Source organism: Xenopus laevis, chromosome 3S (genome assembly GCF_017654675.1).
Source record: "Xenopus laevis strain J_2021 chromosome 3S, Xenopus_laevis_v10.1, whole genome shotgun sequence".
Lineage (NCBI taxonomy): Eukaryota > Metazoa > Chordata > Amphibia > Anura > Pipidae > Xenopus > Xenopus laevis.
The window spans coordinates 81449435-81521523 of record NC_054376.1 but is presented as its reverse complement, the minus strand read 5'-3'; the positions used below and the strand labels follow the sequence as shown (position 1 = coordinate 81521523).

The following is a 72089-nucleotide window of genomic DNA, read 5'->3' as shown; positions in this document are numbered from 1 at the left end:
TTATGCATAATAAGGTCATCTAAAAATAAGTGAGATGATTTAAAAAGTAAGAGAATAGTTTACAGGGTGGTTTATGGTAACACATGCACAGATGATCATACATGTTGGCACCGGTCTCTGGACCTAACAGGAGAGAGATTCATTTACATAATGAGAGTTAGGTGGTTAAACTATGAATTTATCATCACCATATTGTTGTCAAATATTGGAGGTTAACAGCATATCCCTCCAACTAGCAAAGTTAATTAAAAAGACACACATCCACACAAACAACGACTTTCATTTTCAAACAGCTGACCAGTAAATACTACCTGCTGATTGGCTGCTTTGCTTTAAAGGCATTGTTCAGTATAAAAATAAAAACTGGGTAAACAGATAGGCTGTGCAAAATAAATAATGTTTCTAATATAGTTAGTTAGCCAAAAATGTAATGTATAAAGGCTGGAGTGACTGGATGTCTAACATAATAGCCAGAACACTACTTTGTGCTTTTCACCTCTCTAACTCTGAGTTAGTCAGCCACTTTAAGGGGGACCACATGGTATATATCTGTTCAGTGAGTTTGCAATTGATCCTCAGCATTCAGCTCATTCAACAGTTATGGCCAATGTTCTCCCCCCTCCTCAAGTCACTGGAAACCAAGAGATCTGAAAAGCAGGAAGTAGCGTTCTGTTTTGTTAGTCACTGCAGCCTTTATACATTACATTTTTGGCTAACTAACTATATTAGAAACATTTATCCAGTTTTTATTTTTATACCGAACAATTCCTTTGATAGACAAGTAGCACACTTAAAGGGGTTGGTCACCTTCAACCATTTTTTTCAGTTCAGTTGGTTTTAGATTATTCACAAGGAATAAAGATTTTTACCAATTACTTTCTATTTGTGACCATTTTTCTAATATTGAAGTGTACATTTTTCACCTTCTAAAGCAGCTCTGGGAGGGCTGGTCCCTGACCCTTTAACTGTTCTAAATGAATACATTTAGTTAATACATTTGTGCTCTTTGTCCCTGCTGAGCAGAATCCCTGGGTTTCATTAAAGGCAGCTGTTAGAATTTATACAATAGTTGCTAATATTCCACACATGCTGCTGAGAAATGTATCAACTAAATGTAGCAAATTGTAACAGTTCAGAATACTCCTGGATCACCGAGCTGCCAGACTGAAACACTAGAGAGAAAAACATTAAAATTTGAACTTCTTTTTTGGGAAAGCGGCAAAAAATAAACAATGGAAAGCAATTGAAAAAGTCTTTGTTTATGGTGAACAATCTGAAAACAACTGAACTGAAAAATGTGAGGGTTATGTAATAAAAGGCACAAAGTTTGCCCAGAAGCAGTAAACAATAACAACCAATCAGCAGCTAGTTACCGGTTAGATGTGAGTATCTTATTGCTGGAGAGTCTTTTTTGTTCACAACTACGAGTAGTAAGTGAACAAAACTGCTAAGAGAAGTGATTAGCAAGGAGCATTTATGTCCTTCTCAGTACAGGTATGGGACCTGTTATCCAGAATGCTCGGGACCTGGGGTTTTACAGATAACGGATCTTTCCGTAATTTGGGTCTTTATGCCTTAAGTCTACTAGAAAATTATTAAAACATTAAACAAACCCAATAAGCTTGGTTTGCTTCCAATAAGGATCAATTATATCTTAGTTGGGATCAAGTACAAGTTACTGTTTTATTATTACAGAGAAAAAAGGAAATAATTTTTAAAAATGTGGATTATTTGGATAAAATGGAGTCTATGGGAGCCATTCCGTAATTCAGAGCTTTCTGTATATCAGGTTTCCGGATAAGGGATCCTATACCTGTACTATCACTATCTATAAGCAGTGTTTTATAACCAGAAACCAGGTAGCGGATTGGGGTTTCTGTCCCTGTTGTAGCGCTGAACTAAGATCAGTAAAGAACCAGAAACCAAAGAAGGTCAGTACTAATAAATTATCAGTTTTTTTTTTCCAGGGGATTTATCTTTTGCTGATGTGTTTAAAATTAGGCAACAAATTCATATCTATATCTGTTTAAAGAAGAATGAAAGTTATTGATATGCTTTAATGACTAGATTAGCATTAGTGTGGTCACATAAACCACTATATTTATTTAGTAAAAAAAAGGTTACATTACTTTACTAAACATCAATAGATAGATATATGCATGTTACTCATTCTGTAACTGCCATGACTAAACTAAAAATATAGTTCTAGCAGATATAATCTTTTTGCTTCATGTCATCAGTTGTAGAGCTCAGATAAGACAAGATAGTGTTATTTTGTAATATTTCCCTCCAGAGGCATGATGATTGCCCAAAAAACGAACGGAATGTCTTTCCCATCTGTCAGTGAAAATCACTTGTGTTGAACTGCTATATTAGCAAATACCCTCTAGCTTTGCCATCAGAATGTAATGGCTGGATTTAGAAGATCTAACAGGAAAAATATATCTCTATACAAATAATCCACAGATTAGCAGAAGACTCATCAAGCAAATAGGAAAACATCAAAACACTGCCAAAAATCTGTTACATTTTGCTCTACATAAAAACCGGAATTAGAAATACAAGATTTCACATTTCTCATTAAAAAATAAAATGTGGAATACAATTAGCAAAAAAATCCTGTGAAAAATGCATTATGAAGGTTATAATGGTAATAGTTTCCCTTTAACAGTTTAGCTGATTGCCTTTCATTTATTTTATTCCCCATTAAATGTTTATTTTGGTCAGAAATATTTTAATCAACAGAATCCGGAACATCGAATTTCATTAACGACATCCTAAATACAAGGACTCTGTATTATTTAAAGGGATACTGTCATGGGGAAAAAAAATTTTTTTCAAAATGAATCAGTTAATAGTGCTGCTCCAGCAGAATTCTGCACTGAAATCCATTTCTCAAAAGAGCAAACAGATTTTTTATATTCAATTTTGAAATCTAACATGGGGCTAGACATACTGTCAATTTCCCAGCTGCCCCAAGTCATGTGACTTGTGCCCTGATAAACTTCAATCACTCTTTACTGCTGTACTGCAAGTTGGAGTGATATCACCCCCTCCCATTTCCCCCAGCAGCCAAACAAAAGAACAATGGGAAGGTAACCGGATAACAGCTCCCTAACACAAGATAACAGCTGCCAATAGTAAAAACCCATGTCCCACTGAGACACATTCAGTTACATTGAGAAGAGAAAAACAGCAGCCTGCCAGAAAGCATTTCTCTCCTAAAGTGCAGGCACAAGTCACATGACCAGGGGTAGCTGGGAAATTGACAAAATGTCTAGCCCCATGTCAGATTTCAAAATTGAATATAAAAAAATCTATTTGCTCTTTTGAGAAATGGATTTCAGTGCAGAATTCTGCTGGAGCAGCACTATTAACTGATTCGTTTTGAAAAATACATTTTTCCCATGACAGTATCCCTTTAATATGCTTAGACATGGCTATGTGAAGACCATAATTGTGCTATTTCACATTTAGGTTCTCAAATATACACTTTGTAAACTGTATATTTATCTAAAGTATAGTAGCTTAAATGACTGGTTAAAAATGGTTACATGCAATCAGAAAGTCACTCCAGTGTTTCACATGCCAAATACACATTTCCAACAGTCACATAATATACATGCTTTAGACCACAATCTGAGAAAAATTCTAAGCATTCTCTGTTCCTAAATGCTTATGTGGCTTGCTAGAATAATTTATTTTCTCTTAGACAGACCCTCGAGTGTCAAAAAAGCACCCTCTTCCACAATGTGCAACTGGATATTTTAGAACTGACAGTCATTTTCCATTTAAAGGAGAAGGAAAGGGTAAAGTTAAGTAACCTCTATCAGAAAGGTTTATATAAATACACAAGTCCTCTGTGAAAAGAAAACCAGCATTTCTTTCCTTCTATTGTGTACCCATGGGCTTCTGTATCAGACTTCCTACTTTCAGCTTAAACTTCCAGGGCTAGGGCTTGAGCATGCTCAGTTTGCTCCTCTCTCCCTGCTGTAATCTGAGCCCAGAGCTATGAGTGAGCAGGGAGAGACTCAGGCAGGAAGTGATGTCACACCAAACTAATATGGCAGTTGCTATCCTAAACAAACAGAAATGGCCTGTGTAGCTGTTAACTCATGTATTGTAAAGCATTCTGCAAAATAAATATTGTGTCATAGTTTGCATCTATTGGAAATAAACGGCTTCAGTAGCTTTCCTTCTCCTTTAAACAAGAGGGAGGGAAACATAAATAAAAGTACAGTTGTAAATAGTAATCAATGTAAATTTTACTTTTAAAATTATAATTTATGTTCGGTTGCCACTGGTCTGTTCTTAAATCAGCTGCAGAAAGTATTTCTGAATGTTCCCGACAGTGCAAACATCTGTTAAATGCAGTGTGTTCCTATTTAAAGTACAGGTATGGGACCTATTGTCCAGAATGCTCGGGACCTGGGGATTTTCATACCTTGTCTACTACAAAACCATGTAATCATTAAATAAACCCAATAGGCTTGTTCTGTTTCCAATAAGGATTCATTATATCTTAATTTGGATCTTGTACAAGGTACTGTTTTACTATTACAGAGGAAAAAGTAAATAATTTTAAAAAATATGGATTATTTGGATAAAATGGAGACTATGGGAGACTGCCTTTCCGTAATTCAGAGCTTTCTGGATAATGGGTTTCCGGATGACGGATCCCATACCTGTACTCAAAAACAGATGTTGCTGGAAATGGTGGGTTTCTCCCCAAGTGGACCTCAGTGGTCAAATCATGACTGGCACTCGGGATAATAAAGAAGAAAAGCAACTGCATAGGCTTACCAGCTAATGCCCACTCTCCAGTGCTGTGTGAATGCCCAGTGTAGTATATTATGTACGTATCATGTCTAGGTCCATCAGAGGTTCTTAAGTCAAGAAATGACTTCAGCTTTGAATGTAGAGTATCAAAATTAAGTCCACTTGTAGAGTAGTCACATCCATACGTTTCAATCATATGAGAGGCAAAAAATCTCTGGATAGAATTTAACATTCCTGTTGACCGTAAATTTAATTCTTCCACATGTTCTGGTGGAAGAAGCATGGGCTGACCATTAGGGCTAATTTAAGGAAAGAAAAAAAATTATAAAGGTATTATATATCATATCAATTTATGCCAAAACATTACTACTGTATGTTTTACTAATGTGTAATAAATGTACTTGTAAAATGTAATTGTTATTTATACAATATGCTGCCACGTGGCACAACACTGACTAAATATGGCATATATAATGTTAAGTTACCTTCTGATCTTACCCCCTTGTCTTAATTTCTCCCTTTCCACATTCCTAATTCCAATGTTAGGCCAGCTGGAAGACTTTTAAAGGGATATTAAATACTATGTTAGATTTATACCTCTGAGGCAAAATGTCAAAAGTAAAATGAAAGCACGTGGCTTATAAGAGGCTATCAGAAACAAATCAGGGAAAAAAATCAAGTTACCAAAGACTAAAGGAGGAAAAAGACAGAATAACAAATTAGGATTAAAGGAACATGGCGGAAATTGAAAAACGGCTATATGGCACAGGATAAGTAATGGATAACAGATAACACCATTAGACAGACAAAGCTTATTTGCTATCTGCTGTGTAACCTGAGCCTTTTCTACTTTAAATGGCTGCCCCCATTGCTACACAGCAGCTTATTTATGTAAACAATAGTAGTGTTTCTTAAGCAAATGCAGCAGTTTTACCAGTGCAGGGCAACACTGCATAATATTTTCATTACTTTAAAGCACTTTAATTTTTTAGCGTTACTGTTCCTTTAACACCGTACCGTGCGCATCAGTGCAAATCACTCATTACATGATGCTGAGGGAAAGGTCCAAGATTTAGGAAACCTCTAATACTTATGAATGGTTTATCAACAATTTTTGTGCCACAAGACTGACACAGAAAGCTGGCGTGGTACAGAGAACAATGTTACAATCATGTGACATATAAGCCAGTAGTGGGGTAAAATTTCAAGGGACACAGAGATCTAATTTTATAGTGTTTCTGCAGGAGTGCCATTTTTACTACCACATTTCCTATTATGATCGCCAATATTCTCTACAGTTTTTATGTTTCCAGCTTACCCTAGCATTGCTATGGTTTTACCGTTTATTTTACTTTTTTCTTCCAGTTGCTTGTTTGCTTTACGCTTTTCTTTATGTTCACTTCTTCACTTTGTCTTTTGCCCTCTGCTTTCACCAACTTCCCCCCTCTGTTCAGCCATCGATCCCTCTTATATTTTGTATTCACTATTATTTTATGGTTCACTTCTCTTATGTCACCCTCTCCGCCTTTACCTTCTGCTCTCCATTTATCATGTACGCATCACAATTTTCTACGCACTTTGAGCTATAATTATCCTCCTTTTCCATTCTGTTATGCTCTATCTCAGGGATCCCCAACCTTCAGAACCCATAAGCAACATTCAGAAGTAAAAGGAGTTGGGGAGCAACATAAGCATGAAAAATGTTCCTGGGGTGCCAAATAAGGGCTGTGATTGGCCATTTAGTAGCCCCTATTATGGATACCGAATCCACTATTTGGAATTCGGCCGAATCCCTGAATCCTTCATGAAAGATTCGGCTGAATACCGAACCAAATCCTAATTTGCACATGCAAATTAGAGGTGGGAAAGGAAAAAGTGGAAAAAAATGTTTTACTTCGTTTTGAGGCGAAAATTCACGTTATTTGCCTTCTCACACCTAATTTACATATGCAAATTTGGATTCAGATTCTGTTCGGAAACACACAGGGATTTGGCGAATCTGAATCCTACGAGAAAAGGCCGAATCCTGGATTCGGAGCATCCATAGCCCCAATGTGGATTGTCAACCTACATCGAGGCTCTGTTTGGCAGTGCACCTATTTTTTATGCAACCAAAACTTGCCTCCAAGACTGGAATTCAAAAATAAGCCCCTGCTTTGAGGTCACTGGGAGCAACATCCAAGGGGTTGGAGAGCAACATGTTGCTCATGAGTTACTGGTTGGGGATTACTGGTCTACCTATTACTTTCTTAAACTAATTCACACAAACATTTCATATTCACCTAATATATTTTCTGCATAACTTCCTATGGGAAAAAGCAGCAAGATGCCATTAGCTATCCATGGTTGTAGGCCACAGAAAAAAATCTCATGAAAGCCACATGTTTGCATGCAAGCTCTTTCATAAGCGATTCATAAAATATGAAAACACTCCAGGTATCACTACATATACTGGTTTTTAAGTTAGTTTTAAAATAAGAAGACAGGGATACCTGCAGAAATTCGTAGGAATCACAACTGCATAGCCAATACTTGTTCCACCCAAGCAATTGCCAAGTTCATGGAAAAGACCGTGTGCCATGGATTCCAGTGGTAATACAATCAGAAATATACTAATGAAGAGTCCATTCGATGACTGTAATTTTAACAAGCACAACAGAGGGGTAAACACATTAAAAAATATAGAATACATATTACTGTTAAATATTGGGAAAATTCCTGATCAAATAAATTTATCATCAATGCATTATGATCTTATAATTAAAAAAAAAAAAGTGTGACCACGACTACAAATATTTGTAAAAACTTTTGGATGAGAGTAATGCTTTGCCGTTTGAATTTGTCCCATTAGGGTAATGCCACACAAGGCTGAGACTTGGGCTACTAAAAAACACATAGGTCAAGAATCAGCCCCCTACCTTGCCTGTACTTGGAACCATTGCATCAGCCCGGGTGCAAGCATATGCAATAGATTTCGTTGCTGAAATGCAAACTCTCATGTTTTGGTGCTGAAATCCATTGTGTTTGCACCCTGCAGGCAAGGTAAGGAGAGGAGGGGATTGCAGTGTAGGGCCTAGCTTTTTTTTCAGCACGCTGTTTCAGCACCATTTGGCATTACCCTTAATATGTCATACATACCAATTAGCTCTTTTAAGGATTATTTCTGAGGTTGAAATTCAGTACATAACTATTAGAGTATTTTAAAGGAGCCGTACACCTTTGCACAACTGTCCGAATGTGAACAGCCTGTGTCATTAAAAACATTTTACTAAATCATCTTTATCATTTAAAATGAACTATTTTTAAGATAGCCGTGCATCACAGACTCTTTAGCTTTTTTTGTTCTCCTGTCAGGCAGTTCATCTCCTCGCCGGCACTTGGCCTGCCTATGTGACAGGCAGAAAGCTAAAGGAGGAAGTTCAGGACCGATCCACTACTGCACATTCCTTTCCTCTCCTGAATCTTGACAGACAATCTGATCTAAAGATATGCAAATGAAGCAGCAGAGAAAGGAATGTGTACTGGTGGTTCAGTTCCAAACTTCCTCCTTTAGCTTTCTGCATGTCATATAGGCAGGCTGGTACTTCTGTGGGCATTGAAAACTGTCATTTGATAATAGTTTTGGGCACCAGTGTCTTGAAGTTTTGCCGTGGTGTAAAGTTTGGCATCGCCATTTTCAAAATGGTGCATCACTTACGCCCTGCGCATGCGCCCAGAGCTTTACAGTTAAATAAAATTTTGCGTCTTTATTTTTTTTTTATAATTAATCACTGCAGACCTCAGTTAGACATACCCATTCGCTGGATTGCTTTTTATCTTTGAATTACAGCTTAGCTCCTCAGCTCCTGCGCTCGCTGACAAGCTGTAAATTTAAACCAGAGCGAGTGCAGGAGCTTCAAAGATTCACTGAGTGTCCTAGGAAGCAGGAACCCGATTGGAGGTAGAACGAATGAGGCAGGGGCAGAGAGGTCAGGGATGACGTACGGCTCCATCACATGACCGCAACGTCATCTCTACCAGGGAACACATTAGATTCCAGTGCGCATGGGCAGGGCACTGCTGCTAACTATTGCGCATGCGTGTGCTCTATTCAGAGTGATTTTCGGACTGCAAACTGGGTATGATTTTACATACATGTTTAAACTTTTTTTTAAATCGATTGCAGCCCTTATATTGGGGAAAAAACTAATGAGGGAATGTTTTCTGTTAAATATATGTTCTGTTCATGGGCAACATTAGAGCTGAAGTTTATTTTTGCCTTTCCTTCTCCTTTAAGAGATTTTAAGAGAATCCCTAAACTTAGTGGGTTGATATTGCAATCATCATCATCATCATCATCATCATCATCATTTATTTATTTATATAGCGCTGTCAAGATACGCAGTGCTTTACTGCAGTTATAACAAACAGGGAATAAATGGTGGATAACAGACAAGGATTACAGAGTACAATAGGGTTTACAAACTAAAAGGTAAGGGTACAATTGAGACATTAGGATTGTATAAACACTTTGTCATTTTTGATACAGCAATGATTAGTTAAGGTACATCGAATAGGCCTCTTTAAACAGATGGGTCTTTAAGGAGCGCTTGAAAGTTTGGAAAGAAGGAGAAAGTCTGACAGCTTGTGGCAGATCATGTTAAACAATTGGTACCCACCAACCAAACAAGAGTTGAATCACAACATATTTACCTGCCAGGAAACAGCACCCAGGATGATTGTTGCCAGAAGACTGAAAAAAACCAAGCGTTCTGAAATAAGGCAGAAATGGCGCATTCCTTTGGAAGCCATCACTCTGTCTAGGCTGTTGTTATCTGGTCTGTGAGTAGAATATACTTTGTGACACTCATTAAGTTTGGTATTGAATCCCCAAAGGGTAATCAAAAATATTATGTGACAGATCAGCCAAAATATCCCAAAGATGGAGAATCCAGGAATGACAAAATACCAGAGATGCAAGTCACCTAATTTTAAAGCTGCAAACACAAAAAACACAAGTTCAATCAATCCAATGGAAATAACAGAAAACCTTCTACAAAATCGTCCGCGGTACAAGTAAGGTTTCCATCTTTCCGTGACAGAGAGTCCACTAAAGTATACATCAAGAAATGGGTTGCTTATTATACAGAAGAAAAAGCAAGATAAGGCATATGGGTTTACAGGAATATCCAAAGATCTGAAAAATAACTCTGGAGTAAGTGATGCAAAAACAACTAGGATTGCAATAGACAGAAAGGACTTCATGCGCAGGTCAATTATGATCATGGCCAATGCTGCAACTAGCAAGATAATGCTAAGAGACTTTTGCATCAGCATAATGGTGCTGGCAATTGCAAAACCAACCAGTTCCAAAAATTCAGATGAGGTCAAGAGAGTTGGCCGGTGTCGAACACAACCACAAATTCTCTCCACCAAAGCAGACAAAGTTTTGATAATTATGGAGGAAACAAGCAAGTATTTTGTAGCTTCTTCTTTTAAATCATGTTGAAATGTTGAACTGTCAATAAAGCAGAGGAGTCCAAGAAGAAATCCAAACCAAAGATTGCAAAGACTCAAACTGGCTGCTTCCATTGAAAAATAATAGTATAGAATACTTGCAATTGCAAAGATGACGAGGCCCAAAATAAATATTACTAGAATGAAGGAATCGTCTGTCTGATCCCATCTGACATATAGGCCCATACATATGGCCACTAGCAAGCTCAATTGAGCCAAATAGCCCAAATATCTTACTGAGGAATACATGTTAACTTCCCTATTAGCTTCTTCTAGCCTTGTCATTGCTGTATAAAGACAGTGACTAACGCAATATCGAAGTGACCTGCACATGTAAACAGATTTTGCCTGGAACGTGAAGATAAAATTCAGTTTCTCATTCAGAAAGTCAAATTGTCCAATATTTGTGTCTCATTTGCACCATTTTACCAAGTGACCTAAAAAAATTGGAAAATATAAGATTAGTATTTGCATAATGTAAATGGTGGAAAAACATTTTTTTTTATCATTTTATTTAAAAAAAGGCAAATGTTACCTCCTTCACATGTCATTCTACATTGGTAGACTTTATTAAAGATAGCGAAATGTATGAACCACATATTTCAAACTTGGTCCAGGTATACGAGTAAATACACAGCACCAATGGAATTAACCTACAGAAACAGAGAGACAACTATATTAAAAAAAATGTAGAACAGAGCAGATCAGTAGTCTTTTAGGTAGCAAGGAAAATGATGAATGGGATAAAGAAATACATAATGGAGAATAATTGTATGAGTTATAATAGTGATATGAATGATTGTGTGTACCAAAAAAATCTGATTAGATGCAAAGTCGTTAGTAAGGTGGCCCAGGGCTAATTTATGGATATATTTCAATTTTCCCACTGTTCTCCACAGGCTGTTTTAGCTGGGCATATCTGTCTGGTTGATTTTCCCCACTCCACCCCCACATTGCATTCAACTTTCCACACTGAAGCCAGTAGGACTGTTGGTTGTGTTTGTCCTATTGATGTTGTAACAAACTAAAGCTATTTTAGTGAAGGGAATTTGGAAAGGACACAAATTTATTTATTTTTCTCCCTCACCGTGGCCAATTTTTTCTACCCAGTGTATTCTTATTTTCTGGATATAAGATTATCTCTGGTATCGCCTGTCTGGTTTTGAACAGGACATCCCTGTTTTTGAAGGGGATGTCTGTTTCAGAACCTCCTGGTTTCTGAAGGCTAAAAACTACTGTTACCTCCAACCAGATTGCGGGCTCTATTCACCTTTGGTTGGTGGGGGTTATACAACAGCTGCCCTTTAACAAATGCTGTCAGTATCAACAAACCTATCGTCCTTCCCCAGCCACCAACACTCACGAATACCATTTTAATGCAGATATAGTATTATTTAACTAAAACATTTATTTTCTTTTTTAAAGTGAACCTGTCACCCAGAAATAAAAAGCTGTATAATAAAAGTCCTTTTCAAATTAAACATGAAATCCAAATTCTATTTTTTATTAAAGCATTCATAGCTGTTGTAAACTCATTTAAAAATCTCAGCTGTCAATCAAATATTGCCTAACCCTCCTCTATGCCTTATTCCGCAGAGCTGTGAAGTCAGAGGCAATTCTGGTAAGCCAATTCTTGGCAAATCAACAAATTCATACTCTACAATTCAGGAAGTCACGTTTTCTTATTTGTTAGCCATATCGTTTATGTACGCCGTGTCCCCCTGCAAATATAATTATATGGCATTGCCCCCAAAAACCTTGGTATGTCCACCGAGGATCCACTGCAGGCAGAGCAACAAAAGGTGTGCATACGACAAGTTCAGCTCTGATGCAATTTACCATGTGATAAACTTGTAATGACACAAGAACGCCTGCATCTGACACATTTGACAGGGCGATCAAATACTATGAATATCAAAAGAAAAAATCCCACAATGAAGACAAAAAACACCCTTACTCATGGCAAGCAACCAAAACAAACATCTAAATCCCTCTTTCTACCCTTTGTATGTGTCTTTTGACGATTCCTGTTGGTATATAAAGCTATGAGCTCCAGGCATTTTCATAAAGTTCTTTGAACTAGGAAAAGTAACATGTACAAGACCAGTAACACACATTCTTTGTAAAAGAGTACTGCCCAAAATGTCGGTCAGTCTGTGCTATACACATACAGGTAATGAGGACAGATACTAAACACCACAACTACAATTCTTGACTGAAAGGGACTAAATTAAATAACTTTCTTAATACAAACCTGCTCATAGCCTTACGATATTGGATGGAAAATCTGGTTGGCAGAGAAGCCTGCACTGTAAATCAGTATATGTATATTATAGCCTTATAATTCACAAAAGCCATGAATATCTTGTAAAGTTTATCTTTATAAACAGTGAGTTCTGATGTCATCCGTTATAAACGGTGAGTTCTGATGTCATTTCCGTCACATGACTCACTGAAACTTGTGTATTATAATAAATAAAGTAGCCCCAGTTGCAAAATATTTGGAGTTACCTAGGAGTTCCATGACCTTTTTTATATGGACATGAAACTGCTCGGTAACTTATAATATCCTTATAATTGACAAGAGGGACTTCATTCACTATATAATATGGGTAGATTTGCCAGAGGATGTGGAGATGGTGAGCAGTGGTTGGTATCAGCCTCTCATTGTCCAACTTCAACAGATCATCTTCTCCCTATAGCACTGTACATTTTATATAAGGAAAGGAACTGATCATTTCACTCTGTAGCCTAGTTGTGCCACATACACAGACTTACTCTATTGGCATACTGTCCAAAAGTCTCTCTTGTGCCTAAAGCTGCCCCCAATGGAAGTGTTTCTCATACAACAAACTCACCTATTTCAAACAGCCCGACAGTACCGATTTTCTCGGGACGGGCCTGATTGTATTTTCGTATAAAAGTCCCGCAGCATAGTAAAAGTATTCCTCTCTGACTCTTCCGGAAAGCTAATCCCGACGTCACGAGTCAACTCTCGCGAAACTGTGACGTCAGGCACATCTATATAAGGACAGTGACGCTGCACGTAGGTGCGCTGTGAATATGCCAAATGAGGACGGAGTGGAGCAGTGCATTGATGCGCAGTAGGCAGTGTCGGGGTCGGCAAGCCGCGGGCGTCCGCTTGCAGTTTTTTTGCACGGACGTTTAATTTTGCTCGTGGTGGTTGGAAGATATTCACGCTATGCATATCTTCCACAGAATGTTAAACCAAGAAGAATAAAGGGGGTATTGATTATGCTGTGAAAAAAAACCCCGGTTAATACACCACACAGCCGTTTAAAAATGGCATAGCGTTTTTCCATGTTTTTTTTCTTTGTGTTACTTCTGCTGGAAGCAGTATAAAATATCAGTGTCTAATCTGGAGCTTGCACGGTTTACACTGCTTTTTACACCTTTGTTTTTTGTCAAATTTCGTTTTACACAGCATAATAAATATGCCCCAATGTCAAGAGAACATTTTTTATCCTTAGTCTGGCAATTCCTGCCACAACAGGCAGGGCCGCCTCCCCTTTCGAGTGTGCCCACCTCCTCTTACTAGCACATGCGCAGTCTGCCTCCTCGACGGTGGCGGAGCAGCCTCTAGACCGGAGGATGAAACTCCCTTCCAAGCATAGGGTTCCCACCCGGCCGGTATTTTACCGGCCTAGCCGGTAAAATACCTGCCAAGGCCAGGGCCGGTATTACAAATTTACCGGCAATGTAGCTGCCGGTAAATTTGTAATACGATCAAAAGGAGCCCTCAGCCTGCCCCCAATCCTCTGCAATTTACCTTTTTTTTTTGCCTCTTCTGGCGTCCGCTGGTCTACGTCGCGTGGCCCCGCCCCTTTTGACGTCACGTCCCACCCATTTGAGGCCCGCCCCCAGCAGCCGGTAAAAAAATGTATAAAAGGTGGCAACCCTATCCGAGCATGGCCACCTCTCCTCGAGAGCGAGCATGTACAGTCTGCCTCCAGATCACTGGCGGATCTCCAGTGATTTCTATAAAAATAAGAATGCAGCATGCCGGCTGTAAATATTACTGCCCTAGGCACGGCCTTTGTGGCTTAGCCACAAATCTGGGCCTGACAACAAGAGTTTCTTCTCCCATTATTTAATAAGGGGTGCATTCAATTTACCTTTTATCTGTGCCCAAGAAAAAAATCTTGGTTACCAACAGCACCTGCTGCCCTACGAATCAATTTGACCAAAAAAATGAGTTTTGTGGAAACAATGGTCATGTAAGATTTTTCACAATTTGGTTCACAAAGCAAGGCCTAATTTAGACAAAGACTGGATGAAATTAGCCACAAGTAGTTATTCAATGTGCAGACTTAATCATCTGCTTAAATGCTAGAAATGCCATACTTTATATACCGTACTTATTAAACGAGCCTAAAGGTTTCGCATCTCTATAATAGTAATGATCCAGGCATTTAAAGTTGTCACAGAAGTTTCCCACCTTGGAATTGGTTAGGAGTGTGCAACATGGTAAGGAGTGTGCTTTGAGAAGGTGTTGGGAATCTAAGCTTAGAGGTTGTCATTAATCACCAAGCTGAATATGAGCTTTGCCTGTCAAATAAACTGATGCTACAGGTCTGATTATTACATTCTGATGTTAATTGTGCTGATTTATTAGCTGCCATATACCAATAATCTGTATTAATCAGCCTAATATTTTATATTGTATACATATTCTATATGTACTGTATATTTTGAGTTAAGCTCAGTAAGAAACAGCAGCACAGACTATGTGCAGTGAATCAGCAGAAAAGAAGATCGGGAGCTACTGGTGCATATTTTGGTAGCTTAACAGAACAAGGGTAAGCTTCTCTAAATAAATGTGTTTTAAGAGATCTCTTGAAAGCAGAAAGGTTGGGAGAAAGTTAGAAAGACAGTGGAAGCTTATTTATATGAACTGTAGTAGTGATTCTGAAGCAAACAGATCAAGTTTACAAGTGCAGGGCAACAGTACATGATATTTTCATTACTTTAAAGCCATACAAAATGAGGGTAAACTTCTCTAAATTAATGTGTTTAAGAGATCTCTTGAAAGCAGAAAGGTTGGGAGAAAGTTAGAAAGACAGTAGAAGCTTATTTATATGAACTGTAGTAGTGATTCTGAAGCAAACAGATCAAGTTTACCAGTGCAGGGCAACAGTACATGATATTTTCATTACTTTAAAGCACTTTCATTTTTTAGTGTTACTATTCCTTTAAGTATTGCACAGATTAGGGCCTCTCTCTCTCTCCACTCACTGCCGAATGCATTGATTTAATATGTGTAAAAAAGATCATAATCCGTACTGAGGGATGTAAATTAATTTCTATTTTTTAACTGTTACAGTTGCTAAACTGTTATGGATCAGTTAAATTCTTTACCTTTGTAATTGTGTCAGAATCTGTACCTGAAGTCATAATTACATGTTCACAGTTATTCTGAGGAGTATGGCATCATTACTTTGTGTCTGCTTGTAATGTTATTTACAAGAAAGATGTCTGTGATTTTTGTTTTAGTACATTGGCTTTCCTTGTGGAATTTTCACCATATCCTTATGATATCTAAGATGATACAATTGCTAGACTGTGCCAGAACTATAGTTGTTCTTCACTTCAGTTATAAGTCCTGCATTCTTGATTGGCTTTGTTGGACCTGTTGGAAAATAACACGTATATTATCTTGGATGATGTTATCTGGTTACCTAATATATTGTTTCTACCTAACCAGCTAATAATGGTTCTCGTAGCCCTTGTTAGAGGTCTTAGAGCTTGTAAAATAATAAAAAAGCTAAAACAGATTGATCAGTCTTCTAACACTGAAAATATTTTCTTGAAGATCCAAAATGACAAATGTACCCAAAATCCAGATGGAAATTATTATACCCCTACATAAGAAGAGACAGCAATCAAGACATGCAATTTCTATAACCAAAACCCCATGATATTGGATAATGAATGTCTCATGTTCTATTTAATAGTAATATATTTATATAATATGTTCTATTCACTTTACTGAATATTCATTTATAAATCAAGGGTCAAAATGGGTACTAAAACCAAGTGCTGTACCCACCATTTTCTTAAACCAACCAACTCCAATATCTTTATCGGCTATTGAAACTGCACCCTTTCAAAGCCATAAACAAAGAAGAGTAGAGCAAGACCTACCTTCTACCTCACAAATCAAGTTAATAAAAAAACTTGTGACTGTAGGAACACAAACAGACAAACCGTATGCAGTTTGTGGTCATGGTAATCCTATAACACAACTTGATATGGCTATACGAGGTGGAGAGGAATACGTCAACCTTGGCGAATAAGAATCAATCATTCTTATACAGTAGCATTCGCCACACCATTTAATTTAACCAAAATATTAAGTGCTACAAAACATTTGCAATCTGTATAAGAACTAATTGATGATGGATCTTATGTGAAAGAAGCAGTAAATTTGTCACAATCTTTAAAATGTGATGAATCAGATATTCGTAGTAATCAGCTACTAGATCCTAGTAAGGAAGGTTTAGAAGCATCTTGATATGAACCTGCAATGTCAAGTTGTACAGAAGGAGATATAGAAAAAATAAGAAAGAATGGCAAAAATTCATCAGTGTTGGTTCATTGTGTTTAAAGAATTACTTGACCAACTGCTGTATCTAGATCAACACAGTGTTGATCCACCTTGCGATGCACTGATTATTGAAATTGTCAAAACAATTTATGGAACTATGGTTGAAATATAATGAACATGTCTTTCTGTACATTGTTAGTTGATATGGAATTCACAACCAACGTCAGGTCAAATATCTGTTGGTAATTTATCAGTAGCATGTGCAATTTTGTTCAGTGGTTCATCCTTTACCGAAGTCCAAGAGATGTTCAAACTGATGTCAATACCCTTTTTTCCCATACTACTTATTATAGCATGGGCCTCTCCAGGATTTCCCTCGGAATAAGAGGAGGAGATGTAGAAACAAAATTATTATTTAAAGAAAGTGAATGGATTTTTCTAATGAAGTCCTTCCTACAGGTCTCAATGAGAGCATCACCATAAATGTTTACCCGACGAAGGATCCAAGATGGCGGCGCCCATCCGTCCCACGTGGGTTGCGACATCGGCGCAGAGATGCTGGCGCAATGATGTCACCGGTGCCAAATTCAAAATAAAAGGACGCCTAAGACGCCGGTTCGATTGCCCGTGTATAGGATTTGTTTGTTTAATATTCCTGGGTGCTATTATTCCTGACTTATTGATTATTGGACTTTGACCTCTGCCCTGACCTGGATTTTGCATTCTTTCTGTCTGCCTTGGAACTCTAGCCTGAATTTTGATTTCGTCTTTGCCTGAACCCTCCTGTACTGCGATCTTGGACTTTTAACCCTAAAGCTTCCTCCTTGGTCTTGACTAACTCCGGCTGGGAGCCGATAGGCCCCCTGACAGAATGTGTTTATCTGATTGTAACCATCTATCTATGATTCCATATTTATGTATGAATACAATTCCAAATATTTTGGTAAACCTTCTTTATTACATGCTCACATTGATTTTGTATGCTTGCAGCTGCATTATTATAATTGTCATGATTACATTTAAGAGGATATGCGACTGGTACAGACAGTGAGCCTTCACAATATTAATTTTGCCTGATCAAAGCATGTTTAAACCAATGCTCCTAAAACCGGTTAATGATGTTGGCATACTACAAAACGAATTATGATAATTTGTCAGATACGTGATTGAATATACTGTATACTGGTCTCCCGATACACTGACTGATGAGGCTTTGGAGAGACCGTGTTGAGAGAACGTCTCCAGAGTGAAGCTACATACTGCCATAACAGGCTTTACACACCGGATTACACAGTCATCGGATGTACAGAATGAGTGTGCTGGGATCCTCCCTCCAAGATGTACTCTCATTGGCTGATTCGAATCATGACTTCATGCTTATTAATAGATGTGAGCTTCCGGCGGTTCCATGCCTTTGACAAAGCCTGATTATTGCTGGTGAAAGATGCGTCAGGTGCATTTTAAGAACGGTTAGGTAGGGGGGCGGAATGAGACCAGTACTATAGTACTATAGAGTACTCTCTACCTACTGAATTGGGAAGGGTGCTCTGTGGGTGAAGGGGTTGGCGTTCAGTGGAGCATGAATGGGTAGAGCTTGTCAACACTATTATAACTAAATGTTTGTGCCTTTGATGCAAGAAAGCAATACAGCCAGACAGGCACAAAAAGTTTATATCAAAAACGATATAAGTCCCAAGGCCTCTTCCAGTAAAAAAAATATTAATTTATTGTTATTCACATTAAAATAGTAGCTAGTACATACTACCCCACATACCCCACCTTACGCGTTTCGCACCCTCCGGCGCTTAGTCATAGGTGCTCAATATTTGATCATATTTAAATGGCGCTTGAGTATCCTGAGGTGACTCCAGCAGCCGGCTGCAAGCTGACTAGGCGGGTCTGAGACCCATTCTGATGCTCATAGACACAGATTGCCTACCCCATACCCTCAGTCTTTCCTTCTCTTTGTTCCTTCCCTCATTTTAATGCTTTTTCTTGTATTTTCCTTTTAATCTACTTAGTAAAAATTATGTTTTAAATTGGTGTTAAAATCAGATTATGGGATGGGGAGGTGCAACTTCAAGGGTCAGTTCTTTTTAATTTTTCATATATGATCAGAAAGTTGAATATATATATATATATATATATATATATATATATATATATATATATATATATATATATATATATATATATACACTCGAGAAGAATGCTGCTGCACACCAGGATTTATCATGAAAAAAGTTAATGATTTATTTGATCGACGTTTCGGTCCTCACCATGGATCATGGTGAGGACCGAAACGTCGATCAAATATATATATATACCATATAGAAAATAAACATACTTTTAAAAATGTAAAACATTACAAAAAATGTCAACACAAGCAACAGCTCAGGAACAGAGTCAGAAAATGGATCACACCAGCACATAGTACTACTAAGAGACATATCCATGACAGAGAAATTCTGCCACACAGGAGATCTCAAAAACGTTCACAATAAAATTTTGAAATGCAGCATTAAAACAATTGCAATCAAAATGGATTCATTGTACACAAGAACCATGCAAGCAGTTTTATCCAACAACAAAAATGTAAATCGCCTACAGGCAATTGTACAATATAGCAAAAAAATTGTAAGAGGAACTGAGACAGACTGAAATCTAGAAATAAGGACACATTCTAAACACATATATAAAAGAAAATATCTTGTTTATTTTTAGAGAAATAATAAGTTCCCAAAGTATCTTGGTATTATACAATATCCAAAGTATCGTAGAATTATACAGGTATTATATAAATTAGATAACTAAGTAATAAAACTGTTATGCAAGGTCAAAATAATGTAAATCTTTTTTTTGTTTGCTATATGTAATTTATGATGCCTTATTTTTGGAAATATAAGACATACCGTTTAAATAGTAAAAAAAAATCTTTATTGTTAAATGAATAAAACAATATATATTCTATATAATAAATACTTTATAAAACTTTAAAGGAAAACTATACCCCCAAATTAATAATTAAGCAACATTTATATCAAATTAAGTAGCATATTAAAGAATCTTACCAAACTGGTATATTTATTTAAGTAAATATTGCTCTTTTACATTTCTTGCCTTGATCCACCATTTTTTGATGGTCTCTGTGCTGCCTCAGAGATCACCTGATCAGAAATACTACAACTCTAAGGGGCAGATCTTTTAAAAGTTTGAATTTGAGTTTTTTAAAATTAGCATGAACTCGAATGACTTCGAAATGCGAATAGTATTGTATTTAAGAAAAAACTTGAAACTAATATTACCGACCTGAAAACTCGTATCGAATTAGACTAAATTTGAATCTAGTTTTTTCTGTGAAAAAAACTAAAATGTCAGGAAGTCTATTAACATCTTCAAATGGGTCACTGGACCTCTGCCATTGACTTATACATCATCATCATTTTTCATCATCATTTATTTATATAGCGCTGTCAAGATACGCAGTGCTTATACATGAACTCGGCAGGTTTTAGGTGGCGAATAGTCGAATTTGAATTGTTCCCAGGGTCCAGGTATGATAAATTTCGAATTTGAGTTTGAATTATTCCCAACTCGAATTTGTGAATTCTAATATGTGGCTAATATGACCTAACATGTTTGGTTTGTTTGTGTGCACCATGAATCCTAGAATCCCAGGGGGCAGCCATTTTTTAAAATGGCAATTTTCTATTTAGGTCTATACATAACTTAAGGGGGCAGATTTATCAAGTGTCAAATTTTGAAGTAATGGGAGTTTTTTTGAACTCTCATATAGTCTTTTTCTGCGGGTGAATAGGCTGTATTCGAATCAAAGTTTTACCACATTCGAATTGAAGGATTGCCCCAAAAAACGTATTCAAACTTATTCAAAGCCCACTTTGCACTTCAAATTTTCAAATTGTTTTGCTCTAGGTGAATTACTTCTAGATCTGCAAAGAAAAAATTGTATTTTGAAGACTTTACATAATAGAATCCAACTTGGATCCAAATAATCTTTCAACTTCAAAAGATACAGAGCACAAACTAGTTTTTAAGCCACATTAGCTCTCCAAACCCTTACCCATATAGCTCAGCAACCTACTGCAGATAATGCCATTAGCCTTGCTGACAGCTTGACTGTTTGGTCTGCTGATTCACACAGAAAATCAGTGGCTAGTTAAATAAATGTCAGAGTATCCAATATATCATCTCTAGACACTCCAGAATCAATATCATTTTCCATATTTTTAATTTTTGTGTCCTTGATGCTGACACTGAAGCTACAGCAGGTTTAGAAATTGCTGCTGATCCTACTATACCAGACCTTATCTATTCATAGGGTAAATTTATCAAAGAGTGAAGTTAGGGATCGCCACAGTCCACTAGCGTGAAATACCGCCATCTTCCATTCATTTCTATGGGATTTTTGAAGGCATATTTACAAATGCCTTTAAAACCCCGATAGAAATGAATGGAGAGAGGCGGTTTTTCACTCTAGTGAACTGTGGTGATCCCTAACTTCACTCTTTAATAAATATACCCCATTGTATCTTTCAATCTAGATGTCTCCTCTCCTGGAATAGTTGTTCTCTTGAATAATCTGGCTATTAAAATTTTCACTTTAGGAGGTTCTTTCCAGGATGATCCTCTTGCTTGTGCAACAAAAGCATCTTCTTAAATTCCTTTCAAGTATTGAGTTTCTTCTTTTTCTCTTTATACTCCAGCACCTTATTTACTGCTCTGATTAGTTTTTTGTGTGTTCTGTGGCATAAACCGAAACACATCTTCCTTTGCATTGCATTTAGTAGAAGAGGAAGATGATAGCTCTCAAGACTCTGAATCCCCCAAAATGATCTAAAATTATTAAGTCATCACTTCTGTCTGAAATTGATGGAATTATGGATTTGTTCTTCAAAGTTGTCTTCATGCAAGACATACACAACCTTTGATTGTGTTCATCAGGCAATAGCTGCCTACATGCAGCATACAATTTGCTAACGTTTAGAAGGGGACTTAGACATCTAAGAAATAAAACAATATTGGAAATCAGTATATATACACACATATTTATGTATATACATACAGCATATGTGCAGAAGAACACTAGTAATGGATAGGCACACTATATACCTTGCCTTTTAAAAAACCAAAAACACCCAGCCTGGTAGCACCGTGGTAACATACACACTTCAGTACTATAGTCAAAAAAATCCATTGCTGCCAACCAATTTCTATCCTACCTCACGTTGCATGTAGAAAATCCTGTTTTCGATGTCCTTGCCATTCTTCGTCCATACGTGTGTCACCAAAAGTGATGTCATTGCATGCTGCCATTGTGCAATATGGAACGCTGTCTGCAGAGAATATTATCCTATTGTTTCGCATACACTCTGCCTGGATTGCTGTGCATACCCACCCAACCTTCGGTGAGTCCCAGTCTGCTCTCAAAGCTCGTTTACAGATAATGTGACTTCAAGTGCAGCAACTGTTTGCATCAACCTGCGGCAAACCTGCTCCACCAGCAGCAATCCACAGTCTTGTTTCCAATATTCTTTTCACCAGCAGATCATGCAACACCAAAGGGCATTCACTACTTGAATCATTCTGCTTCTGACCTGCCCCTCAAGCGTTGAGCTACACCATGCTACCAGACAGTTTTCCTCAGGAATATCATAATTCCATCATCCTCTAACTTTCAGGTAGCATCTGAATGGCCTTCAAGCCCCTCAGGGCCTAGTTCTTCATCCATATTCGCAACCTCACTGCAAGTAGTATAGTAAAAAAATAAGGGGTGGAAGGGGCTTCTATGGGGTTGTAAAGAGTCAAAACAGAATAGGGTTATCTGTGCCCTGATAATTTCCCTGCTTGTCCTGTTTAGATTAAAGAAGAAACAAACCCCTTATTAAAAAAAACCCTATCCCCACCCACATAGACCGCCCTCCCTTCTCCCCCCAGTCTAGCTGCTACCCCAGGCAAATGCCCCTAACTTTTTACTTGCCCCTCGGTGCAGATTCAGGGATTGGAGTTCACGGCAGCCATATTTCAGGTCTGGTTATAGATAGTGATTGTTGAATCTGACTGTTTCTCTCCCCTCCAAAAAATTGCATAATGGCAAGAAAAATTGCCAAATGCATTGAAGTCAATGGGCATTTGTTTGCTTGGCAATTTTTTAAAAATGTGTGCCAAAATTTACGATTACGATTTCACTCCTTCGGATTGGAGAACTTTCATTTGAAACAGTGTAGGTGGTTTTTCACAGTCAGGTTGTGGAATGCCCTGCTGGGTGAGGATGCCGTGCCAGAGTCTATTGCTGCCTTAAAGAGTGGCTTGGATGATTTCTTCACTGGGTAAGGAAAAGTTGCTGCAGTGTGGGCTGATGGCTGCACAACAGTGGGATAAGCTGCAGCCTCCACTCCATAACAAGTTGTATTGGACGGATTAAAATTAATTTATGATTAGTTGCTAATGGCACTGTTGCCATTGCTGCAACTCTAATAAAAATGAATCACAAATTAAACACACTTTTATATCATAAAGGCTGACATTTTATTAGGAACACAAAGTAAAAACTTTATGAATGTTACCATGAATCAAAAGGTGCTTATCAAATATTACTGCTAATAGTACCATATACCTTTTTAATGCTTGACATTGCATGAAATACTTAGCTTGAAACAAATGAAAAAAAAAAAACTAATTTAAATAAATAATCAGCTTATGAGTACAAAGTCTAAAATATGTTTTAGTGCAAAGATTCAGCAAGGCATCATAAATGAACACCTTTGTTCTACAGTGTCTAGAAATTGCTGCTTAGCCCATATCTAGATGATAAAATATACTTGTGCAACATTTATAATTACTCCAAACCCTTAAAGGGGTTGTTCACCTTTGAGAACTTTTAGTATGATGTAGAGAATGATATTCTGAGACAATTTGCAGTTGGTTTTCATTATTTGTGTTTTTTTGAGTTATTTAGCTTTTTATTCAGCAGCTCTTCAATTTGCATCTTAACCGACCTGGTAACTAGGGTCCAAATTACCCTAGCAACCATGCACTGATTTGAATAAGAGACTGGAATATGAATAGGAAAGGGCCTGAATAGAAGCATCAGTAACAATACATTTGTAGCCTTACAGAGCATTTGTTTTTTTAGAAGGGAGTCAGCGACGCCCATTTAAAAGCTGCAAAGAGCTAGAAGAAAAAGGCAAACAACTATAAAAAAAATAATGAAAACTAATTGAAAAGTTGCTTAGCACTGGCAGTTCTATAACATAATAAAAGTTACCTTAAAGGTGAACCACCCCCACCCCTGTGCAGAACTCCTTCATTTTAGGATCTGAAATCAAATGATACATATTTCAGTAACACTTTGCAGCCATGGAGCAAATTATCTTAGCTATAAGGTTTATACAAGACGTTGTACTGTGCTCGCATACTCTGACATTGCAATAAGGGGACAGCAGAGTTAATCTGAGCTCTGTCAGAAATCTGGGGACAATGCAATAGGCACCTTCCCTATTTAAAAAAAAACTGCTGTGATGGTACAAAACACCTGTAAATAAGGTATATTCACTTGAATGAGATTTCCTTTTAAAGTGGATCTAGACCTCAAAATATGAATTGGCATAACTATTAAAAAGAGTGGTCCTCTGAGCTCTTTTACAATTTCCATTTATTTTATGTTTTGAGCTACTCACAGTTTTGAACAGTGTTTTAATGCTAGGAAAGCTTTGCTCAACAGCTCTCTTTAAGCACAGATTTATCAAGGGTCGAGTTGAAAATCCTAATTTATGAATTGGAATTTTGAACATTTTTTTAGTGCTATTCGACTCGGGAATAGTCAAAATTTCATTTCAAGTTTTTAAAATTTGATTTTCAAAATTTATCATGTACTGGCCCATTAGGATCAATTTGGAGTTGTTTGCAGCCTTCCTGAAAATAGAGGTTTTTTTGTGAAAAAATTCAAATCTAATTAGATTCGAGTTTGCTGGTCTAACCCATTCACCCGAATTTGAAAAATGCGTTTTTTTTTTCGATTGGTCATTTTTTCCCCTGAATTCCGAGTTCATGGGATATTTTACAAACTCCCATGAACTCAGATTCGACTCTTGATAAGAGTCAGCAACTTCTATGCACTTCTGGGATTCAGTTAACTATAGGGATGCAGACTCCCAGTTCATAATCTGAGTATTAGCAGTCTAATAATGCTAAATCTCAGAAAATGAATGTAAATTGCATAAATGCTCAGAGATGCACACAGATTAAATTTACATCAGTACATTTTTGGGTTTAGATTCAATTTATGCTTTTACTTTAACTAATGCACATTCAGTGAGATTTTTGTTTGTATAAAACCTGTAAGACCCAGAAAGCTTCATGACAAATGGGGGTTTTGACTGCTGCAGTGACTGTATAAGCCAAAGAGTTGACAGTGAGGTGAAATTTGTATAGGCAGCATGGTTGAAACTGGCCAGACTGCTGTATAGCTGCTGTACTAAAATGCCTGCAAAACTAACAGGGAATAAACAAGTAACAAATCGGTGAAGTCATGCCAAAGCTTACAAAACTGGTCATACCTATTTATTGGAACATGAAGCCTTAAACAAGAACTTTTAACCATTATTATTGTGTACGCGCAATTAAGGTATATTTAGGCACTAAAAATCCTTAAAAATCTTGATTGATGTTGGCCCAGGATAGCTGCTTTTTGGCATTAGTGTCACAAAAGCTTTGGACACTATCCTATTAGTATAGGATCTTCAAACTCATAGAAAGGCATTGTGCTGTTGTGACTGTCTCCAGAGTCGGAGTCATATGGAGTGTCTGGTAGTTCTGTAAAACCGCAGGCAAGTTGTTCATCTTCAAGTTCTGATCGGAGGCAGCAATTACTGAAATGATCCTCTTCTCTGTCATAATTCAAATCCTGAGGAATGTAAAGCATATCTGGATAATTCCTAGTAATCAAATCACTTGTAGTTTTTAGTGACGTTTTTCTAAATGCCATTAGATGCATGTGTGAGAATTTGGAGTAGGTCATACGTCTAAAGCCAAGAGACTCAATAGCAATTTTCCAGCTCTTCATAATCACAGCATGTCGATTTTGATGTGAAGAATCCGGTGTTATAATGAGCAGCAAACCATTGAAAGTGAGAAGTTCATGGGCTTTTTTACAGCAAATCCAGCGTTGGTAAGGAGAAGGAAAGTAAGAAAGAAGTAATGAAAAAACAACAACGTGGAAAAGTTCAGCAGGTAAGTAATCAATGGGACTCTGTAGTTGTTTTAGAAAGGCATCAATTGCATCTGGAGCAAGCTGAAGTGGTCTCTGAATCTGCAGGTTCAGGAAGTCACATTTGAAAACAGTCTAAAAAGAAAAATGAAAAACATTAAAGATATATATATATATATATATATATATATATATATATATATATATATATATATATATATATATATATATATATATATATATATATATATATATATATATATATATATATAACACTTCATGGTTATAATTTAAATCATCAAGTATTATGATTTCCACAAATGCCATCCTTTTGATAAAAGGGACAGGGCAAAATCAAATATATATTCTTCTTTATCTGGCTTTGTTTTGTGCAGATGGAACTATGAATCTGCTTCATTCAGTGGTTGACATTTTATTCATTGATAAAAATAAATCACACAGCAAGACAGTACTTTAGACAAATTTCTATTAAATGGAGATGGCAAAAAACATGATAGGCAAGCATCTCCTTCTAAAGTAGATACAGCGGGACTAAATTCATAACCTGCCAAACATATCTCCACATAAAAGAGGATTGAAACCTACAAACACACCAGTGACAATGAGCCACTTAAGACCTGAGCAGGACTCAAGGGCCTACAACTGCCCGAATGTTTGCTTATGTGCTGGTACACAAGGGAGAATTGTAGGAATGCAAACCAATGGAATTTTCTGTGTTTTTACATCTTTCCAAAACAAAAGTACACAAGTAAAGTACAGAGTCTGACAGACAGGACAAGTTTGAGCGATATATATTTATCGTGGAAGCATAGCACATTTCTATATTGATGTTTAACCCTGCACCCTGGTAAGATTATTTGTGCAAGTACTTTGTGGATACTGAAATGCTCAGACTACAAGACCTTTACACTTTAACACTGTCAATTATTTTCTCTCATTACAGCACAAAGCAGAGAGTGAGGTGAAGGGTAACCAGAAATATCCAGCAAAAGTACATAATTTTGAAAATATTTAGAATGTTCCCTTTAAGAATAAAATGATAAATGTGTTTGCACGGTTGAGCTACATAGTACGTTATAAGGACAAAGAAAGGTAAATCAATGGGGGTGCCAATTTTTAAGGTACACAACTTCTGCCCCAGACTGGTACATGTGCCTAACCCAAGTTAGCACAAGGAATAGACAAGAAATCTACAAAATTACTTGCCAGTGAATAACATTATGATTGGCATACATACATAAGTAAAACATACTTGCGCCCATCTGGCAACAAATCTTACTATGTGCAGTTTCCCTTAAAGGTGAACTAACCCCTCCCATACCAAAATCCCCCCTAAAGTTCCTGGTATTATCCCCCTCTCCCAACTTCTCCCACCCCGCGATGTGCATTAGTGGCTGAAAGAAAAACCCTTTAAAAAAAAAAATCTGACCCATAAATGCAGCGGAGCTCCTGATCACCATCTTCCGTCACTTTAATTGGTCTCTTCACTGACACGAAGGATGCAGGAGCATGCGCAGTTGGGCCAAGTCAGGAGTCAGCTTTAACCGCGCATGTCGGCGTTGAGATGCTCCTCAGCATTTAAGCATCAACTTATTTTAAAGGTTTTTCTTTTGTTTTGTTTTACTAATGCACATCGCAGGGAACTGGGGGGTGGCACAATGCCAGGAAGTTAAGGGGGCTTTTAGTACGGGGGGGGGGGGTTTAGTTCTCCTTTAAGCAGTGCCTCTGCAGAACCAGAAAGTGTTTATTTTCCAACAGGAAGTTAGAAAATTAAAGTGATTTCACATTTTCTTATTTAGTTAAAAAAATAAATCTGTTACATCAGAAGTACGGTCAACACAAGATATTCAGTTGAAAAAGGGCACCAATCGGACTGGAGCTTATTGTGCCCAGTTAGATATTAATAAATATAATGCAAACTAATATTTTGTAATTTTGGGGGAATTCAAAATGAATAAACATTATGTTAAACTAGTATAGACTTCAACTGATTTTAAAGGCTAAACTCCATTACTTCTGCAAATAAAAGCAGATTACCTCAACAGCAGGAACGATATCAATGCCAACAGCCAAAAAATCTTCATATTTCAAAAAGGGATTATAGCAGCTTCCTACATCAAGCAATCTTATCTTGCCAATCATATATCTGAAAATGAATATTTTGCAATTACATTATTAGAAATATTAATATTTGCAGATTGTAAACATGAAGAAAGAAACAAACCTTAGGATAAATTCAGCCAAAACTAGGAATTTTTTTACGAAAAAGCTACAGAGAAAAAATAAAATAACTTCTGCTTACAGACATACTTATAGGATGAAAATAGTACCTTTCAGAACAGTGACAATGTTGGTACAGGTATGGGATCTGTTATCCGGAAACATGTTATCCAGAAAGTTTCGAATTATGGAAAGACTCCATTATAATCAAAATTTGAAAACAATATTTTCAGTTTCCCTGTAATAAAACTGTACCTTGTACTTGATCTCAACAAATATCTAAGTATTCCTAATTGGTAGCAGAACCAGCCTATTACGTTTATTTAGGGTTTACATGATTTTCTAGTAGACTTAAGGTATGAAGATCAAAATTACAAAATATTCAGGGCGTTTTCCAGAAAACCCCTGGTCCCGAGCATTCTGGATAACCCTATAACTGTATCACTTAAAACAGGGGTCCCCAAACTTTTTTACCCATTCAAATGTAAAAAAAAAAAAAAAAAACACAGTTGGGGAGCAACACAAACATGATGCCAAATAAGGACTGTGTCAATTTGGTAGCTCCATGTCGACGAAAATTTGCGAAATGGAGAAAAACCTATTGGAGTCTATGGGTGTCTTTTTTTGAGGCAAAAACTAGCAAAGAGTTTCATTCACTAGTTGCCACCCGCCTGGGTTTGACCTGTTTTTCAGAGGGGCTGTCCAGGTCAAGGATTCTAATTTGGAAAACCACCTAGATTGACATTAGTCATGGCATAGCCCGCCCCCATCATCAGTGCCTACTAGGGTTGCCCCCACCACTGGCCAGTAAAAAATTTCCTTGAAAAGGTGGCAACCCTAGTCCCTACCCAGGACATCACTGCATGGTCCCATGATATCAGTCCTGCCCCCCTTCTCGGACTCACTGCCCGGAAAGGTGGCAACTAGGGATGCACCGAATCGAGGATTCGGCCGAATCCTTTTGTCTGGCTGAACCGAATTTTCATATGCAAATTAGGGGTTAGGAGGGAAATCGCGTGACTTTTTGTCACAAATCAAGGCAATAAAAAAGGATTTCCCCCATTCCCACCCCATTAGGATTCGGATTCAGTTTTTAGGCAGAATCAGCATAGGAATAAAAACATTTCTGTGCAGATGACCTTACATTCAAGGAATTTTACATATATTATTAATCAATCAAGTCAAAGGCATTTAAGAACTTACTCATCATTCAATGATTTCGGATTTGGAACACTGAAATCAGAAACTTCAGCTTCTGCACAGTTTGAAGACTGTAACTTATTTAAAGCAGTTCTCCTTGCATCTTTTTCTATTGCTTTCTTCTTTCCTCCATTGAAAAAATATTCTTGGCAAACACTGTAAATGACAAAAAAAAAAAAAAAAAAAAAACTTATTTTATTGATAATCTACTTTGAAATGTAACCATAATGGGCAGTAAGACAAAGGGAATTTTAATCAATCTGGCCACTCCTTTTGAATCACAGGGAACCCTCTACTTCAGCAGCAATTTGCGGTCTGGATGAACAGGAAAAACACTTCTCTATAGCACAGTGAGATATCATTATTAATTAGAAACTCACAAACCAAGGTTCCTGAGCAACAAGCTGGCTAATGACAATACAGCTTATATCTGAGAGGCATGTTCCAATCACCTGATAAAGACCTGGCCTCAGCTGGAGAAGGAGCTTTCATCTCACGAAATATATTCACGTTGTAAAGTTTGCATAAGACCTAGCAACACCTCTTGTGACATCTGTTTGAACACCATTATCAGATTGATTGCTATAAATTACTAAATTGGGTGCAAACTTTGTAATTGAGATTACAGCTCCTCGTGTCTCTGAAAGGACAGTCAGGTTAAAGGAACAGTTCGGTATAAAAATAAAAACATGTTTTCAATATAGTTAGCTAAAAATGTAATCTATAAAGGCTGGAGTGAGGAGATGTCTAACAGAACACTACTTCCTGCTTTTCAGCTCTCTAACTCTTAGTCAACAACTTTAAGGGGGGCCACATGGAACATAACTGTTCAGTGAGTTTGCAATTGATCCTTAGCATGCAGCTCAAATTCAAAAGCAAACAGCTATGACCCATGTGCCCCCCCCCCCTCACGTCTCTGATTGGTTACTACCTTTTAACCAATCAGTGGAAACCAAGAGAGCTGCAAAGCAGGAAGTAGTGTTCTGGCTATTATGTTACACATCCAGTCACTCCAGCCTTTATACATTACGTTTGGCATTTAACTATATTGAAAACTTTTTTTTTTATTTTGCACAGTCTATTTAACCAGTTTTTAAGTTTTTATACTGAACAATTCCTTTAATAAAGAATGATTCATGGGTCTAAGTCATGTGGTAGTGGTGGTGCTAATAGTCTATCGAATAAATATTGATATAACTGTTTGATCACATTTAAAGCAGAGAACATTGCCTGGTTATGGTGAGATGGGCTAAAATGAGTCAAAAAGCCTGTCACATGCACAAGGCTAGGTCTTTTGCTTCGCTACTCCATAAGTCCTACCCCCTCAGAAGCCATGTTCCAATATCTTGCAACGATGAGATCCAACAAGATCGAAACAGGCTGTCTGCAAGTTTGTATATATGGCTCTGAACTATTAGGCTGTATCTGTACTATAAACCAGCGGTCCTGGATGCATAGTTGGCCACAGGGACAAAAGGAGTGATTTGCATGTCTCCACTTATAATGCTGCATGTGAGAGTTAACCTCTTGTTTGTGGCATTAAGGCTGTGCTATGTATACGGCATGAGGCAAGTAAATACCTTCTGTTTTCAGAAGGCTTTATATCACATGACACCAACACCATCCAGCTTTTCTTATAAACATCATTTTAAAAGCATTCCTGTCAGGCTAAACTGCCTATATAAGTTAAGCTTACAAGTATACTGGGTCTTTGCACTGCCCACCAAGCAAATCTGGCATAGGTATGCAACAACACAAGAAGAAAAAAAACTATTATTAGAAAGGGGGGAAAATGCAAAATGCTGTGGATTATAATTTTGAATGATGGAATGACTCAACTGCACATTTTCCATCTGAAATAATTTCCATCTGAAAAATAATATTCTTTACTGAGGCAGTGACTTTATTTTAGGTAAAGTGCTGCTGTATTTAATACTTACCCGAGGCACCATTCAATACGGCCTTCCCCTTCACATTTCTTTGCCCAGTGATTATCTGCCAAGGCTTTCATTGCAACAGCATATTCGCACAATCTTCCCTTATCTTTACAGTGCTCCAGCCAAATTTTTTCAAAGTCTCCAGCTAAAAGAAGAAACACAAGAAGTTTTTTTTTTTCCCCCCCAAAGCAGAGCAATATAAGTTAGTTAATAGATAACAGTGGCATGTCTTTCATTTCCCAGGAACATCTGAGTCTGGGGTGTTTCCTGAACAAAATGTTTTAGTGAAGCAGTATTCAGTTGTATGGAATTAAATCCAATGTTGAAAACTGGCAGTGCATTGTAATTTTGCTCATTTGAATGCATGTAACTGCTCAATACTGATTACTGGTAACACCAAGTAGTTGGATTAGTTGCCTTGAACTTCAGGCAGGTGTGTCCAATCATGAGAAAAGGTATTTAAGGTGGCCAATTGCAAGTTGTGCTTCTGTTTGATTCTTCTCTGAAGATTGACAGTATGGGATCCTCAAAGCAACTCTCAAAAGATCTGAAAACAAGATTGTTTAGTAACATGGTTTAGGAAAAGACTACAAAAAAAAAACCTGAGGTTTAAACTGTCCGTTTCAACTGTAAGGAATGTAAACAGGAAATGGAAGGCCACAGGCACAGTTGCTGTAAAACTCAGTCTGGCAGGCCAAGAAAAATACAGGAGCGGCATATGTGGAGGATTGTGAGAATGATCAGATCACCTCCAAAGGTCTGCAAGAACATCTTGCTGCACATGGTAAATCTGTACATCATTCTACAATTCAGTGCAAATTGCACAAAGAACATCTGTATGGCAGGGTGATGAGAAAGAAGCCCTCTCTGCACTCACACCACAAACAGAGTCGCGTGTTGTATGCAAAAGCTCATTTAGAAAAGCCACAGTCATTTTGGAATAAAGTGCTTTGGACTGATGAGACAAAAATTGAGTTAATCGTTTATAACAAAAAGTGCTTTGCATGGCAGACGAAGAACACCACATTCCAAGTAAAACACCTGCTACCTACTGTCAAATTTGGTGGAGGTTTCATCATGCTGTGGGGCTGTGTGGCTAGTTCAGGGACTGGGGCCTTTGTTAAAGTCAAGGGTCAGATGAATTCAACCCAATATCATCAAATTCTTCAGGATAATGTTCAAGCATCAGTCACAAAATTGAAGTTTTGCAGGGGTTGAATATTCCAACAAGACAATAACCATAAACACACTTTGAAATCTACAAAGGCATTTATGCAGAGGGAGAAGTACAATATTCTGGAATGGCCGTCACAGTCCCCCAACTTGAATATCATTGAAAATCTATGGGATGATTTGAAGCAGGTTTTCCATGCTCGGCAGACATTAAATTTAACTGAACTGGAGAGATTTGGTATGGACGAATGGTCAAAAATACCGCCATCCAGACGGCTATAGGAGGCATCTAGAGGCTGTTACATTTGCAAAATGAGGCTCAACTAAGTATTGATGTAATATTTCTGTTGGGGTGCCCACATTTATGCACCTGCCTAATTTTGTTATGATGCATATTGCATATTTTCTGTTAATCCAATATACTTTATGTCACTGCTGAAATACTACCGTTTCCATAAGCCATGTTATATATTAAAAGAAAGTTGCTACTTTGAAAGCTCAGCCAATGATAAAGAAAACTCCAAAGAATTAAAGAGCAGTACCCAAACATTTTCATAGGACTGTATATTAAAAAAAACACACATTTATCTCTAACAAGATTCATGTGTACTACCCTTGGAGTATTCTGCTTGGGTTATCCCCAAAAACGCCAAGAATAATCTCATATTGCACTACATCATTGGAATCTGAGTTTATGGAATATAAGCACAGCTAATGGCCGAAGATTTAGTCATCTACATTTTAGTGTGAAAGATGTTTATATCTGGCACAGGAACCAAAATATGCATTTTCTACAATGGGAGTGAACCATGCTGTGCAAAGTGCCCCATATGCCAATAGCCTAGGTCAGGGGTGCCCAAAAGGTGGTTCAGGATCTACAAATAGACCTTTAGCTGGTGATCAGTAGATCTCAAGAAACGATCAACAAACAGCTTGTATAAATTACCCTTCTCTTATGTTAAAGGGGTTGTTCACCTTCCAACACTTTTTCCAGTTCAGTTGGTTTCCGTTAGTTCACCAGAAATAAAGACCTTTTCCAATTACTTTCAATTTTCTTTTTGTGAATGTTTTTCTAATACTTAAGTTTCATTTTTCACCTTGTAAAGCAGCTATAGGAGGGAAGGGGTCACCGACACCAACTGTTCTAAATTGATACATTTGTTATCTTTGTCTCTGCTGAGCAGAATTCCTGAGTTTTATTAAAGGCAGCTGTTAGAATTGATACAATAGTTGCGAATATTCCCCCACAGATACTGCTGAGATATGTATCAGCTAATTGTATCAACTAAATGTAGCAAATGTATAAGCCAACAGTATCAAACCAAATGTACCAAATGTATCAGTTAATTGTATCAAATTAAATGTAGCAAAACAGTTCAGATGCTCCTGGACCACTGAGCTGCCAGACTGAGACACTAGAGACAGGAACATTAAACTTTAAAAACTTTGGGATAACAGTAAAAATAAAAGATGGAAAGCAAATGAAAATAGTCTTTGGTTATGGTGAACAATCTGAAAACAACTCAACTGAAAAAAGTTTTGGAAGGTGATGTAGAGAGGGATATTCTTAGACAATTTGCAATTGGTTTTCATTTAATATTATTTTTGTTTTTTTGAGTAATTTATCTTATTATTCAGCAGCTCTTCAGTTTGCAGTTGCAGAAATCTGGTTGCTAGGGTTCAAATTACCTTAGCAACCATGCATTGATTTAAATAAGAGACTGGAATATGAATAGGAGAGGCCTGAATAGAAAGATGATGGATATGGAAATAGGTCATAACGGGACAACATTACTAAAACTTGCATCAGTAAGTATTTGTAAGTTTGGGCAACCTCATAAAAAAATGAAATTGTTTTATATGCCTTTAAATATAATAGTAACAGGAAAAGCAAAATGTGAAGAAAAAAAAAATATTATATATCTCTCTTTATCTATCTCTCTCTCTCTATATATCTATTTGCAGAAAGAAGCGACACTCACAGGGTGTTTTCAATGCAGGATAGTTGTGTATTTATTCCACTCAACGTTTCGATCCCCCACAGGGATCTTCGTCAGGAGATTACAAACAAACCAATCTCCTGACGAAGATCCCTGTGGGGGATCGAAACGTTGAGTGGAATAAATACACAACTATCCTGCATTGAAAACACCCTGTGAGTGTCCCTTAACGGAGTGCACCTTTGGATTTCGTATATATATATATATATATATATATATATATATATATATATATATATATATCTATTTTCATTCCATAGTGCTCTAATGAGCTACAAATGTAATTTATGACAACTGTTTATGCAAGAATATACTCCTTTTATCTTATCTGTTATTTGCTACAGCAGCCTCTAAAACTCGTTCTGAAGCAAACCTACACTTTTTACTAGTATAAAAACAACAATACATTGTAATCAAAAAGACAAAAACACAACAATTTATGTAATTTCCTAAGTTATCACATAAATACCATATTTAAATTCATAAATGAATACTGTATTTTCCCCAATAAGCAAGCCTGTCACGGAGGCCCAGATGCAGGAAATATAAAGAGCTTAGCCACCCTAATTAATGTAAACACAAACAAGGTCCCAAACGCACACTCCATGGCATTGCAGAGAAATCAATGGCGTGTGATTGTTCTCATTAGTTATATGGAAGTTGCAACATTCTAATCACTTAGATCAAAATTTACATATGGTGGAATATCGAGGGTTAATTAACCCTCCATATTTTGACTGCCGAATGTAAATCCTTCGATTTCGAATATCGAAGTCGAAGGATTTTCCGCAAATAGTTCGATTGAACTATTAAATTCTTCGAATTGTTCGATTCGAAGGATTTTAATCCGTCAATCGAACGATTTTTCTTCAACCAAAAAATTGTTAGAAAGCTTATGGGGACCTTCCCCATAGGCTAACATTGCACCTCGGTAGGTTTTAGGTGGCGAAGTAAGGGGTCGAAGTTTTTTTTTTTAAAGAGACAGTACTTCGAAGTAGCCAATTCAATGGTCAAAGTAGCCAAAAATATTAAAAAAAAATATAGGAAATTCGAAGTTTTATATATTCTATTCCTTCACTCGAGCAAAGTAAATGGGCCCCATAGTGTGAAGAGATCCATCCAACATGCAGATGTAATAACCATCTGATAAATTCACTGACACAGTCTTACTTAAAAGAAGTTTCACAAAGTTCAGTGAGACTTAAAAGGGATGTTCACCTTAACTTATGTACCAAATGTCAAAATAGGATTTTGTTATATATTACAGTTTCAAACTTATTCTCCTTTCTAATAATCCCTGTCTAAGGATAAACTCTAAACTCCCTCTTCTAGGTTCACTAACCCCTGCACAATGTTGACTGAGAGGCTAGTATTCTTATTACTAGCACAGACATGGTGTGTAATATCCAAAGATACCGGATGTGGAAAAGCAGTCTATTTAGAATCTGGAATACCATACCTAAAATCTGCCAAAAGACAAATGTAACCCAATGCAATTTCAAAGCACTGATGCCATGAGTGTTTATTCTTGGTGAGGTACCAGGCATTTACTTAAATCTTAGTGAGGAGTTGAGAATTTGTTTTAAAAAATTTTTTAACATAAAGAGGTGGTTCACCTTTATGTTAACTTTTAGTAGGTTATAGAATGGCCAATTCAAAGCAAATTTTCAACGTCTTTTTTAAAAAAATTTTTTTTGTTTTTTAAGTATTTGCCCTTTTCTTCTGACTGTTTCTAGTTTTCAAATGGGGGTCTAAAAAGCATATGCTTTGAAAGGCTACAAATGTGTTGTTTTTACTACTTTTTATTACTCCTCTTTCTTTTCAGGTTCTCTCCTACTCCAGTCTCTTGTTCATATCAGTGCATGGTTGCTTGAGTAGTTGGGCCATAGCAACCATATTGCTAATTAATATAGTGAATAAAGTACCCCCTCTTGTAAAATATGAGGATATTATAAGTTACCGAGGAGTTTCATGACCATATAAATGCACGAGGCCGAAGGCCGAGTGTTTTTATACAGGTCATGGAACTCCGAGGTAACTTCTAATATCCTCATATTTTACAACTGGGGGTACTTTATTTATTATAATACACAAATTTTAGTAAGTCATGTGACAGAAATGACATCACTACTCACCGTTTATAAGGATATTCATGGCTTTTGTGTATATATATATATATATATATATATATATATATATATATATATATATATATATATATATATATATATATATATATATATATATATATAGCCAATTGTCTCAGAATATCACAATCGTCATCAGACTAAGGGTCTGGCCACACGGGCAGATTCTGGGGAATTTAGTCTCCAGGCGACAAATCTCTTTTTCACTGTGACTAATCTCCCCTGATTTGCTTTCCCCTGCCTTCCACCAGCTAAAAATGTAAATCGCCTGGTTTTGCTTCCAATAAAGATTACTTATATCTTAGTTTGGATCAAGTACAAGGTACTGTTATATTATTACAGATAAAAGGGAAATAAAAACATTATACTATAATGGAGTCTATGGGAGACAGCCTTTCCATAATTTGGAGCTTTCCGGATAACAGGTTTCCGGATAACGAATCCCATACCTGTATTATTTGTACTGGATCAGAATATATAGTAACTAGCACCTGCAAGTCGTTCAGAGGCCACTGCTCACCAAAGGACAAACCCATTCCCCAGAAAAAAAAGTGTAAACCACTGAATGCAATGAGTGAGCACAACAGGGCCTTAATCACTGCTCCAATGTGAAAGAGACTGTTGTGAAGAGGTGAGTACTTCTCTAGGGACTACTTTTTCTGAATGCCCTTTTAGTCTCACACTACTGTGCACTCTTAATATCTGCTGGGGTAAAGTCAGCCCATCTAAAAAGCCAAGTAGAAAGCTGCCAGATAAAAAAAAAAAAAAAAAAAAAAAAGAGTGAATTCATTAAAAAACAAATAAAAACAAAAAAAATTATTAAGAATGAAGACCAAGTGCAAATAAGTCAGAATGTCATTGCCATTAATGGAGAGTGGCCAGTCGTAACATAATGAGTAAGATCTCATACATGACTTGTGAAACCACACATGCAGAAGTAAATGACAAATAGGCGTATGATGAGTGGCATTTACAGCTGCATATTGCGCATTGCTATTTGAGTGCGGAGGCATTTAACGTGTGCCCTATACAGCCCATCACTCACCTTCCCGATACTTCTTGCGCAGATCCCGGTGCACTCTCTTTACTACGCCAGACAGCTTCTCTTGCTCCGTCTTTTGTTCGGAAGGAAAGCTGGACACGTACATTTCAGCTGTCGCTTTTCCGAGAACATTCTCCCGGTTGCCCCTTGCAGGCAGCACAGGCTCCATGATTCGGCCCCGGCTTACAAGAAGGAAAACTAAGCCATCCACGCCCCCTTCAACCAGCTGTGCAGCGTTAGCAACAGGCGCGTCATTACAGTAGCCACGACGCTATTGGTTTAGGGCAAAGTAACGTGACACTTTTAACCAATAGAAACAAGATATCCGCACACGGTTGTCCTTTTTTTTAAAAAAAGACCGCAGCAGGCTGGAGAAGTTGTTTGAAAAACAAGTGACGTAGCTCCAGCCCGTCCTTAATGGGTTAAAAAAAATAACAGCGCGACGATACATAATGAAGGAAGCCAATCCCAGGACTGCCAAATTGCAGTCCCGCCCTTTTCTCTCATCCTCTTCTTCTCTTTGTTCCTAAATGCTGGTGCATTTCTCGCCGACCAATCACAAAGGGAGTCGCGGGGTTCGGCAAATCACAGCGAAGCGTTGCATCACCACAGAGAAAAAGCCTTACGCTGCAGACAGTTATTTTTTTCTCTCTGACAAAGGTGTTGTGACAGTTGTGTATTTCCCTATGTGAATATCTGAGAGGAGGACACAGGATGCAAAATTAATTAACATATGTATTAGTAATATAATATATATATATTAGTATGGTGTGCTGCTATAGGTTTAATTCCATGCCAGGTCATTTCTAGAGCTTTCTACCGCCATGAGGGGGACAAAACACTAGAAATTGCCTCCTATATGTGAGTAAGAATTTCTGCTATGTGCTGGGCTCTGGCTAGTTGCCTCTATTTTAGATATTCAGGTTAGCAGGGTGATTTGAAATGCCTTGAGCCTGAATGTGATTTATACAAGACTATATGACACTAGATACCTAAAGAATAAAACCACAAATAATACAGACAAACCAAATATGTATTTATTACATATTCAAAAGTTGCAAAAAATTCTAAGTGGGTAAAAAATTATTTTACTTCAAACTACAAAGTAGTAAAGTAGTAATCTGCAAAGATTACTGTGTTGTGTGCAAATAAAAAAACAATGATCATAAATATGTATGCCAGGGGCTAAACTTGAACAAAGGGGGCGGGTGGAGCAGTGATGTTCGGGTGGGCATGATGACATCAGAGATGATGTCGTGTAGTTATGATGCCGGGTCAGGGTTATTGCATCACTTATACGCAACTGGCTGGATTTCTGTCCAGTTTTCACAATGTTTTAAAAGGGACAGAAAGTTTTGAACGGACAGCTTTTTGACAAACTGAGATGTCCAGTTGAAACCCACACGGCTTTAAACCCTACATCTATGTATTCTGCCCGGTAAATAAGACCAATCCTTTAACTACAGGTATGGGATCTATTAGACAGCAACCAGTTATCCAGAAAGCTCTGAAATACCGCAGTGCTCAATTAGAAAAAACATTTCTTATTTTTGATTGATTTGCGTATTTCTGTTTCTGTAATAACAAGAAATTAACTGCACCTGATAATAACTAAGTCATGTCAAGATGAGTATCTTTGTATTTAATTGGTTTTCATATATTGGCCAGATTAATGTTCGGGTTTCAAATGGCTGAAAACCGTGAGGCCCGAACTGGCCTTAGAAAAACCGGACTGTTCGGGTCAAAACCAAACAGGTGGCAACCCTAATGCCTGGAGTCTTCTGAACAGTTTGATTCCCAGTAGAAATAGCTAAATATATGGTGCACATGAATGCTAATATGTTAATAGTGCATACCAATTTTCAATAAAGTTTATAGGGCAGATTTAATAAAGGGCAAAGTGGCCGTCGCTAGCGAAAATTCAACAGAAATCTAATCTACAGGGACATTGCCAATTTACTAACAGGCTTAGGGGACAATTTGCTAGCAAAATAGTACATCACTAACGAAGTTTCGCACGCTTTTGCCAGGTGAATTTTCACTTAAATGATCGTTACTCCGCAGATTCACTAAAGTGTCAATTTTCCATCACGTTACTCCTTCTGCTTCTCCAGGTTATACCTGGCGAACTGCTAAGATGAAGCTACATCCTCAACAATATTATGTCTGTGACATCATATCCTGTGTGCCAAAAAGTCATAAAAAAGTTCAAATGCTGGCGTTTTTTAAAATTTTATAGTGGGATGATGTTTAAAAGTTGTAACTGTTAAATATATTTAACTTAATTTAACCATTTGAGGGGCTTGCCACATTTGTTTTAGGATGGGCTCATTAGAGGATCTCTTTTGTCTTTATTTTGCTTCCTTGGACATTTTAATAATAAGTGGCCACTCAAAGAAATTTCACCAACATCTCTAATAAAGACGTCCACACGATCCATATGTACCCGCCCTATTCAAACTGACAAGCATAAATGTGTTTACAAAGTTTCGCTAGGCAGCAATGAAACTTCGCCAGTGGTCATCTGCCAAGACGTAACTTTGCATTTTGATGAATTAGCGTATTAATGTCTGACGAAGTTGAGCAAAATGTGGCGGAGCCTTCCAAGGTGAAAATTCGCCTTTAGTGAATTTTCCCCCTACAATATGTGTCAAAAATATCCATAAACATAAAAGTGACCTGAGAAAAATATACATTTTTGGATAGTACACATATAGATAAGACGTTTTACTCCAAAATACCAAATTACAAATCTTTGTTAAATTTAGCAGTTTCAATAAAATCAATGCTTGCATTCATTAGAATCTTGTGTATGTTACATGTTCTAATCTAAGGTATACACATAAAACATCATAAATATAGTTTTGATACCGTTGAATAGTTTGATACCGTTATTTCTATAATTGCCTAATTATGTAGAAACCCTAAAATATAAATAGTGCATGTGAATTATTCAGCTAATGCAAAAACAACAAGCTGCTATAATTTTGTTATTACAGCCCCTATACAGTAAGCTGACCCCCAAAACACAAATATTTTCTGAAAGTAATATAAATAATTTAAAATGTGCAAATATGTCTTTTTCATGTAACAAGCTGCATATTGTGAACAACTGACCAGAGCAGTGCAGACGCAAAAAGGTACCCAAGGAAAGTCACCAGCATAGTCCACCCTACACACCCGACAGTAAAACTGAACTCAGGACTGGAGTTAGAGGCAGCAAAGGTATGAGCCCAAGTGTACCCCCCCCCCACCCCACCCACTGTGGCAGCCTAGGCACTTGCCTATTCTGCCTACCCCTGCAAGTGACCAAAGGAATAACTGAAAATGTGTAGGCTCTGGGGAAATTGCTACCACACTGGGTAACAGGGTAACATTTTTCTCTGTTTAAAGAAGCAGAGGGAGCAGTTGAGAGGGAGCAATTAAGAGTCTCACACCACCTGTATTTTATGTTTTAAAAGCCCTTAACAGTCAGTTGACCCCAGGGCTGGCCTGTGCTTTCCAATACTGTGTTCTTTACTTTGCGTCTAATTCTTTTTTCAGCACAAGGTTCACAGTGCAGACAGACCCCAGACAGAAGTGCTCTCTGCATGAGCACTAAGGGGGTTGCCTTATAAATGGTGCTTGTCATCAGTTATAACAGTGATTACTGATGTAATTTGTAGCAGGGCTGTATTCATAGGTGAGGCCATAGGTCTCTGTAATCCAAAATGGGGTAAGACCTGCAATCTGAATTCATTGGAAGGTAGTGTGCAAAGTGCAAAAAAAATAGCAGATTGCACCTGTTGCCATGTTGTAAATAACCACTTTAGAATAATATTGTCTGCTCATATTAAATATTTATTTTAGGGTGAGCAAACCCTCGTCACAATGTAACTTAGGTTTATCTCCATTAAAGTTACTTAACCAACAGAATTTTTTCAACCTGGAATATTGATATCAGTAAATATTGCCCTATCACGTCTTTTACCTTGAGCCCCCATTTTGTGATGGTCTGTGTACTCCCTCAGAGATCACCTGACCAGAAATACTGCAGCTCTAACTCTAACAACAAGGAGTGTGAGAGAAAAAGACTGAGCTTTTTCCAGTAATTAGCTCATGTGACCTAAGATGTATGTGTGCCCTTGGTTTGTTTGTGTGAAAAGTGAATCATATGGTTACAGGGATCAGCTCTTTGTTCTTAAAATGCAGTTGTCTATTTAGGATAACCCAATGGCACATACTACTGAAAATTTATATTTTTATGATATAGCTTATTTAGATGAAGCAGGGTTTTATATATAAGCTGTTTTATGGGATATATTTTTACAGAGACCTACAATGTTTGTGGGTATAGGTATCCTTTTACTAACACATATTAACACATGCATATTAAAAAACAAACAATAAATAAAAGGTTTGGTGTGAAACCCCCCATAGAATTATGTGGTCAAACACCCTGGGTTAATTGTTAGCAATTTCAGTATGTTGTATGTTTTATCAAGCTTAATTTTGGATACATATTGTCAAAGGTTAAACATGAGTAAGGATTTCCTTGCTCAGCATGTCAACACGATTTCTTCTGCTACTTTGAAAGTGGCATGAAGCTCCAAAGACATTTCAATGAAGTGCAATGATTTAAATGAGAAATCTTGCAACCTGGTTCTGTTCATTGAACTGTAATGAATTAAACTGTCAGCATTCTTTTATCTTGATTCTTTATCAGAGCATTTCTGTAGGTTTTTTTGTGGAGAGCAAAGCATTCATGTAAAACATGGGCTATCCTAGGCATCATGCTGTACTGTGTCATGCTCTAGAAATGCTTCTGTTTATATGTGATCTTCATAACAGGGGTCTGGCTGTGATTCATACAGTATCTAAGCTCTGAAAGTCTAGATTCATTAACTTTGTTGTAATCTGCTTGGGTCTGATGTCTTAATAGAGAGCATCATTAAACTCAGCATGAACAGCTATAGGCATAAAAAGGCACATCATTTCTGCAAATCATTTTCGAAGCAAAGCATTACATTTTATGTATTAATATACAAGCATAAAAATGCAAACCCTGTGGTCAAGAATGCCTGTTATATGTTTCTTGGACTGTTTTCCTGAACTAATTAGAAAATGAAAATTTAACATAAGCTTCATACTAAAATAAGGCATTGTTTAAATATAATCAGTTAAAATTCTGAAATGTTTCTGAAGTAATCAAGTTAACCTTTGCTCTCCCCATTTCAGCAACTGACTCTCTTCATTCTCTCTTCAAGCAGGCCTTGGAAGTCTGATTTTGAATGACAGTCCAATGCAGCCTTTGGGAGGCTCCTTTTGTAAAGAAGATGTATTACAGCTCACTCTTTTAAATCACCAGAAATATTCTCTCTCTACATGCAGGATTTGTGCCAAAGTCAGTTATTTTGTTACATTTTGTTTGTGCAGGAGTCAGTAAGTAAGCTCTAACACATCTGTAAGAAAAGGTAGTTCCCCTAAATAAGACCTGCCTGTGAATGAAAATCTCACACCCAACTCCTTCATGTAAACAGAAACGAAGAGAAACAGATGCAGATATTGAGGATGTGAAGTTAAACTTGATTATTTCATAAACGGTACAGAATTTTTTTTGATTATGTAGGGACCTATAGGGTTAATAGGCCCGATAGAATTAATTCCCTACTTATCAGTAATCCTTTACTATCGGACACTAAGACCTGTAGCATTCCTTAAGTAATACTTTCAGTTACTGGCCAAGAGAGTAGTGACACTTTCCTGCCACACGACTATTTAGTGTGTGTAGGGAGTGGCCTCTTCCTCTTTGGCTCCTGGTGTCCTGAAAGCTGGGTGTTCCCATTGAGCCTGGGATCACCAAGGCCCAGTAAAGCCATTTATCCCAAAGTTACCTGACACCTTTGGTGCTTGAGTAGCGGACCAGGCAACCCCGTGAGAGAGGAATAGCTAGTCTAGGGAAGCTGTGGTAATAGACTCTCTAGGAGTGTAAGGCAGATAGTACTTAGCAGCATGAGCAGTTGTTGCTCCATCAAGGATTGCTAGTTGGAAGTAGCTTCCTACAAGGCTTCCCTTGTTGTTGCCTTTAGTGCAGAGAACTCAGTAATAGGGACCTAGGTTAGCAGAGGACTGCCTGATCTCTACAGTAATTGATCCCTATCCCCACAGAGGTAGCATCGGTCTTGTATGAATTGATGTACTCCATGCCTGTTGAGACTTATGGGAGTGACAACCTTCCTGCTGTATCGTGTGATCTGTCTGACTCCATATCATCTGCTATCTCCTAAACTCCTGCGTGAGTAAAACCTGAGGTCAATTGTCCTTGTGTAATAAAATCCCTCCTGTTATTTTATCAAGAACCTCCTGGCATTCAATTCCTATCTTTTTATATACAGTAGCCTGTGATTTGTAGTTCTACTGCACCTTAAAGGGAAAGCTTCCACTTTGTGAAAGCCCTGACCCTGTTGTGTAAGTCGCAGTGTAACCCATGCTCACACAATTAGCTGGACACTTTAACTCTTTGTGGTCTGGATAGCCCAGAATAGCGTTACAATTATATTTAGAAAGTTTCTTATTTCACTGTCAATGTCATGAAGCTACCGTATATTACATTTTAATGTTCACAATATTTCCCCTTTAAAAGCATTTTTGCATATTTTATATTTTATTGGCAGTATTGTTAATGAGAGTTTGTACATAAGCAAAGGCCAACCAAGTTTTTTAAAACGGCAAGAAAAAAAACTGATCTTCAAAATCTGATCAAAATCTCCCATTTAGTTTAGTTTGGAGGTTCAAATTACAGGAAATATCCCTTATATGGAATATTCCAGGTCCCGATAATTCTGTATAATTGATCCAATACCTGTATTTAAATTGTACATAGTACAATGTCTCTTCCCAAACATTAATATTGAATGTAGTATTATGGTAGCGCAATGTTCTTTGAACAAAAATTTGTTTTTGGTTCCTGTTGTATTAGAAAATGGTCCCTGAGAAGTTTTTTTTTAAAAAAAAAAACGTAGCCTAGAGCATAAACAACAAGCCACAAACAAAGTTTAATTTCTATATATAAGATATAGCGGAATATAATAGTAGTGAGCTTGTGTTCCTTTTAGATTGCTTTCAGTCAGAATAGGGGCTCATTTGCTGATTGGCCTCCAACAAACTGGGGAGAATTGACAAAAGTGGTGATATTGAGACAAAATAAAAGTGGAAATAGAATTATTGGATTTCCCGTCACATTCACAAACCTTTATCTCACCTGGGAACTAGCCCTAGCCCAGTTTAGCTTACAGTGTTCATACACACAACTGCTCACTGATCAGCAAGATGGATGCTGGAGACACAAGCGACACAGCTAAATGTGTGGACAACTCTGCTGAGCAGCTCTGTATTTCTGGGCACAATGGGGGGCTGCACTGGTACGAAAATGTAAATTTTACAGTTTGGCTTAACATCATCTTAAAAATATAGATCTATGATATATATATCTCAATGCTAACATTACATAAAAATAGCAAAATAATGCAAATGTGAGGTAATATATACTGGTTTCCTTAGTTATAATCCTATTGTTATTCATTTCTGGTCTTTTACCCTGACAATAGGCTGCTAATCCCCATGAATATGCTAATTAGTCCTCCACGCTGCACCTAAAAGTGGAGTGAATGGAGACTGAAGGAAACAATACAGAGTGGAGGACAGGTGGAAGAGTTACACTGTGCTTTACTCTATTTCAAAAATGTCAGGAGAGAATATCATTAAAAATGCAGTTTCTTCTCTGATTTTGTAGTTTTACCACATATTTACAAAAGTGTCTGCAGACCGTTCTTTCTTTTACCAAAAAATTAAAAGTGGTGCCTGAGCCTGAGTATCTTGGTGGATTTTTGTTTGTGAATATGGAGATTGTATTTATACCTGTTTTAACAGCACTTTTACTCAAAAAATAGCTTCCTCCACAGTGAATTCCACCTTAGAATTTGGACAAGGATTCTTATGGTTCCTGTTTGAATTTGTCATGCCTGAGCGTTCTAAATTCCTTATACCTCATTCTGTAATTTACAATCTGTGTATGACCCAGCCTGTTTTGTGACTACCTTCTTGTAATATCCCTGGTACTCTGACTAGCTGTTTTTTCTGTTTATGACCTGACATGTTCTGAGACTACCTCCATGTAATATCCCAGCAGTATACAAGGCACTTGCCTGCTCTCAATTTTTGTAATTCTGAATAGCTAACGCAGTCACTGGGAATTATCACCCAAGATGCTGCAAAATTCTTTCTCACACTCTTGTCATATCGCGTCTAGACTACTGTAACTCTCTATTAATTGGCCTTCCCTGCCACAGGCTGTCACCTCTCCAGTCCATAATGAACACTGCCGCGAGGCTCATATACCTCAGCAACCGCTCCTCCTATGCCACGCCACTCTGCCAATCCCTGCACTGGCTTCTGCTGCCTTTCAGAATAAAATTCTAATTAATGACCCTGACATTCAAAGCACTTCATAACTCTGCCCCTCCCTATATCTCTGAACTCATCTCTATATACTCACTAACAGCTTACTACACTCCTCTACTGGCCTGCTACTCAACTCTTCTCTCATTACCTCCTCACATGCTTATATTTAAGAATTTTCATGCGCTGCACCCCTTCTTTGGAATTTACTCCCACGGTATGTCCTACTTTCTCCCAAGTATCTCTTAAAACGCACTTATTTAGAGAAGCCTACCCTCACTAATATGCTTGTTATAGTATATAGTGGCTATGTTGGAGAGTGCCAGCCAATATATTCAATTAATGGGGCAGATTTACTTGCATGCAAATTTCTGCTTCGGAAATGTTCACCCTACTTTGTGCAACTACGTCAGATGTTATTTCGTGATGAATGTGTGTATTCATAAAATGAGCAATTACGTCTCAGCAAAATAATGCTGGCGTACTTGTGTCAGTAATGGTTCATTGGTCATGGAAATTCACTAATTTACTTAAACTATAGAGAAGCCAGGAGTCCACCCTTACACAAATGTGGAATGGGTTACAAATTTAAAAAAAAAAAGTGTACTTTACTTTCTAAAGTAATTTACAAATTAAACATGAAACCCAAATTATTTTTTTTTAATTAAAACATCCATATCTGTTACAAACTTGTTTAAAAGTCTCAGTTGTCAATCATATATTGGCTGCCCCTCACTGCACATTCCCCCTCCCTCCTAAACATCTAATTGTGTAGCTAGTGCCTGGGTATGGGCATGAGGTCGCCCATTCTGAAACATAAACAAGATTATGGCATGATGCAAAGCTTGCCTTAATACAGTGTTCACAAAATGGCACCTGCCTGCTTGCTGTGATTGTCGATTCCAACGTAAAAATAGGCAAGACTCAAATAATTTTTATAGTGCAAGTAAAGTTTATTTTGCATCGTAAAATAGGATTTGGAATTATTTTTTTAAGGTGACAGGTCCCCTTTTAGTGCACACTCATTAACAATATAGAAGGATACAAAGTAAAATATGGTTAGAACTTATACAAATGATTCCACTTTAAATATGACAAAATGCCAGCATTTTGGTGCTTGAATATTGAATATAACATATTTGTTGTAATACAGGATATGACGTCAGTGACATTTTTGAGGATACAGCTTCATTAATTCGCAAGTCAGAACCTGGCAAAATAGACTCTGGAAATAATGGCAATGAATAGAAACTTTCATAACTTTCACAAATAAACGTATTTTCACATGTTTGTCTGAGCGAAAATTCACCTGATGAAACTGAGTGATAATTCTCCAGCTTGTGTGCCTGAAATCATAAAAAAAAAGTTTTGTATTTTTGTGAAGTTTTAGAACTCGTTTCTTTTCATTTTGATGCATTTATGAGTGGTCATGCTCAAACTAAAGGTTGTATAAATGTACTCACAAATTTTCATACATTTGAAGAGAAAGTCAGTACTAATATTGACTTGCATGTTATAAACTGTAAGTGCAATTAATGCTATGTAATGTCCACACAAGACTCTTACTGCCATATTTATAATCTGGTCATCAGTGGAGAAGACAGTAATTTTATTAGTCATATGTAAAGTGGAAATATACCCTTTTACTATTCATAATAATCATACTGTTGTCACTTACTTTTCACTTAGAATAAGGTCAAAATTTATACATTTTTCACTAAACTGTGCACTTGTATAACCACTGATTGCTATCCAGATTATAGTCCTTTGACTTTTGAAAATAAATGACATTTTGTGTCTTTCCATAACAATTTAGAAAGAAGTTGAATGTAGATATTTTAGAGAATACTCCTTTCAGAACTCACCGTTTCTTCACAATTGAACTAGATAAACAAGAATAGAACTCAATATCCTGTGCTTTCCCAATAGATAAATAGTACTGCCTGTGTCCAACAGTTCTGGATTTTCTGAGGGGTGAGGTGGGGGCACCCACCATCCTACTCAATACAGTCCCCTAACTTGGTGCAGTGCATAACAATGCCCGTAAAAATCAGCATTAAAGAGTGCAAGAAGTGTTAAGCAGCACAATTATATACCCCTTAGACTTAGTGCTCTATTTCTTGCATTTTCTCTTCTCTTTAACACAGCAATAATGCTATAAGAAATCAGCTAGGGCCTAGCTATTGGTTCCTCTGATCAGTATGACTTCCAGTATAATAATATAGTAAGAGGAGCCAGAAATCTGCATGGTCTTTTAGTATCTAGAGTGAGGATACATGTATGTAATTCCCCTGCTACATGTTAATCAATAATATGTATTGCTTTTCTGTCCCTCAGATGGCAATGCTGGTGTAAACTCCAGAACATCCCTCAGCAACATCCCTCAGCAGTTGCTCCTTCTGCATAAATATTGATGGTGGCAGTTGGATTTTTTCATTACAAGATTACATAACTCAGATATTAGATACCATCATTTGAAAAGCTATCCGTGATTTTTTAATTAATTTAACAATTATTCTTATCCATGAATAATTCTGTAGAGAAACTTAATGTTCACAAATATCCTTATTTCCATAAGAGGGATAGAAATAGCTCTCTTATTAATACTAGAAAATGTTATTAACCTGGATTTAAAATGTTCATTTTGTAGAATTAAGAAAGCTTAATAGGAAATACTCAAATAGGATGATTTTAAATTTCAAGGGATCTACATACATATAAAATTATAAAATACATACATAATTATTATTTTATTATTGTATATAGTTTTCATACCTGAGCTTTATATTTTCATCCCCAGGTAAATAGCCATTTAAGAGTAGGAGGACTTAATAGGGACAATGGACAATTTGGGGCAAATTTATCAAGGGTCGAATTTCGAGTTTATGGGAGTTATCTTAAACTGCCATGAATTCGAAATTCGACCAATTGCAATTTTTTTTATAAAAATCAAAATTTTCGAACTCGGGCGAATAGGATAGACCCGCAAATTCGAATCGATTTCTAATCAAATTCTATTGGAGTTTTTAAAACTCGATTCGAGTTTTTTTCTCCAAAAAAAATATCAAATGTCAGGAAGGCTGCAAACAACTCCAAATTGATCCCAGGACGTTTTTCATAGGTTAAAACAGCAATATGGCAGGTTTAAGGTGGTGAATAGTAGAATTTCGTATTCTTAAAGGGCCAGTGTATGATAAATTTCTAAAATCGAATTTGAATTTTAAAAAAACCTCTAATTGAATTTTAACAATTCCCTAGTCGTATTTGACAGTTTTGCCAACTACCTGAAACTCAAGCAGAGCAAACTAAATTAAGAAGTAACCAGGAGCTGGAGAAGCTGGGGTGTCCTCAAACAATTAATGAAATGTAAATAAGCCAAAATTGGGACTTAACCACCAAAGACTCCTACTGCTGGGTAATGCAATATGACAAAAGATATATAGCATCAATATAGCATATTGCCTTTTAATACTATATTGATATATCTTTTGTCATATTGCATTACCCAGCAGCAGGAGTCTTTGGTGGTTAAGTCCCAATTTTGGCTTATTTTGGCTTATTTACATTTGACAGTTTTTGCCATAAAAAAACCCAAAAATTTGAATTCGAATTTTCAATTCGACCCATGATAAATCTGCCCTATTTGTCTAAACCAGTTCCTAGGTAACAATATCTGCAGTGTTCTCATTTAATATTCTGTATTAGAATAAGCCATATTGGGAAAAAACTGTGTAATGTATTTGTAAGTGTTGGAAAAGCTGGTAGAAGTTACACTGGACTTTTATTGTTCTGGGGGAACATTCTAATATGAGACTGTGTCTGGTGTGCTTGTCAGCTCCCCCAGTTTATCTGGGAGTTACCCAGATTTGGACCCCCTCCTCCCGGTCTCCAACCACTTTATGTCATTCGAATTGCTTATCTCTGTGGTTGAGGTCTCTGATATTGTTGTGTTCCAGGAGCCAAGTGCTGTAATGGAGACAGCATGTACGGAGAGTTTGTAATTAAGTAGTGGATACAAACTGCACAGTGATATTATGGCAGCACAGAGCTAAAGCCATTTCACAAGTACTGTAGGTTCTTGTATTCGCTAGAGTTTATTCAGTGGAAAAGTACCAGCATTGTATGTAGCTTGTAAACATTTACGTGTTTTCAATTTAAAAAGCTATTTATTATTATGTATAATGCTGAATTATGACAACATTTAGGCAGTTATTTACTAAAGTCCGATTTTTTTCTGGTTGAACTTTTAAAGGGGAAATTTTTTTTTTCAAGTTTTTTGGATTCTGACTTTAAGAAATAACCCCCTGAATAAACTCAATATGACTGTTTTGCCACTAATAGGGATTGTAAAAAAACATTGGAGAATTTTAAAGGAAGGTCTCCCTAATTTAATAAGTTTTAAAAAACCTCTGATTATGTCTTATAAGAAGAACAGAACTGTAGCTTCAATGCTAGTGAAATACACCAATTCAAGTTCCAGATAGTGAATTATGTTCCTAACCTTAGGCGAGGGGGGGTACCGCTTTAAATAATTATTAAAAAAGGAAGCACAATGGATCGGGAGGTTGGAGACACTTTCCCCACATGGGTTAAACTGGGAATATGATCTACTTGCCATTTTTCTTTGAATCTTGTTTTTAATCCTATTTTTATTTTATTTTTTTAATGTTATGTCTTGCAGATACTGTGAATCAGGTCTGTAACCCACAAAGAGTTAACAAGTATACTAATTGAGTCAAATTGACATTGTAACATTTTGTATGTAAATTGTTTCTAATACTGATATGTAGGCAGTAGGTGGCGAAAAACTTTTTTCTATAAGAGGCTTAATGAGCCGGTGATCAGTGAGCTTGAAAAAAGGCGATAGAGGGCTTTAAACGCTGTGGACCAGGTTGTTTTGCCATGTCATTTTATAATTGGTGTTCGAGGAATTTCCTTCTGCCACCAACAGGGATTCATGCAGCTTAGTTAGCATCAAGTACAATTTACTGCTTTATTTTTATACTAAGACAATCATTTAAAAAAATGCATTATATACTTAAAATGAACTCTATGGAAGATGGCATTTCCAGAATTTTCTGGATTTACCTATGTAAGTTGTATAGGCATAGTATAGGAAATAACGGACCTCATATAAAATGAAATATATATAAGAAGAAACTGAGGACCATTTAAATCCATGACCTGAGACAAAATAGTTTGATACAGTCCATGCAACTCCAAGGTGACATCTAATTGACATATATTTTGACACACAACAGTGGGTGCATAATTTTTTTTTTTTTTTTTATAAAAGACACATTTCAATATGTCATGTGACTCAAGTGACATAAACACTGATTATAAGATGATATCCCTATGCACTATGTTTTTGTGCACTTGGGGAGGGGGGATCCCACTGATGTATCTGTGGCTAGCTTTTATGTGGCTAGGTTGACACATGTTTATGTACAGGGATCATGAATTATTGTTATTAATCAAATACTTGCACCACTAATTTTACATCAACAGGATATCATTAATTATATAAAATTCATTTGACATCATCCTTCAGTCATTCTTGTTTCTGCCTATCTGATAAATTAAACTAGTCAATTAAAAAACAGGCTTTTTTATGTCTTCTACTGTTGTATTTTTCTGGGTAATTAAAACATCCATGAGTAAAAATGCACCATGTAATAATGTTTTATCTGTAGTTTAATGAAATCCACAGTTTGTCCATAATATTTGAAAGACTATCCAATACCCTTAGTATGAACTCTGCAAAATTGCAATAGCTGAGTATGTGTTATGTCTTGTTATCTAATGCCTTTGGGCAGCCGTTGTAAATGCTTCATTAATATGCATTTTATGCAAACTAATGTTATATGCCTGGCCCCAGGTGTTCGCAAAGACAATTATAGAAAAACCACTCATACTTAGAGGGGAAAATACATGGCCAAGAGGTAAAATGAATGCTCGCTTGGGCTACATAATTAAAGCAACATTAGAATAAACTGTAATTCATTATGGAATATAATACATTAAATGCATTCTGTTTTAATATACAATTAATATAAAAAGGTAGAAAATAAATTCTTTGCTTGGAAGTCGGTACATTAGTGTATATTAGTGTAATGCACTTGTGGAATTGGACCCAGAAGGAGAATTACAGTTCAGTGACTGTGGATCATCAAAAACCAGGCAAACATGGCAAGGCTAACAACTTAGAGAATTATGATTTTATCAGGTCCTCTATAACAGAAGCCAGATTGAGCAAGAAGCTCATTACAAGGCTGATGTTAAAGGAGAACTAAACAGGACTAGAAATGCTGCACCATATATTTTGGGCTTCCATGCACGTCCAGGGACACCACAGCCCTTTAGGAGTGGTGCAAATCTGTGCCTCCAAGATGCCCCAGCAGCTAAGGATCTTCTTCTGTGCTTATTCACTGAGATGTTCTTGGTTGATAGTAGGATACAAAAATTATTAACTGAGAAGTAATTAATCCACAGTTACATAACATTGCAGTTCAAACCAAAAAAACTGCATTAGATTTATTAGATTATAAATGATCAGCCTAGTGGAATCAGGTCACGTTTTGCTCTGGTGATCCCTGTGAGCATGTTCAGGGACAGTGGCACTCATAAGAAGGCCTCACAAAATGAAAAGATGTGGACTTTCTGTAAACAATTGTGAAGGAATGGATTTTAATGTTATGTTATAGGGCTGCTTGACCTCTTGGCTTGCACAGTCAGCACATCAAATACAGCATTTATAGCATTTTTTAGGCTGTAGCTCTGATGTGTGCACTCTGCTGCCTCAGGTGGCAGCAGCCTGCAAGTTACCAGGGGCAGCAAAAAGCCTAAAATTTAACAATTTGCTACATTTTCCAGCAATCCCAATCTGTGGGATTTTAGCAACTAATGTATCAATTCTAACATCTACCTTGAATGAAACTCAGGGACAAAAATAAAAATGTATTGATTTAAAACCGTTAAATATTCATCAACCCTCCCCTCCCAGAGCTGCTTTAGAAAGGCATAAGAAGGGGAAAATCAAACTTTAAACTTGAATATTAGAAAAGTGGTCACAAATAGAAAATAGAAAGTAATTGAATAAAGTATTTATTTCTGGGGAACAATCTGAAACCAACTGAATTGAATAAAGTGTTGGAAGGTCCACAACCCCTTTAAACACTGTGAGGCTTATTTATTAAAGGTTTTGGAAACCACAACTAAACTCCCCCACTCTAAACCTCGAACGCTGTTGAGTTATTAAAAGCTCTGAATAAAAAAAATATTCATGAAAAAAACCTCTAAATGTACCATTTGATTAAACGCGATCCAATAAGATCTGCGCAGCTCCCAATGACTTCTATAGGACCTCAAAAACTTTTACTTGCCAAGGTTTTGCATTAGAGTTTTTCTTGGTTTTTACACTTAATAAATCTAAAATTTTTAGAGCCTTTCAGAAATATAGGAAAACCACAAATTTTTTGAGATTCATGGAAAAAAAAAATCAAAGTTCGATTGTTAGTAAATGGGCCCCATTATGAGACACTGAGTTATAGAAGGGTTCTGTAGTCTTATGTCATACACTTATAAGAAACTCTGCGTGTCTGTATATTTTCTAAAATATTTTATATGTTTAAAGTTTGTACTTTATAGTAATAAAGTAATAAGTAAATGGAATATTTATTGGTGAAATATGTCTGAAGCTAAAAGGTCATGCCTTCAGACAGGTAATGGGATTCTAAAGGGACTTAGTATCATGGATTTTCAACTTGTGGTCATTTAACTGTGGTTAAACTACAAACCCTAATAACCACAGCCAGTTTTCATTGGTCAAAATATTGATAATATTATATATTATATATTAATATTGCTCAAAATCACAGCTTTTTGGATGAAACTCATCGCAGACCATGATATCTTCAATTGACTTCTACAGGACCTCGACAGGTTGAAGATGGAGTATTTTCGGGTTCTGACATTGAGCAGCCTCGGGATATAATAAATCTCAGAAAATGTTAGGTTTTTTCCTCTAAAAATTCATGCTTTCTAGTGAAAAAACTACATTTTTTTGGAGTTTTTTTCATTCGGACTTTAATAAAAAATTACCTAAATCTACTAAAAAGATGTTATTTTTTTTATAAAAATAACAAAAAAACAACAGGAATCCTACATGGATTTGTGTGGCTTAGTTTCCATCAAGTACAAGGTTTTGTTTTATTATTATTATTACTATAGAGAAAAAGAAAATAATTAAAAAAAAATAAGAATTGATTGATTAAAACAACAAATAACATAGGTCTATAAAGGCATACACAGCTGTAACCAATGTTATTTTTGTGTTGCAAAATGTTTTGAAAAGCACATGAAAGTAGAACTGGCTCAAGGAGCTTTGGCCCTCAACGCATAGGTGGCAATCTATTTACCCCACCACATACCACCACATCATTACCCTCTGCCTTGGACAGACACAGGCAAACGTACTATAAATACTTGTTTCCAAGCAGGCCTATCCAAGCATCGTTGATAAGCTTGCATGTTGCCTTTATGCCTGTTCATTATGCTATGTGTATCCAGGTTGTAGTTTGTGACTCACTGTTTCCATCCCAGTAGTAACCTGTGTTAGGCCTCATTAGGACTGTATTACACATATCAGATGTTTATATATGTTTTAATGCATTTCATCTATATCTTTTGTATCCAGAATGTATTCTGATACCACTGTATTGTTTGTATCTACAGTTCTACCTTCTTTTGATCATCATCATTAAACAAGTTCCAGAACTTATACAGTTTGGTGATTAAAGGGGCGAATAAACTGCCTGTTGATTCACTTCTCACAGTGATGGGGACAGGACATAAACCGTTCTATAGGAGATTTAAAGGCACCTAAATCTCATTTTGAAAAAATGTTTTTTGAATAATGAAAAAATGTTTAAATAAATTAATAGAATTTCCTTCTAAACAACTTAGCCATATACTGTACAATAAACGTGTTTAGTAGTTTTTTTAACGTTGTTTTGTAAATACAATTGTTGTTGAAAGCAGTTTGTTTCGGTTTATATTCTCTGCACTGTTGCTTCTGACTTCTAATATTGCTTTCAACTGAAATTTAACAGTGAAACCATTAATTATGTTGCAGATGCAAGTTTGCTTTGAAAGATACTTTTCTGCCATTGTACTATTATTTAACTCCATTCTCTCTCTAAAAGAAAGAATTGGAGAAGGTAGATCTAGGTATAAGTCCAAAAACATTCTGATAGGTTAGTGTTCATGTGATAGGAAAATTAGATTGCAAGCTCCATGGGCAGCAATAGAATGATCATTTTTATGGATAGTCTGCATAAAGGAGAAAGCCTAGATGAATATACTTCATAGTATATGTACATAGCAGACAAATTATATAAACATATAGCGCAAGCCTGAATTCCTTCTGTCATCTGAATTTGTGTGACGTTTCAATTATGTAACTGAAAACCTACTAAGATTTTCCTTTTTGTGATCAATCCTATAGGACTATTTGTTTGGCAGATACTTGCCTGAAGTGCAAGCTATTCTGGTAATGGTTTTTAGGTCAGCAGTGGAACATCAGTGAAGCATAATAAATCTAGCATTCTGTGGAATACAGTTTATGGCATAACCCAACGCTGACTAAAACTCCAAGTCAGATGACATTAAAACCCTCTCAGGAAAACCAACTATTCATAATATAATAATGCGCCTGGTGTATTACTTCACATAATACGGCATTAGTTATGTCTCACAGATTATATATTAATGCCTAGGATTACTTAGCTGCAATAAATATACAAAAAGCACTGATATTATTCAGGTGACAAATGTACACTTCTAGCACATGATGCTAAAATATAAAATTATAGGGACATTGACTTGCAAATGTGAGAGGTCCTAATATTTTATTTTTCATATCCATTTAGTAATTGAAATAGAAATGCATTGTTTTGCTTAACACAGGTACACTGTTTCAATGATTTTTAAATCCGTTTTCCAGATATATACCAAATCATTCTTTACTTTACTACACTGGCCATTATCTGTGCAACTTATTTCCAGTATAATTACAATGACATGCCTATATTGTTCACATTAAATATAGTATAATCTTTTGCTATTTATCTATGAGAAAGCAAAACGTATTATTATTTATGGATAAGTGTTCTCTTCTGCCCAGCAAGCATATTGGTATTTTTCATGACAATATACTGGGATTTGCAGCAGCAGTTTTGACAATTTTGTTAGAATGTTGACATAATCAAAGTATTAAGCATGTTTCTGTACATCTTGGGTAAATTCTGCAGACAGCAGATGACATTCTGCCTAGTTGCAATGAATGAACCTGATATACAACATGCATTTATGGAGCTGAGTGATCACACAAAGAATCTTTGCTTGCTAGAGCCCTGGTGTTAGAAGCCCTGTAGTCATTCAACATGGATCCATTCAGGATCATTATTCATTTCTATATGAGTGCCATATACAGTTTGCATACTAATCACCATAATCTACTTCATCCATTGTCCTTAGTGGAAATCATTGCATTTATTATGTTTAATGAACTTGCATTATCATCATAAGTGATTTAGCACAAATGGCCACCCCAGTGTCAACTTATAAACTGATGAATTCTGAAATGCATTAGAACAAAATATTAGAAAGAGCGTTACTTTGCAAATGCACTAAGATTTGGATTTTACTGAACCTTACTTGCCTTCGCCACCGCAGACGAGGCGAAGTGCAATAGAGTAGATAGGACTTCCTCAAAAAATTGTCCCAAAAAACACTGGTGAATTTTCATTTTTCAGGGTGATAGGCTGCAAAAGATCGTACATTTTTTCTGGGGTACAATTCGACCTTTTCCAGCAGGATTCAGATTCGGCTGAATCCTTGTGCGTTTCCAAACCGAATCTGAATCCAAATTTGCATACGTAAATTAGATGTGGGAAGGGAAATAACATTACTTTTAGTCTCAAAACAAATAAGTAATACATTATTTTTTCCATTTTTTCCTTTCCCACCTCTAATTTGAATATGCAAATTAGGATTTGGTTCGGTATTCGGCCGAATCTTTCATGAAGGATTCAGGGATTAGGCCGAATTCCAAATATTAGATTGGGTGAAGAATCAGAACAGACTGGAGCAGGATGGAATGAGCTAAGAATTAAGACAAACGGCATCACGATACAGTAGGTGAAGAACCTAGCTGTTTTCCACAAACAATTCCAGCATAAAAAACGAATGTTGACCATGCATATAAAGTAACTCATGCACACTCGTAGTCCTCTATGTGAGATGTTAATGGGGATGGGCACTTCTTTATAAACTGCAATGAAAATTAAAAATGGCACCCAGATAACGGCAAAGGAGATGATAACGTGTTATATTCTGCCATTACCACATAGAAAGGTGAATAACTCCAGTTCATTACTGGAATGTCCACAATAATCAAATGCAACAAAACCGTTCCTAAATGTCTATCAATAGGCCACTGTTGGGCATTATATTTGTAAAGAGAAACAAACAATGATAAACTGGCCATAGATGTTGAGATTTTTAAAAGATCCGATCCTCATCGTGAGACCACGAATTTTCTCGGAAAGATCGTACGATCATATGAATTAACCATCAACTAAAAAGACCAATTTGCCAGGAAAACAAATGGGAGCTGCTTGCTTGGCCCTGCAAACATAGATAGATTGCACTGGGGCCGACAAAGATTTTTTGACCTGGCCCATCAATTTTCTGACAGATGTCGGCCGAAAAATCGCAAGATGTACGATCGTTCGAATCCCACTAACTGCACGATAATTTCGAAGGATTGGTCAGACTTCGCTAAAATCGGTCATTCGGCAAGAAGAATCGTCGCGTCTATGGGGAGCTTAAGTTGTATCCAAATCTGATAGGATTCCCACAATAATAATGCAGAACTTTCTAAGTTTCCCATCTATCTTGTGAGACCATTTGACCTTGTTGGCAAATTTGTCTTTCTGAAGTGTTTCTCTGTTCCTTTCTCCCTTTATCTACATGCTGTATTTCATCAGAAGCGAGATTAACTGACTTGATCGGGGTCTCAAGGAGTTGCTTATTAGGCTTATCTATGCTAGGCCACTATAGTGTATTAAATTACCTTGTGGCAATTTAATACACTAAGAATATTATGCTATACAACAGATGCAATTTTTGGCACAGATATGTATCTGGAATGGAATTAATAAGTTGCTCATATAATTGCTCATAATTGTATGTTATCTTCTAATATGTAATGATATTAAGTAAATAATAATTCCTCAAAGGGAACGATCTACTTTAAATAAATTATTTACTATTTACCCTAACTATTTAAATATTTACCTTGTTTTGATAAGGTTCAGTGCAAGAACTTGAGTGAGAAGGTCCCCTGTTTGCTTTTATCAACATAAACATATTTAGCAATCAGTAACTCTCTGTTTAACCACAAGTTAACTCTCCAGAACACTGAGACTTTTTACAGGCTCATGACTGAACATGCCTCATAAAGATGCCTTGAATGAAAGTTTAAGCTTCCTGTTTTCAAAAATGCAAGCACGTTGAGCTTGAGCACTTTTCGAAACAACCAATGAACTTTTATAAGAAATATAAAATGTGGGTATGGATAACAGTGCCTGGTGAAGCTCTACTGGTGCCTGGCATACAGCGATCTTTCCTATGCTGCTTGTCGCTTAAAGTTGTGAGTGATTAAAGGTGACCTATAATCACTTGCAACTCAGCCCCTGCTGGTCACTTACTCCTACATGCCCTGTGCTATTAAAGGGCACCAATCATGACCAAAATCATTTACTAAGTAAATACACTACGTGAAAGTTCAAGAAATCCGATTTTTAAAACAGTTAGAATTGTTTGTATAATGTAAATGATCAGCTCACTATACCTTCTGCAAGATCTTCCTTATCTCAACTGCAGTTCTAGCTGAGGCAGGCATCTTAGATTTCACTGGCTCCTCCTACCTATATCTTCCCAGCCAACTGCAGCTCTGAAATCTCGTACATGCTCAGTTGAAATTCCTTGTTGCTTATCAACCCTTCTAAGCTATTTTCAAATCAGCCAAACCTCTGTGTTACTGCTGTTCAGTAGTGCTGCCACCTGCTGGAAGTTAGTGTGTGCCGTTCATTTGCATAATGACTTTACGAGTAGGGGACAAGATAGGGAAATCTCCTGATACTTCTAGTGGAGGAGTTTACTTAAACAAGGCATTCTGGGTAGAATACTCAAAGCAGTGTTAAAATCTGAGCATGCTCCTGAAATTTGCATATTATAGTCTCTGCTATAGTCACAGTATGGCCTCCCTCAGTGAAAGAACCCATTTGAACCATTTTTTTAAAACCTGCAGTTTTTTCAAAAAACTATATATGTAGTTTGATTGAACGTGTTTAGCTTGTACTGGTCAGATTGTTAATATGTGTTTGATTTTGGCTGTGATAGGTGCCCTTTAAGTTACTGACCTCCACCAATTTGTGCCCCCATCCCATTGCGCCCTAGGCAGCTGCCTACTATACCTACTCCCAGTTCCAGCCCTCTTGGATAATAACAGCATGGTTATTTGTACACATTCTAGCATCCATTGATACATGTGTAGTGAATTTTGACTTCTTTTTTTTAATTTTAATTCAAAATTACTACAGGGACAAAACCCCTTTTGAAGTTAGAGATCTAGAGCAATACTTAGATTAAAATGTTGTTAAAAAAATGTAAAAAAAAAAAATGCCACAATACAATGCTATTTCTCGTTGCTAAGAGATTGGACATTGCTAGCAAATCATCTCTTTAAACGTTGATGCATTCTAAATTTCTTCTAATTTACAATTACTTTGTTTTGCGGCAGGCAGACCTGGGTGAAATGTCTTCTAGGAAATCATTTCTAAAATGGAAGAACATGAATGCACGTTCATATAATTCAGTTCTTATAATTTACAGCATTTAATTAAAACAGTTTTTGGCACATGTTTGGACTTTGTTACACCTTATTCCCATTTCTGTGAGTTTATTTCTTATTCCCATTTCTGTGAGTTTATTTCTTATTCCCATTTCAATCTATGTTTAACTTGTAGTTTTTCTTTTATACCTATTTGGTTTTTTAAATTAATAAGGTTGATTTAACATCATTACTTGCTCTGTTGGCATTAATTTGAACATGTTAGAGTGTGTATAAAATGACTGATTTAATTATATTTACATACATCTGGTTTTCTGGTAGTGCCATTTGGGATCAGATAAGTTAAGATTTGAAGGATCCCTCAACTGGTAAACAATTCTGCACCTTGACAGAGGTTGATGTATCTTCCAGTTTCACTACATTGAAGTGGAAAAAAACTCATTAGGATGCAATTTTATCTTCTGGTAAATCTCTGCCTACTTTAGTCTGCTTCTGGTTACATTTTTTACATAATGATTCATAACTAATTACTAAATGACAGAACATCTACTAAACTAATTACTAATAGATGATAGAATCACGTACTGTATTTCCAAGATCCCATCTAGTTTGTAGAGCAATTTATTTACTTGTAAAATATCCATTTACAAATATGGTGACTAACAGTATAAAGGTTTAATATCTTATTGTGTTATCTGATCAGAGCATTTATCCTCTGTCCATCACTGGAAAACATAATTAGTTCTAAAAGTTTATACAAATCCATTCTTGCAGGGTATTGCAGGGTTTCAGGGTATTCAACCTGCACAACATGTCCAATTATAGTCAGTCTATACAAAAAGTATAGTTAAAATATACAGTTATACACTTTTATTTTGAAAACAATTGTAAATAAGAGGGTTAAGTGTCAACAATGTATTTCATTGCCTTTTTTGCTTCCTTGCAGCTACTAAAATAATTAGTTGACTATTTCTCTAAGCTGCTAAGACCAGCTACAAATACATGATAACAATAGTGTAATTTATTTTTCTCAATATTCAAATGTTGTGCTCTACATGAGGCTAGTGTGATAGTGAGGCAGATTCAGAAGCAGTACGATGCAACTATTTTGACAGTAAGTTTGCAAAAGATGTGAAATACTTGGCCTTTGCCAAATACATTAAACGTTACCTATAGGGGGTAATGTAAAGCACTAGGTAAAATTATAAATAGCATGCAAACAACAGTCTACACATATAATTGATGGCTTTTTTCTGTCTATTTATTTGAAATAGTCGGTTACATTTTTAACAAGGGAAAAACAAGGAAGCTCTTAATTGATAGAGACTGGTCTAATTGCCCTTTTTTCTTCCTCTGACCCAAATTGGAGTTAACTTGTGATGGGTTTTGCCTTCCTCTGGATTTACTTGGCATTAAGAAATATTAACTTTGAGTATGTATGTATTTGTAATTGTAATATGTAATTTGATGGACTAATTAATGTACTACATATGAAGCCATTGGGATTTCAAATTTTGTCCCACCATGTCATTTTTTTGTGGTAAGTCCTGCCTCTAGATGGTGCTAGAGAGTAGTGGCCTTAGTCAATCAGAAGCAATGTGCTGAAAAATTTGCACGCTAGCACCATGTAACAGAAAGACTTAGGGCCACATTTACTTAGTTCAAGTGAAGGAATAGAATGAAAAAATATTTTTTTGGCTACATCAACCATCGAATTGGCTACTTCGACCTTCGACTACGACTTCAATTCGAATCGAACGTTTCGAACTAAAAATCGTTAGACTATTTGACCATTCGATAGTTGAAGTACTGTCTCTTTAAAAAAAACTTCGACCACCTACTTCGCCACCTAAAACCTACCGAGCACCAATGTTAGCCTATGGGGAAGGTCCCCGTAGGCTTTCTAGGCAATTTGTGATCGAAGGAAAATCGTTCGATCGATGGATTAAAATCCTTCGAATCGTTCGAACGATTTTTCCTTTGATCGTCTGATCCAACGAATTGCGGTAAATTCTTCGACGTCGATATTTGAAGTCGAAGGATTTATTTTCGATGGTCTAATATCGAGGGTTAATTAACCCTCGATATTCGACCCATAGTAAATGTGCCCTTTAGCACTAAAAAATGGTGCCAGGACACGGTGCGACAAAATGTGAAATCCGATGGTTCATCCGTATATTAATCCATCAGCAATCAACTTCCCAACAATACTTTGTAATACTACTGGCTCCACCTGTTGTTATTTTTTTTGTGGTTTATATGCACCAATAAATGTTTTTAAGCGAGAAACTGTGCATGTCTTTGATACTCCACCTGTTGTTGCTGCAATATTGAGAATATTTGTAAGTGTTTAAAGAAATAAACCTAACATGACAATTCTCAAATGGGTACATATAAATTCAGTATTTGAACCAATTTATCCAATCCAAAACTGACAGATGTCCGGCCATGTGTATGAATCAAAACTACCCAAATTCTGATTGGATTTTACATGGAATTATGCAGATTTTCTTTGAACATGCTGGTAAATCCATTTGGCTGAATGGCCAGATCTGCTCATGTTTCCCCAACATTAGGAGCTAGGAAGGGAAGCTGGAGTAGTTTCAGTGGGCCCATTGCCTGGAAAGCCTATAGATGAGAGCCAACAACACTTCCCTCCCCCGTTCAACACAAAATAGCTGATTTTGAATATAACAAGAGGTCTGACTTTTATAAACAAATTGAACATTAAGCCTTCCTGTTTTCCATTTTTATGTAATAAGTTGCCAGCATCTTTCCTTGTCAAACCTATTTTCATTAAAAACAAATAAAAAATCTAAACTAGCATTGGTCTGTGTCAATAGTAGGCTGGAGTCATTATTTACAATTATATCCTAGTTTTTCTCTTCCATTTATCATCCCTAAAGGATAGGGAAGTGTTCAGTACACAAAGGCATTACCCAGTACAGTACTGTAAATTAATGCTGTATTTATAACATGCAGTACCTGTTACAACCACCTTAATAACACGATCATAATATCAAAGTAATAATTTTCATGGCTCTTGTTTTTGTCTAGGACCAAGTGCAGCAAATTCTGGTACAAAAGTATCTAATTCATTTAGGATGGTGTCACCTACAGTATTTCTGCTCTTGTTGAGGACAATGTAAAAACAAACACTTTATTTTTCTATTATGCACACACAGACACACAAATTTAGGAATACTACACAGTATGATTTTGACAAGTACCTTAATATTATCATTATTTCATAATGCAATAACTAAAAACCGAATCTTAAAAAGGTGAGCATCACAATAGTAAGAATTTCTGAGATAGCCCTGTTTAAAATGCAGAAGGCAACTCAAATTCTTGAACACAGATAAGGCTTGAAGATTTGATGACTTCCCTGGGGAGGTTTAGAAAGTATTATTTCATTTACTTTATCTAGTATTAGAAGAAAAGCCATTCTAGAATTGTGTTTTTAGACATTCATTACCAGAAGAAACAAGAATAGCGCTTATAGCTGTGATAATTACTTACTGCTCCTTTCCAGTACTAAATGCAAATTTCATGCAGAAACAATATATTTCACACTATAAAAATCAATTTAAAATAACTCTAAAGCAAAGGTATTCAGAGGCACATTCACATGGAACTCTATTATTTTTAAAGTTAATGTGTGCAATTCCTAATGCAAGAAAAAATCTGAGCTCAGGGCCGCCATCAAGGGGCCGGGGGATCCAAAAAATTGTGTTGGACAGGGTCCTGTGATTTCTGATTACGGCGCTGATTATTTTTAACTATAAAATCTGAATTTTTAGTGGAAAAAACCCTCTATTTTTCAAGATTAATTATACCCTGAGGATGAAAAAAAATCTGAAAATCCGGCATCTGAGACCTGCCGAGGTTGTATATAAATCAGTGGGAGAGGTCCCTATCCTAATTGGAAGTTTCTGTGGTCTGCACTGAAATTACCCGAAAATCCGACTATTTTGACTTTTTGGGCAAAAATCAAAAAAATTCTGGCTTTTTGGGGAAAAGCCCGAAAAAAAATGTGAGATTTGGATTTGCGCTCAATTTTATCAAGTTTGTCCCTGATCCGATTAAATCATGCTTTTTTTTATTAATAAATAAGGTCACATCGTGGATTCTAGTTTGCTCTGACTGTTTTTTGTTTAAAAACTTGGAAAATTTTGGATTTTGATAGATAGTAAAGGAAGGGGTTAATTTAGTAGCTTTATAAAATAGTGATTGTGATTATTATTGATAATTGTGAATAAAGTATGCAGTCCCTTTCCAATGTACATAGTTTCATCATGAAGGTGCTACTATCCCTGTGCCATGCGTGAACTGAAATCATTAGTGAGATGAGTGAGCAAAGACCCATAAAGTTTTCACTTCACAACAAAAATCTTTAGGTTTGGTTGAGGTTGGGCAAATATGCACTGGGGCAGTAACCCACAGCAACCAATTATCAATAAGCTTTGGCCAGTCTACTGAAGGAATAATCATTCAGATTCAGCCAATAGGGACCCATTTTGGTGCCAAAGTAGGAAAGTAATTTGCAGTTTTTGGCTGGTTTTCCAAACTTCATTTTCAGCCTCTTTAAAATACATATTTAATTCCAGTACTACTTCCGCTCTTTCTCATTTTATCCCATTCATAAACAGAACATCAAGATATCATTATAACCTGTTTTCCAGCAAAATTCCATTGTTTTATATGGGAGGATGGAAAAGCTGTTTTGGGGAAATGAATAAGAAATCATTGCTATTTTACCAATTTTTTATCAAAAATAATACTGAATTAATTTAAATGCTTATTTTTTCCATTAAGAGTAAGAGTAGGGTTTGAACTTTTAGGAGCTTTATATCGTTTGAAACCAGGGAGGTTCTTGAAGTAGTAAACATGAATACTTTGATGCGTAATAAAAATGGCCCTTAACGTTATGTGATTTTTCTCCAGTGGACAGCTGTAGAAAGCAATTTTTTTGCTCAATGAAGCAGCAATTGAATCTGAATTTATAAAAATACAGTTCAGATTCCGTAATATGCCAATTCTTCTTCAAATCATTTGGTATTTGGATAGAGCCTGAATGATTGATTTTTTCTATGTAAATATAGTAATTTATATTTGTTAGATGATATTTCCCAGCAGCTTGTGGCAGCTACATGCTGTCAAACTTGAGGCTAGTACCTTGCTAGACCTCAAACAGAAATTCATTCCTAACATTCTGTTTTTATCATCCAAACTACTGCTTTTGTAATAGGAAGGATGATATGCCTCCTGCAGAAAATTATAAAGGGGATTACATTTACCTTGGAGAACTGTGCTAGTGATGAAAGACTACACACTGAAAGCACAACATTGTAAATAATACAATGGAATCAGCAAGAGCTCACTGTCCAACAATTGTAAACATTTCATTTTGTAGCAAAGAAAATTATAGTCTTCAACCCAATATGGTTAATGGTAATATTTTCTTTTATTTGCATACATATATTAGAGGGTTATTGTCAGTGTCATAACTATAGAGGAAGCAGACACCACAGTCGCAGGGGGGTCCAGGGAACAAGGATGCCCGGACTGTGGGGTCTGCTTCCTCTAGAGCTAATAAAAAAAACTCCTCCTCTTCAGACACTCTCTTACCTGCGATGAGGAAGGGGGGCATGTCCGGCAGGAGTGGGCAGAGTTGGGACGAGAAGTTGGCAGGGCAAAGGCGGAACGTGGGCAAGGCAGAGGCAGGGACGGGGAGGATGGGGATCGGAGTGCGCCGGGCCCCTCTGAAGATTATTTTGCAGGGATGCCTGGCTCACTCTAGATAAGGCACTGGTTATTGTATGAGGGACACTACACTTTCTCTGAAGTCTAAACACATCAGTGCAGTAAATGTTTCTTGGGCAAACATGATTTGTCATCTTGAAACTAAAAATAAAATTAAAAAATATGTAAGTCTAGTTCATAAAGAAACTTTTGGTGTGTACAAATCAGCATGCAGCATCCCCAGTGTATTCCCATTGCACATGGAGTTTGTCTCTTGTGGAATAATTGTGGACAGAAATTGCCCTGATTCTTTATACAATTCAAAAAGAGGGATGGTCAAAAAATAATTGCCATGTTTTATATAATATAATAATTGCCAGTTTTACCAAGTATTTTCTGGCTTGCTAGACCTGTCAAAGACATCAACACCAGCTATTTGCTTTTAAACATGACTAGTTAATGTTACCTGCTTATTGCCGTTATAGGTTACTTCACCTGGATAAACCTATGCGGCAATGTAATATTGGTCGTTAACGCTAAAATCTTTCGCAATGAGAATAAATGTTTTCAAAACAATTTTGCCTTTGCGAACACATTGCACCTCACATGACATTAGGATAGCGATTGGGAAATTTTGTAGTTTGCGATAGTGTGCAGTGTATGTAATAAAACGTTGTTACATTTGCTCCAAAAGTTTATCTCACCTTCAAGCAGGTGTTAAAGGTTTGCAATGCACAATTAAGATTCACAATGCAATTAAAGCCTAATGAAGAATATTACATTCCGATATGCAATTTTTTATTTGCATTGTTTGTTCTCTTTCCAAATTTTATTACATTTCCCCTAAAGTGTATTTTTTTATAATGCCTCCTTTAACTGAACATTCATTTGCATTGCACGCATACTACTGTCCATCAGAACTTCAGGTAGGGGCATATATAGTGAAGTGTATAAAGAAAGAGAAAGGTAACCCTTGAAATTGCACCACCCCATCGTAAGACCCGATAACTCAAGGAACATGGTTAAAACGTAACTTTTACTAATGTATTAAATAAAACCGTGAGTCCAGGAAACCATTAAAAATGAAGCTAGGACCAGGGAGACAAAGAACCAAAATTAGGTAAAGCGACAAATGCGAACCATGAGTAAATTAGGAGGCTAATGCCTGAAGTCTGTAGAAAACCACTACAATCTGCAGTGAACAACTGCAGCAATAACGCCGTGTGGGGCGAAAAGGACAAATGTCACGTGGCCTATAAGAATTCTATGTAGGTAACCTATTCCATTGCCACCCATTCCACCACCAATCCGCTTTCAAGCCTTAATAATTCCACCACCCATTCACCCTCCGGCGCACCCTCCCATTTCCATGGAGAAATTGGTATAACAAGGTGGTATCAAAAATTGATCCACTATTTAATTACTGGAATTAAATTATGGTACTGAAAAGGTTAGCATCAAGGTTCGCATGAATTCTACCCCAGAACGAGGCTCCGTAGTTCACCCACCCCTTCACCCTCAGAGCTTCCCACCCTTTCAACCGTGAAGAGGTTAAATTAATGAGAGTTCAGTCCCCCTGCCTAGCTAAAGCTAAAAGGCGCCTGACGCGCGTTTCACCAGCGTTAAGCCGGCTTTGTCAAAGGCAATATTTAGTGAAATTTACATTTTGGGAAAAATAAAATAATATAAATAAATAAATATGATGTGACATAACTATGACAGATCAGGTTTTCTGTATTTATTAAAATTAATTAATTGGAAAGAAAAAAAGAGAGTTTTATTTTCAAATGTGCTGCAAAGACATGTCTAAAATAGAGATAGAGGTCTTTAATTCCATCTTTTTATGGTCATACCCAATGCTTTGGCAGAAGAAAGCTAACCAACGAAATGCAACCATATTAAAAATCTATTAAAAATGATGGAGGTAAATAGTTAGGACCACTATGGGGGGGGGTATAGCTTTGAACTAAAAGCACCTGAGTTTTAAAATGTATGTATTCTAAATGAATTACTAGTGGAACAATTCTTTTGAGTGCTCCCACACATTAGATATATTGATGTATACTTCCCTTTAGCTTACAGATCATTGCCCATGCCAAAGCAAAATTAATTATATGAAATTCAGCAGAAAGAGAGACACAACTGTAATTTAAAATATACCTTGTTGGCAATAGTGTTCACTGTAATATACAATATAGTTGCAATAAATTGGAAACAAATATATATTTTCTTGTTTTATATCTATTATTTGTTCTTTGGCAGACATGTTTCTAGCCTCAGAGGAAAACATAACATTGCAGTTTGTTTAGTAAAGCCAACTTAACATTCCCTTCCAGTTGTGAAATCTAATAAATGAATACCATGAATAAAATTATCAGAAAGAAAAATGAAAGGAGCAGAGAGTAGAGGGTTGTTAAACATTATACTGAGATGCTGCTCTCAATGCAGTGAAACTGCTTCAATGTGTATTATACCCATTTTTAAACTAAAGTTAATGAACAATTTTTTCTGTTAATTGGGAATCTGTCAGACTAAAACTGGCCATAGACATGCAGATTTAGCTTTGAATCCGACAAACTGTTGGACGTCGCAATCTTCCAACCTGCCACTAACCATTCAGATTAAAATAAAGTAGTAAATGAACAAATCAAATGATGTTCTGACCATGAGAGCAATCAGACGAAAGTTATGTCCGACAAATAGTAGTGGCAGTGACCTCTGGACATCATCATCAATAGGCAATACATGCAGTGAAATTACCTTTAGCCAACAGAAATCTTCTAAACTGTTGGATCGACTAAATGACTGATCGCCACGGCATGAAAAATGTTGGAAAAATCCACACAAGGTCCGAAAATCGTACAAACCTTTGATTCAAATGACTTTATCTTGTATCAATGGCCAGCTTAACTACAGAAAGTCTAGTTGTAAAAAACCTAAAAACCTCTTTATTCCTGTGAATGTATAAGGGGTCATATACTTACAGTTGAGGGCCCACAAATTCCATGCAGTCAGCTATGAAAAATATACCATTCGTTAGAGATATTTACATCATCAAATGTATCTTATACCTCCATATACAGTAGTTGCACTTGGTGCCACTGCCTGCCTCCCATTCCAATGTTGCACTTACTGGGAAAATCCTAGAGCTACCACTGCCTCTGAACCAGGCTGTAGCTCCAGGATTTTCAAAGTGTGCTTTGTCAATGGTTTTTGTATCACTTAGACGTCTCTGTATGGATTTCTCTTCAGCTTTCTCAATGTTTTAAACCGGACAAAAAGTCTTAAATGGACAGCCCATTGCAAAACTGAACTGTCCAGTTCAAAACCACGTGGGTGGCAACCCTATCTCTATCTATATTCTGCCTGATAAGTAAGCCAAATCCTTTAATTACAGATATGGGACCTATTAAACAGAAATCAGTTATCTAGAATGTTCTGAAATATAGCAATGCTAATTTAGAAAAATAATTCCTTATTTGCTTTTCCTTGTTTCTGTAATAATAACAACAAAGTAACTGCACTTGATCATAACTAAGCCATGTTGAGGTGAGTATCTTAGTATTTAAATATTATTCATTTATTGGCCAGATTATTGTTTGGATTTCAGAAGGCTGAAAACCAAACAGAAAGTTGAGACTCAACTAGGCCTTATTAAAACGGAACTGTTCAAGTCAAAACCCGAACAACCCTATCTATACTCATTATTCCATCTGCTGAAACTGCCCTAAATGCTTTGGCTACATGCATCAAAATAAAGTTTTATTATTAAAATTATTAACATGTATTTTTAGAGCTCCAACATATTGCACAGCGCTGGAAAATAAATGTGTTTATTCAAAAATCATACAAAATGACATACATTTTGACCATTAACCAAAAAAAAAAAACGAAGAGGGCCCTACTCAAAGGAGCGTTTGTGGATGTAAACTCACACATGTTATTTCCTGTTAGCTTCTATGAAAATTATGTTTTTACTATGAACTGCAAAATATTTTTCAAAGATTTCTCAGGAAGCACTGAGTGACTGAATAGTTTTTACAATGCAACTTTGGTTATGCAATATCTCTGTTAATTGACACTTTGTAGTAAACATTTTCTCTGCTGTGTGAGCTGCAAAATGTGTTTCCAATGTATGCTGCATGTTTCCTACATGTTTCCTACATTACTATATACCAGAGTATAAGCCGAGTTTTTCAGCATCCAAAATGTGCTGAAAAAGTCTACCTCAGCTTATACGCGGGTCAGCAGTACCCCACCCGAGTAAAACATATATTGCTTACACTGCAAATTAGTAAAAATGTCAGTCCTTTAAGTATTTCTTGCCGATCCCTTCACAGTCCCTCAGCTGTAAAAAAAGTCCAGAGCAGAAATATATGTATTCCCTAGGGAATATATATGGGGATCAGCGCCTGTGGCAACAGAAATTAGAAACAAAATATAGTGTAATACGTTCAAAAGGGAATGTCACCCTGTGCACTTGGAAAAAAAGGTGTACTCCCCTTTTCCTTGAGCCGCTGTTAATTGAAGAAAGGAAAAAGAAAACTGGATCCACGTGAATATAAAAACGGAAAAGTGACCTTCCTTTAAAAGAAAGCAATCCAATAGTGGAGCGCCTCCACACTATGTGCAGAATGCCTACTTACAAACCACTCTTGTGGCAACGTGCATATCAAGATAATTCCTTTCTGATTCCTCATCCAGCTCTCCACTCCTGTTTGACTCCGAATGGGAAATAGGAACCGAGGATAGTGTGATATCGCTTTTATTAAAACATAATTAAAAACAAATTAAAATGTACACTCACATTTACCCTCCTTGGGTAATACGCATTTAGTCCCAACAAAAGTTCGAGTGCGCTCCCTCAGGGCGATTCTGCCAAATCTTTCGTGCTCCCCTGTGGTGCCTCTCCTGGGTCCAATAGCGCTCCCCAAGCGTACCTAACGCGTTTCGCTGTTACTGTAGTCAGCTTCCTCAGAGGTATATCTATATATCTACCCCACCCGAGTAGCTGAGATTGCAGTCACTTTTAGTCATTCCTATACCAACAGTACACTTGGGGAGAGACTGTAATATCCCACAATGCCCTCTGTTGGTTATATGAAAGAATAACAGTGCGCCCTCTGTTGGTTATATGAAAGAATAACAGTGACTGCAATATCACACAGCGCCATCTGTTGGTTATATGAAAGAATAACAGTGACTGCAATATCACACAGCGCCATCTGTTGGTTGTATGAAATAATAACAGTGCGCCCTCTGTTGGTTATATGAAAGAATAACAGTGACTGCAATATCACACAGCACCCTCTGTTGGTTATATGAAAGAATAACAGTGCGCCCTCTGTTGGTTATATGAAAGAATAACAGTGACTGCAATATCACACAGCACCCTCTGTTGGTTATATGAAAGAATAACAGTGACTGCAATATCACACAGCGCCATCTATTGGTTATATGGAAGAATAACAGTGACTGCAATATCACACAGCACCCTCTGTTGGTTATATGAAAGATTAACAGTGATGGCAATATCAAACAGCACCCTCTGCACATGGTAGTGGGACAGAGGGACAATGCACACAGTAATCCGTTTGGCAATTCTCTGTCACCATCAACTTTGCAAAGAAGTCCGGTTGATCGCTGGGGGGGTCGCTTTGGCAGAATGTGCGCTGTTGGGAGACAGGGCTGTAGTTGTGTCTAGGCTTATACTAGAGTCAATAAGTTTTCCCAGTTTTCGTAGGTAAAATTAGGTACCTCGGCTTATACTCGGGTCGGCTTATACTCGAGTATATACGGAATATCTATTATAGCTAAATCTAAAACAACTGGACTTGCTGAGTAATCATTGAAGACGTTTCACTACTCATCCAAGCTTCTTCAGTTCACCTCTGTGAATTTCAGATGTCACCTCTTTAAAGAGTTACAATGTGCCATTGTGATTGGATTAGCGGAAGAGTTTATATACCGAGAACTTCCCACACCAGTCAGTTGAACTGAAGAAGCTGCTCGGATGAGTAGTGAAACGTCTTCAATGATTACTCAGCAAGTCCAGTTGTTTTTAGATTTACCTATACTAGATATACCATGACCTGGATGAATGAAAATCTTCATAGTCATACTTCCTACATTAGTGTATCTGACATGAATTAGGGAAGACCTGTGGCTCCTGTCCATT

At 36.7% G+C, this 72089-nt stretch overlaps 2 protein-coding genes and 1 long non-coding RNA gene across 4 annotated transcripts in view; 1 reads left to right on the top strand and 2 right to left on the bottom strand.

The window, feature by feature from the left end:
- tmem168.S (transmembrane protein 168 S homeolog) overlaps positions 1–13247 on the bottom strand; it is a 17044-nt gene extending 3797 nt beyond the window's left edge. The window contains 5 exon segments of the mRNA NM_001087379.1: positions 4804–5078; positions 7272–7414; positions 9472–10712; positions 10811–10928; positions 13134–13247. Of these exon segments, the coding sequence (NP_001080848.1) occupies positions 4804–5078; positions 7272–7414; positions 9472–10608 (1555 nt within the window). The 5' untranslated portion in view covers positions 10609–10712; positions 10811–10928; positions 13134–13247.
- A 10658-nt stretch (positions 13248–23905) lies between these two features.
- Positions 23906–38023, bottom strand: bmt2.S (base methyltransferase of 25S rRNA 2 homolog S homeolog). Its single transcript, NM_001091829.1, is given in 5 exon segments — positions 23906–26204; positions 28128–28236; positions 29514–29666; positions 31451–31592; positions 37813–38023. Coding segments are annotated over 5 exon segments (1194 nt in total). The 5' UTR covers positions 37979–38023; the 3' UTR covers positions 23906–25580.
- Positions 38024–38172: 149 nt separating this feature from the next.
- Positions 38173–47535, top strand: LOC121402188. Of its 2 annotated transcripts, none has more exons than XR_005966668.1 (4): positions 38173–38469; positions 40905–41034; positions 43056–44083; positions 47399–47535. It is a non-coding gene; the product is annotated as an uncharacterized LOC121402188 (long non-coding RNA). The 2 variants fall into 2 exon arrangements; XR_005966669.1 differs by lacking the exon at positions 47399–47535 and having other exon boundaries at positions 43056–43126; positions 43225–44167.
- The last annotated feature ends 24554 nt before the right edge of the window (positions 47536–72089 follow it).